The following is a 71367-nucleotide window of genomic DNA, read 5'->3' on the forward strand; positions in this document are numbered from 1 at the left end:
AAATGACCTCCACAGGCTAAGGCATGGCAGTGGTTTAGGACATCCTTTTGTTCCCACTCTGGAATGCATCGTCGGATTACCTGGTTTGAGCACATCTTCCATAGGTAGGGATCATCCCAAAAGTAAAATTTGGCTTCACTCTTCAACTTCATTCTCTGGGCCCGGGAAATTTCTTGGGAACCTGGCATTTCTCCTGTGACTAAGTAATTAGCCAGGTCAGCGAACCATGGCTCTACATTTAACGGATGCTTCCCTTTGTCTGATGTTCCTGGATCTGTTACTGCTAACACTGCTTCCCAGTTAATAGGTCTAACAGATTTTCATAAACAATAAAGATGTTCCTCGGGGAAGGCATTGGATATAGCTTCGTCTGTGTCCCCTTGGAATATTCGACTTATATATTCTGCAACTTTGTTCTCCGTCCCCTTTTTCTCCTTTACTTTCCAATCAAATTCTTGCAATAATAGCACCCACCTAATTAACCTTGGTTTAGACTCTCTCTTGGCCAGGAGATACTTGATGGCTGCGTGATCAGTGTAAACTATCACCTTCGACCCTAACAAATATGGTCGAAACTTCTCGAACGAGTATACCACTGCTAACATCTCATTTTCTGTGGTATCATAGTTCTTCTGAGCCTGGTTGAGGGTCTTCGAGGCATAGAAAATGACATAGCTTATCCCGTAGATCTTCTGGCCTAGGACTGCTCCTACCGCAGAATCACTTGCATCGCACTTCACCTCAAAAGGGTAGTTCCAATCTGGTGCTCTGATTATTGGGGCAGAGACAAGTCTATCCTTCAACGATTGGAAAGCCTTCTTGCAGCCTTCATCAAAATCAAACTCCACATCATTGTGCAAGAGTTGCGTAAGTGGCTGTGCAATCTTTGCAAAGTCCTTGATGAATCTTCTATAAAACCCTGCATGACCCAAGAACCCTCTAACTTCCTTTTGATTCGTGGGGTAGGGTAACTTCGAGATCACATCTACCTTGGCCTTATCCACTTGAATCCTTCTCTCAGAAACCACATGACCTAAGACTATTCCTTCTGCCACTATGAAATGGCATTTCTCAAAATTTAGGACTAGATTCTTCTCCTGGCATCTTCTTAGTACCAGATCTAAATTGGCCAAGCACGCATCAAAGGAATTTCCATACACCGTGAAATCATCCATTAAGATTTCAATACACACTTCCAACAAATCTGAGAATATGCTCATCATACAATGCTGGAATGTGCCCGGTGCATTGCATAAACCAAACGACATTCTTCTATATGCATAAGTGTCAAACGGACATGTCAAGGTTGTCTTCTCCTGGTCTTCAGGATCCACATAAATCTGGAAGTATCCAATGTATCCGTCTAGGAAGCAAAAGTATTGCTTCCCAGCCAATCTCTCCAACATCTGATCAATGAAGGGAAAAGGAAAATGGTCCTTCTTGGTGGCTTCATTAAGCTTCCGGTAATCAATGCACATCCTCCATCCAGTCACCAATCTAGTAGGTACCAACTCATTCTTGTCGTTCTCTATCACTTGTATTCCTGACTTCTTTGGCACCATGTGAACTGGGTTAACCCATTCACTATCTGGAATAGAGTAAATAATACCCAAGGACAACAACTTCAATACTTCCTTCAGAACCTCTTCCCTCAAGTTTGGGTTTAGCTTACGCTGCAGATCTCTACGAGCCTTTGCCCCTTCTTCCAGTCAGATGTGATGCATACAAAGGTCTGGGCTAATTCCCACCAGGTCGGAGAGAGTTCATCATATGGCTTTCTTGTTTCTCTGGATTACTTCCAGTAGATCGTCTCCTGATCCGCTGTCAAGTGGCTGTCGATTATTACTGGGAATGTTTCATCCTCCCCAAGGTAGACATACTTTAGGGTCTCGGGCAGTTTCTTCAGCTCCTTCTTTGGTGTGATGGCTTCCTGGGTAGGGGATTTTTCTCCAGGCCTCTGGTTGCTATTTCACCCAAGTCAGTTCCCTCATCTGGGCTCCTCACTTGAAAAGATCATGTGGACTTGAATGACAATGGTTGGTGGCAGAACGCCATGATCGCTTCATTGATCTGTTCGTCTGTCAGGTTCCGAGTTAATAGGGTTTCACACCACCCTGCTACCTCCTTGTCAACAGACTGACTCAACTCCGAATTGTTGATCTGTTCCTGCATTAATTCGGTCTCAAGGTACTCCTGGACCAGGGGGTTAATTACATCAACAGCATGCAAATTTTCCACACCCAATGGTTTTTTCATGGCCTCATCAATGCTAAAGGTGTATTTCTCCCCATGGTAGTCTAGGCATATAGTACCGTCAAACACATCAATAATAGTCTTAGCGGTGCGTAAGAATGGTCTTCCTAAAAGCACTCTGCTAGACTCAGCAGATTCGTTATCACTCATCTTTATTACATGGAAATCAGCTGGGTACAGGAAATCATGCACTTTTACTATCACATTCTCCAGCACACCCTCGGGTGAAATGCATGTTCTATCGGCTAACTGAATTACTACTTTCGTATCAACCAGACTCACCCCTATCAACTTCTTATATATCGAAAGTGGTAACACATTTATCGAGGCTCCTAGATCACACATTGCATGCTCAATTTTTATGTCACCCAGAGAAATGGGCAAAGTGAACATACCTGGGTCTGTGCATTTTGATGGCATTCTCCTTTTCTGTATCACAACCGACACATTTTCTCCAATCAGTATCTTCCCGTCGGGCTTGGTTTTACCCGCTATGAACTCCTTAATGAATTTACTGAATGTAGGCAGCTTCAAAGCTTGTAGGAAGGGTAGGTTGATTTCCAGTTTGCCAAAGATCTCCATGAAGTCCTCGGTGTCATCCTTCTTCTTCTTAGCTTCCCTTCGGTGAGGAAATGGCTTCATGCGCTTCAACGTTCCCGCTGGACCCCCGACGGAAGATTCTCCAACATCTTTCCTTCCTTCCTCAATCTCCACTCCAGGCTTTGGGTCTAAGAAAAATGGATCAGCCATACGAAGTAGTGGTTTCTCCAGATCACCCCTTTGAAGGCCATCTTCTACCCTGGTGTTCCTTATCTCAGCATCCCCTTGATCGGTGGTCAGTTTCCTGTCTTCCTGGCTTGTCATAGATAGGAGGTGTACTCTCATCATCTATCATTACTGGACCCTCATAGCCCTGGCCTGACCTTAGAGTGATCTGACTGATATTTGCCCGGTCAGGTGGTTTCACTGAAGCTGGTATCCTTCCCTCGTGTCCCCTCATCTCATTTAACGAAGTGGCCAATTGCGACATTTGCTTGGCCAACATATCCATAGCAGACTTTTGTTCTTGTTGTGCATCTTGAATTTTGTGTACCACATCATTGTTTGCCTGCACATTGTTCTGCATGTGTTGTTGAGAGCTGACTAGATCGTGTACCATATCATCCAGATTCCTCAGAGGCTTATATTTCGGTTGATTTGAACTTGACCCCTGATTGTGGCTCGGTCCACTCCCCTGATTCGGGCGATAGTTCCCTTGACCTCCTTGATTGTTGCCGAACTGGCTCCCTAACCCTTGCTTTTCCTGGGGTGTGTGCTGGAAACGTTCCTCTGGTGTGGTGGCACATAAGAACTCCCTTGATTACTCTGGTTCCTGTTGTTCCAATTGGGTTGATCCCCTTGATTGCGATAACCCCAATTGTTTGGCCCTTCCTGATTCTTCCCCGACCAGTTCGAATTATGTTGTGGTCCGTCCTGACTGCAGTTATGCCGATTCTGCTGGACCTCTGCTGGACCTGGGTACTGTAGCTGGAGCTGTTGGTTCCCATCTGCCCACCTGACACAGGGGTTGTCTCTCCATGGTGCCTCCTTAATCTTCCATTGATTCCAACTTGTACTCTGATTATTTTGATTACAATTCCCCACTGCATTCACCTGGGCTTGGATTTCTCCATCGGACGGTGGACCATAATAAAGTTGAAGTTGATTTTCCTCTGGACCTGGCGGTTTCTCTTTCTCCTGCGAGGTAGGGGAATTCTTTTTCTCAATTGCATTCAGAAGTGCCTTCTCCAACCGATCTATCATGTCCCCGACTCCTTCTCCTTCTTGTTCCTTAATTGCATTAGCCGAACCTCTCCTCATGATACGTGGGTGGTTGTATGCCTTCTTTGCATCAATCAGCCTTCCCAAGATCTCACATGCTTCACTTGCCTTGTTCTTGGTAAAATTCCCCCCGCTCGAGGAATTCATTAAGTCCTTAGACTCAGGATTAGCTCCCACATAGAACAAGTAAAAGGTTTCAGCCTCCATCATCCTGTGATTAGGACAAGCGTCGAGCAACCCCTTGAACCGAGACCAGTATTGGCTCAAGGACTCATCGTAGTCCTGCTTACATTCCTGAATCTCCTTCTTTAAGGCATTTGTTTTGTTCGACGGGAAGAAATAGTCCAAGAATTCCAGTTTGAAATCCTTCCATGTGTTGATCGAGTCAGGTGGAAGCATCAGCAGCCAAGTATTGGCCTCCCCTTTAAGGGCAAATGGGATTGCACGCAGGCGGTAGTCCTCCTCAGTGGCATCGTTGGGCCGCTTTTGGATACTGCACAGCTTACTAAACTTGTTTAGGAATTCGTAAGGACATTCATTCCTTCGTCCAGAGAATGTAGGTAAAACACCCAGCACGTTTGTCTTAATATCAATAGATCTCTGTCGCTGATTCGAGACTATGGCATGGGCGGGTTCACCATCCAGATGCGCGGTGAGTGAACCGATCTCCGGATCAGGATCCTCCAAGTGTGCCATATCTACGTCTGCCTCCTCCTCTGTTTCGGAGTGCTCTATTTCTGTAGATGACTTCGGGTCTTCTCCTCCTGACGAATTCCACTCCTTCTCGCTTTCTGATTCGTAAGGAAATGGATCTACTGTCATAAACCCTGATCTGGTGGTGACTGTGGATGTTGATTCCTTAACCTGCCACCTGACTTGAGCGTCCCTCGACCCAGATGGGTTACTCCAGTTTCCAAATCGTGAGCCCTTGCTCATAAACTGTCAGGAAAAGAAACAAATAAAAGAAATTAAAACTATATACACCAAATCTTTAAACACGTAAACAAACTACGCCATCCATCCCCGGCAACGGCGCCATTTGAAGAGTGTCGAAAAGTCAGTGAGGTGTGTTTGAAATTAAATCTCCCGATCCGGAGAATCCACTGGACAACAGGTCTAGGAACTTAGAGAATCCTTGGGTAAACTGTCGTTGGGCACACAATCACTTCCTTCGCCCTTCAAAACCCTCAACCCGCTATAGCTAAAAATATTAGTACAGGGAAGTAGGGATCGAATCCACAGAGACGAATGTGTAAGTAAACATGCTCAAAGACCTGGAAGCTATTTTTGGCTGCTGCCACACAATTTTCGGGGTTGAGTTTTAATTCCTAGACTGGGTAAATATAATACTCTATTCTAATAGCTAGATCTAGGCAGGGACATGCATAATGACTGAAAGTATTTGAAACAACTACTTGACTGGATAAACGACTTCCTAAGCTAGTCTAGACAGACGAAAAGCGAAAACGTGGGGACCATTTCCTGAAAGGGTATAGTACGACGGAAAAAGCTGCAGATTAACTAACTAAGGACTAACTAACAGCGACATCATCTTTTCTAACTTTTATCGCGAAATAACCGGTGAAAAATAGAGCAAACAAAGATCGAAACAGGGCGAACAAAATTAAACCGATTAACTCAAAGAACTACTGAAGCTAGCACTGATCCATGACTACTAGACGAGGCAAGCAAGTAAATAGAATTCAAAATACCATAACCATGCAAATGCTAACAGATCTACACGTCGGATGCTTCATCCACTCCGGATCCAAGCCATCCACAACAATCAAACACCATTTCCATCTCCGATCTTCACAGATTCAACTAGATTCAACCGATCAACTACAAATCTCCACGCAATTCAAACTCCAAACTCAAATCAACCAACAATACAATATCCACCAAAACAAACAAATAAAAGGACAATATCATAACTGAAACCAAAATAGCAATCTCCGTAGCAAAATACGAAATATCCAACTAGACAATAACAAGCATAACCGAGCTTCGAACAGCGAAGACTCGGGGAAATACGGAATGTAAACAAAAAGTAGTAAAGGACTGTATCTTCGCCTCCGTAGAGACGGTGTTACACCACAACTAGATCCGAACGTGAACTCCCCAGAATTATTACCCTCAAGTGTGTGTAGAGAAAAGTGAAAAAGCTAAGCTAAGAGCCGAAGTGGAAAAAGAGATATCTTCATGATGATCGCGTGCTCTTATTTATAGGAGGTAGAGCTTCTAGACTGTTCTTGTGATTCCCATTTTTCCCTCCAATTGGATGCTCCTTAGTTTAGTAACTCTTCCTTCTTCTGCTCACTTTTCCTGCCAGCTTCTTCTTCCAGGCAATCTTCGTCTTCTTCCTGGGGCTGGCGATTTCTCTACACACCTGGCTTATAAAACCTTGTTAGACCCAGGAAATCACAAAATTTATCCCTATAACCAATGCATGAAATTAGCCTTATCATTTACCAATGTCAAACTCGTAGCCAATCCTAGCAGACACAGTATCTATACAAGAGTTTGTCTCAGTATGGAGTTTCTCTAGCACCTGAAGTAATCCATCGTTGTTGTCAGAATTTTTCCATTTTTGAGAAGCTCGTTTGGGAATGGAGGTTGGCACAGATGCACTCAGTTATAACCAATTGGCATCTCGGGAGAGTTCTCGTCATATGTGATACTTCATCAGTATTTGATACTCCATGCAATCTCCTAGCATCAATCATATCCTCGACAGTTTCACCACTGGCCCTATCCTTTCCAAAGATCACCTTCCAATCCTCCCAATAGGTCTATGCTTTAGTCCTTGTTCCTTTGAGACGACTATCTCCTTGTGAACAAGAGTTGTAACAATCATTATGAACTACTGACAAACTCATAGTTTAGGATGGTTTTAGAAGTAATTAACCCATGTGTTTGTTGAATTAAGGTGTTTATTATAGGTTTTCACCCATTTACTCATCAATCAGATGAAGTAATGAGTTTGTTGGAGTTTTGAAGTAAACACAGGTTAAAACGGAGTGATATGACCATGAGTGCTAGACGTCGAGGGTCTTCACTTCGGCGTGAACCATAGGTTGATTGGGGCCCAAGGACGAAAGAGAAGACATGCCAAAGATCCAACAAAGCTAGAGGACCTCCCAAGGATGCGAGGTATAGAGAAGGCCCGGATTTGAGGACAAATCTTTTCGAAGAAGGGGAAGATGATACGACCATAGAAGTCGTGCATCAAAGTTCGTACCTGCCGCTGGCTTTAATCAGTATTTTGCCTGTCGAGATAATGCCCAAAAGCTTTGAAACTGCCACCATTGTGTTTGTATTCGAGATAGCTTCACGTGAGTATCTTACCCGCCCCAATCAGAGTCCGGAGGAGGGAGTTATGGCCTTTTTACAGAAGTCGTGTAGTGCAGGAAAAGTTCCACCCGACCGGGTGGCTTTTGGTCACCAAATTCCACCCGGGCGGGTGGCTACCCGAAGGCATGACGGAATCAGCAAGTTCCACCCGGACGGGTGGATACCCAAAGGCATGGCAGAATCAGCGATTTCCACCCGGGCGGGTGGCCCACGCAGAGGCTTGATTTTGTGGGCCTTTTTCTTGGAATTTGGCCTTCAACTATAAATAGGACTTTATCTCATTTTCTTCTTTGGTTGTTTAATGAATTAAGATATCTCTTTTGTGAGTTTTTCCTCTTTGAGGATTGAATCCAATTCCTTCCTTGAAGGTTGCTTGTTTCAATTTCATAGATTGATTCAAGTAGAGGTATGCATCAATGGAGTGTATCCATTGAGTAGTGGAACCAAGGGGTGATAGAGCTAATGAAAGTTGCTTAGGGTTGTCTTCATCCTTTTGGTTAAGTTCATATGGTTGTAGCTCTTTTATCTCATCATTATACACATGCTTTCCATTTCTAGTCTACCATCCTTTCTAGTATAGATTCAATTTTTGTGGTTGGATCTCTTTTTATCCTCTTATTTTATTGGGAAATTGAAAATTAATCTCACAAAAATATCTAGATCAAGCATCATAAAAGGGTAATTTCTTGGGAAATGGAACTTACAATACTTGGATCCACATCAACGAGGCTGATTCCAGAGAGTTCGCCCGGCCAGGCGTTATTTTAGGAACAAAACGCCCGACCCGGGCGATTCAAAGGAGAAACAAAAAGTTTGCCTGGCTGGGCATTTTTCATCCGACAGAACGCCCGGTCGGGCATTTAGAGCAGATCTCACGGCGATTAAGAAATGCCCGACCAGACATTTTCACACTTACAAATCGTGCGGCCGGGCGATGATGACGGATGCCCATTTTCTCTTAATTTTTACTCCGGATACAAAAGGGATCTCTTTCATTTGAGCCCTAACTCCCACAACTACCAAATTAATCAAGATTTCAAGAGATTGAAGATGATTTGAACTCAAGGAGCTTCCCCATTCAAGAGATTGAAGGAAGAAGACTCCCCAACATCAATTCCACCTATATGGAGTTCTAGTTTCATTTTACATCCATGATTTGCTTTGTTTCTTTCGTATTTCTTTTTGTTTTGACTTTGATCATGAGTAGTTAGATCTTCTTTAGGGATATGGTGATGTTTGTATGGAATCCATGGGTTGAACCTTGATTTATGCTATCTATCTCTTCGTGTTGGTTTTGTTGGTTATTTAGCTCTTATTATCCTATTTCTTAGCTACCAATTTGATACATCCTGCACAAATTGTTGTCATTGAGAGATGCATGATTAGAATGGTTAAGTAATCAGCAACTCCGTGCATTACATGTGATCGAGAGATGCATGAGCTTGAGAGAGGACTTGGGTCCGTTGTTCTTAGGAGTCAATCTCGAATTTTATGGAGGAGACTCCTTGTAACACCTCGACTTTTTCCACATTTTTAGTTGAGCTCGAAATGGCATCATTTTTTTAAGTCGAAGTTTGTTTTCACTTTATCTTTGATTTTGTTTTTTTTAAGTTTGAAAGAGTTTTGGACTTTTACAGTCAATCATGAAGAATCCATTTTATTCTATTTGAGTGAAAATTAATTTTTGAGAAGCCTTTTTCACCAATCATTTTATTCTTCTAGGCTTTTATTTGTTACAGGAGTTGGGGCATATACAAAATTATATTGCGCCGCCCAATACATCAATTAATTTATGCAAGCCCAAATATTTTATTCCTTCACAAAGAATGGTGTCTCTTCATCTCTAGCATGACTCTTCCGCTCTCCCTCCATTTTGTAATCAAAGGTCACATTATTTATCAACCAATAAATCACGCAATTACACCAAAGATTCAACCGACACACATACTTCTATACCCTCCACTCTACATCACGCGAATTACACCTTTTCAAAGAAAAGAGAAAACAAAGAAAGGAGGAAGTGTTTTCTTTCAATCCAATTCAAGAAAAGTGAAGAAGAATAAGGATTTACCATCTTCTACCCAAGATCAACACGTTCACAGTTTCAAACAAGGGGGGCTGTTTCAGCTACGAGGCTTGACGGGCTGAGAAATTGAGCAGAGTTGCGGCGATGGCCGAACAACGACGGCTCTATTAGAAATTGACCACTCACCCCTTAAAAGGCCTTATAAGAGGGAGGGTTATCCACACTTATATAGGTGAGCTAGGATCGTTACCAAGTCGATGTGGGACAAGATATTAAGAATTTTAACACGCCCCTCGCGTGTGAGCCGGAATGACACATCGAACTTCCATCACATGGGTAGGCAAGAGAAGAGATAAAGAGATAAATCCATCATCGGCTTGGACCCGCTCTGATACCATATTAGAAATGGGTCATTCACCCCTTAAAAGGCTTTATAAGGGGGAGTGTTATCCATACTTATATAGGGTTTAGGGTGAGCTAGAATCGTTACCAAGCCGATGTGGGACAAGATATTAAGAATTTTAACAGGCTCTCCACGGACTACGAACGGCGGTGGACAGCAGCAACGAGTGACTGTCCCAGTCAACGGCAGGGCAGCGAACGGCTGCGGTGGCTGTTTGGCATGCTCGAGCAGCTGTGGTCGGCGGTATGTGAGTAGCAGCGGCTGCAGCGCAGGGCGACGGTGCTTGTGTCGTTCTAGTGACAATGTCAGCCTTGATGTGAAGCAACGGATGAGCGCGACGGCTGCATCTACTGGACAACGGATTTAACCGGACTGCTGGGACGAACTGCAGCAACGGCTACCGGAGGAATTTGAACAGTAGAGGCAGCAGCGTGAGATTCAGAGAGAGAGAGCGCTTGTGGAGTGACTGGCGATGACGACGGAGCCAAGGGAGTACTAGTAACCGGTGTTGTTCCGGCGAGAAAGAGAGTAGGAAGGAGAAAGGCGCTGCTACTGAAAAAAAAAAATGAAAGAGGGAGAACGATGGTCACAAATTATTTTAGGCATCAAGTGAGGAGGTGAAATGAAAGAGAAGAGGCAGTCCCATTTTTTTGATCTTGGATTAACATTTGAATGTTGGGCCTATCTTTCCAAACAAATAATTAGAAGAAAATAAAAATAAAAGAGAGACTTGGTTTAAAGTTGATTGGGTCGGCAGAATTGGTTGAGTCTTTCCAAGTGGACTTAGTTAGCCTTTAAATGTTAATGAATTGTTGGAACTGGTGGAGACGGAGACAGAGACGGAGACGGAGACGGAGAGATTGAGCTTAGGCTAAATGTTTATTTTGGGCTAGATGAAATGATGAGAAAAACGAGATTTGGCCAGAGGAATAGAATCTTAGAGGCGCGAATGGCCGGCCGGCGTCGCCTGCGACGCCTCGGGAAGCCGCAAATATTGAAGGGGAGATCAAGTCGACGTTATGAAATCACGGAAAATTTCAGATAGTTACTTAGAAAGATCGATTGGTAAGATTGAACATCTCGTTGGATTATGCATTCAAATATATTTATTTTTTTCTCGAGATTGATGTGTACTTTATTTGTTTTTTCAAAAAGGTAGCCTTCGCACACAAGTTAAAATTGGACGAGACGTTTGAGTTAAGGAAAATTCAGGTGGGTTATATTATTTAAACTCCTTTATTTTCAATGATATGCATATGATGATATAAGGGTGGTTTTAATGTTATGTCATGCCATATTTTCTGTTTTGAATTGTCTATCTGATTGTCTACAAGGATAATATTCTATTAGACTTTGATGGTTAACGAATTCAGTCTAACTAGGGTTTAAACCCCTACTTAGGCTAGTGCACTAATAGGGATCGTGAGCCATCTTTTTGGGTCGGCCGGTCCAGTGATCGAGTTTGTGGCCACATTCTCGTTTCACACGATGGTTTAGATATGATGATGATGATGATGATGATGATGATGATGATGATGATAGATGGTTGCGCAACCAAGTTTTACGATGGAAATGATTTTAGTGTTCTCGGCATTTTTTTAAAGTAAAACCCGAGATTCACTCGACGGTGGCTTGACATAACTTTATTGATGAAAATATTTTTGGCATGAGTTCACTGAGTGCATCAATTACTCAGCCCTGCATGTGTTTTCCCTATGTGAAGGTTGAGCTGTGACGGGCGTGGTGGATGTTGAGCATGAAAGTGAAGAAGATAGCAACTAAAATGTTCTGAATATATTAAGTCTTCATACATAATATTATTCCTCTCTCGAACGCTTCCGCTAAATATTACTCCCTCCGTCCCACAAAAGATATCACACTTTCCTTTTTAGTTTGTCCCACAAAAGATGTTACATTTCCCTTTTTGAAAAAAATTCTCTCTCACATGAATATAAAATTTATATTTTATCTCTCCATTTAACACACAAAACAAAACCTTCTAAAATCTCGTACCGTCCCACAAGTGTGACATCTTTTGTGGGACGGAGGGAGTATTTCATTTGAGTTCATGAGTTGATGATATACTATTCAATTTGAGTTGTGATTGTTGAGATAATACTCTGATTTTATTCCAGCTTTCCCATTTATTTCGAGCTATGGTCGAGTTTCGTTGTTTTCCCTTTCTTTCCCGTTTCTTTAACCCTCCACTAATCACGATCAACCGTGTTTTCTATTCTTAGAAAATGCAGTCGTGACACTCTTACACTAGAAATTAACCCATGTATTAGATACATCCGAGAGGGGGTCTAACCAATTATCCCGACCTTCCTAACCACACATGAGACCCTATAGACATGGGCGGAGCTACGGTGGGGCATGGGGTGCCCTTCGCCCCCCAGCCATTTGAACTTTAAGTACTCCCTCCGTCCGCGAATAGAAGTCCCGTTTTGCCATTTTAGTCTGTCTGCGAATAGGAGACCCGGTAATAGGGTCTCATCTTCCACTAACTCATTTAACTCACATATCATTTAAAACTAATATATACAAGTGGGACCCCTATTACACTAACTTTTTTCCACTCACTTTTTTTAACATTTCTTAAAACCCGTGCCGCCCATAAATGAGACTCCTAATGGTGGACGGAGGGAGTATAATATATATATTCGAAAAATATTTATTGTAAATTTGGTGGCCCAGTTGGCAAGGTGTCCGGATTTAAGAGTTTTCGATTCTCACTCACTCCTTTAGTTTTTATATATTTGCCCATTTTAATATCGTATTTCAACTACTTTTTATTGTAATATAACTAATATTTTACCAATATTTCCTAATATCTATAATTAAACAATTTTTTTTTACTTATGAAAAATCTTAATTTTATTACTAGTAGTTTTTAGTAGGTCATCACAAATTGCTTATATCAATTATTCTTGATGTGATTAAATTTGCTTGATATGCATTTATTCTTGAGTACTACATATATGAAAACATTCTTTTGTTTTTAAGATTTTCTATATGATAAAAAAGGCAAAATATTAGAGGGTCTACCTCCGACTTCCTGCGATGACAAAAACATCAAGAGATACCCGCAATTATTAACAACAGCATAGCTAAACATTTTCTTCTTTTTGGCTCCCCATCGTAAAAATTCTAGCTCCGCCACTGCCTATAGATGAGCATGGTCCCTAGGTGACACCCGTGATTCATACTAACGAATCCATATTCCTACCTTCCACAATTTGTGTGAAAAACCATTTTTTACATGCTTTATTTATTTAATTGTCTCTATTTGTCTGTTTGCTCTTTGTTCTTAGTTTAAGAATGCCCAAAAACATCTTTCATTAGTCTGAATAGTGTCCGACATTGGATCATAGTAATCATTCTAGCATGAGTCAACTACATTATGTAATTACAAAAAAATTATGATCAATTTCAAACAAACTTTAATAATATGATCCCACTGCTCATCATTATAGTCAATTTTGTAGTCATTGTGGACATCAAACCTGACCACACTACGTTCGAGAATAATACAATAATACAGAGATTATTGTTGTTCTTATTCCAAGCTATTATCTTAGACTAAATAAGAGGGTTGGCCCTCAAATCCGTGGTAGGAAAATTATGTATAATGATTCCTCCACTTTGTTCAGATAGAGGTATCTGAAGCCATTGTCAGATTTCCAACCAGTCGCAACTAATTCCTTCATGGCTGCAATAAGCGCAAGCTCTTCCTTATCCGACTAGCTCCGATGTTATCCGTCTACCCTCCATGTGCCAGGCCTCCATACTGGAATGCACCTACACAAAAGTGATGCATAAGTTTCGGGCGATTTGAAGGTTCACCACATGTCCCAGTAAAATAAATGAAAGAATATAATTCTTTTGTATGTCGCAACTTACTCGGATTGCCCCGGCTCAAACTTCCATTTGGCATTGTTTGACGAAAATGAGACGTGGCGTTGTGTGTAGATGGCGTTCATATCGGCAAACATAACAACGGAACCAAAAATTAAATCGGAACACCACCTTAATCAACCCGCAACTATAGGTTGATGTTAGAAACATGTCAATAAGTTCACATGGTATAAACTATAGAAGAAATCAAAAGATTTATTTTGGGGATTTTGTAAGAAATTTATATTGATATCACTATAAAACCACACAAGAAAAAATTAATAGACAGAAGAACTCAAATCCGAGAACCTAAAAGAAACTTAGCGCCGGACATTCAAATGAAAAATGAAAAACTAAGACTAGGTTCAATTGGACAACTTGGTAAATTCGTGAGATCGGGCTTCAACGAGAGAGATAATCAGGTGGAGACGATCACCACTCTTGGCAGGATTGCATATTCTTCCGTGCTTGGAAATCTGCAAAACAATTTATGCGACTCGAGAGATATATGTTGGGTTTTTTTTCACCATGTGGGTATAGATTGAAATACCAGTAAATCCTAAGGTTATCTTAGTCATCTTTAAAAAATTGGCATCCTGAGTCCATGATACCAAACCCCAGATAATAAAAAAAAGTAATACAAGCCAAACACCCATCAAAATTGTTGTCACATGCAATATTTAATCCATTAACCATTGTCTGCACTAATCCATGTGAACCCAACATGGAAACCAAGCGAACCCAAAGAAGATAGTGGTGCAACATAAAATATGAGATCATAATTTTAGAAGTATGTTATGATTTGCTTAGTAAGTTACTACTACTACAACTAATAATAATAAATAACGGTTGTAATAATATTCCCTTCGTTCCCTAATAAATGACATAATTGAGTAATGACTCAGGATTTTAGAAGAGGTACGGTATTGTTAATTTGGAACACACAAAGATGTATGGCATTGATAATTTGGAATGAAAAAAATACAGTTCAAAGGAGAATAGCAATAATCTCTCAATAATCACACTCACATGCACAAGACATCATTAAGGCGTGTTACAACTTACAAATAGCGGCTAGATAATCGAGAATGGTTGAAACAGGTGGTGAATGCCGGTTACAAGGGAGTGTGCGCCACTGAAGCTTAACGAGTCTTTCTCAACGAAGCAGTCTTTTGCCTACCACATGGATGGCACATACACCTGTTCTTTAAGATTCTGCGCAGCACTCTCCGTGGGAAAACCACGTACTGCACCTATCGTCCACTGTGATATTATGCCGGCTGAAATGGCAAACCGGAGCTGCCTCTCCAAAACATCACGATTCTCAAACATCTCAGGCTGTGTGGTGAGCTTCCGCATGATTCCAGCCACAACAGCATCACCCGAACCAGTTCTGTCGCAAGTATACGGTGTTATGAGCACGTCTTCAGTACCAACCACAGCTCCATCAAAACTAGGGGTGTAGTAATGTATCCGGAGCGTCCCATCCGTGACAAACAAGAATTTCAGGCCATCATGCCACAGAGGTGAGAGCTCCTCGCGGGTATAGTGATAGTAGTCTCTCCGTTGCTTGGTTTGCTCGTAGCTCTCAGCAAAATACTGAGGTGTATAGTTTCTTTTCCTCTCGTAATGCTCTTCGTCTAAGAGGAATTCCAATTCTTGCTTTGTGACCTCGATGATGTCTGCTTTCTCCCAGGCTTCCTTGATCAGCTCCCTTGTCTCGTCCCGTGATTTCCACAGCGGTAGTGGGAGATTCAAGTCGAAAAATACAAGACCGCCGAACTTCTTAGTCCACGCAATCGCTTTAATCAGGGTAGAACGCATAGAAGTTGATGTAAGGACTTGAGAAGTGAAGTGAAATATTCTAGCCTGCAAAAACCAAATCAACTAGCATCAATCAGTAAATCAACATATCTCTACACTGCAATTGCAAACAACTACAAGTAGATCGATAACTCTGAATACTCACTTCCATGTAAAATAGTCTTATTTTGTCATTTTAGAATGTCCACAAAAAGAGTCTCTTTACCTTTCTCCTTTCCTACTCTATTATCCCTTCACTTAACTCTCTTTTAACACAACACATTCAACAATTCAACGTCTAGAGCAACCAACATAAGCAAATTGAAAAACAAATTTAAAGTTGAATAAAAAAATGAACCTCTTTAAGCACCGCAAGATTGAGTTCTGAAACAAGTAACGAATCCTCGGGGCAATCCTTGGAATTCTGAGCAGACATTTTGCCGTCCTCAAATTTGATCTTCATATAGCTACACGCAGTTCGAGCACCCTCGTCGAGCTTCACCCCTCTCGTCTGCACCCTCTCCTGATTCATCATCAACACAAGCTCCTCGCCGAATTCGTCCTTCCCTACCTTCCCCATGAACGCCGCCCGCCCGCCCAGCCTCACGTGAGAGATCGCCACATTCGACGGTGGACCGCCGGGTGCCCGGGAGAACTCGGGCGGGTTCCACTGCAGCATTTTCCACTGCGAGTAGATGTCCGGGTGCATCTGCTCCGGCGCCACTCTCACCGTCGGCACGAACTCCTTCTGCGCCGCTCCGAAGCAGCATACCAGCGGTGGATCCAGGTACGGGAAATCGACGCCGTCGTCGTAATCGTGGAGCTCTTCGGCGGCGTTTTTGGTGGCTGGTGAATCCTCTGTTTTTCTCGACCGCCTTGTTTTTTTGGTGGTGGTTCTGCGGCTGCGGCGGGGGGTGGTTGAGCTGGTTGAGGGGGAATCGGTGGGGGAGGATTTGATTGGCGTTGATTTGTGAGAAATTTGGGGGAAATGGTGTTGAATTAGGGCAAATGAGTGAGAATGGTGTAGAAGGAGTTGAACAGTTGCCATTTTCGTTTCAGGGTTTATCCAATTACGGACGGTCATTTTATAACTTTATTTCATTCATTATTGTTTTTCTAATAATCAAAATAAGAGTTAACATTAAATTTTAAGTCTCTGAATTAAAAAGAGTATAATTTTTCAAAAAAATACTCACGTTAGGGTGTCACCACCCCTTAAAATAACACTATAACCATTCCTAGCATAACATCATACCACCATTCCTAGTCAATCATTTGTACACGTGGATAAATAACAAGTTGCCACGTGGCAAAAAAAATTCTGAAAAACTCGGCCAGCAATATGTTGCTCTTTATACAACAATTTTTCTTGTCCAGCAATATCCAACACGCTATACAACAATCTATATATTGCTGTCTAGCGTATTGAATATTGTTGTGTAGCGTTTATAATGTTGCTATATAAGTGGTGTCACTTTAAGAGAGGTTGTCATTTTAACACAAACCCTCCGTTCATTCTTAATAAATGCACTTCTTTTCAGCGTGACGATTAAAAATAGTGTGTTATTTTTTTTCAAAAATAAAAATAACTAAACTATTTTGGAACTTCTCAAAAATAGAAAAATAACTCAATTAATATGCAACAGAGGAAGTAGTATTTTTAGATGATTACGAAGGAAGGAGTGAAAAGACTTGACGAAGGAAGGGGTGAATAGACTTGAAAGACTGAATTGGTGAGGTGAATGATGCCACAACGTTGATGAATGAACCGTTTATAAGTTGTGAAGGTGGAATGAATGACGCCACGACCGATTATGAAAAGATCGTTTGATAAGTCAAATAAAAGTCTCAACGAAATGAGAACTCAAGTGTAATGAACCTCAAAATTATATTAATCTTCATAGATGTATTTTTGTAGTCCAACAATGAGACCTTTATATAGGCAAAGACAAATCCCAAACTTATAGAAAAATAAAACTGATAGGAAATAACTAGAAATAAAATAACTAGAAAGGAAATAGTAATTTAGTAAAAAAAAAAGAAACACAATTAATATCTATTAATTCTACTAACTAGAAAATAAATAAATATTAAAATAAACTTGCAAAGCCTCTGAGTATAGTATGCATCATTTGTCATTTTTTCAAAAGGTTTTGTCTTCAAATCATGAATAGATAATCCTTGTCGCGACCAAAATACTTCTTCATGAACCAACTTAGTAGCTTGTCTTGTTTCGGCCCTTTCACATACAAGTTAAGTTAAGCATACATACTTTTTGTTGCTGACACATAACTCATCTTCTTAGTTTATCATTTATTTCAAAAGGATTTGTTCTCAAATCCTGATGAGATAGTATTTGTCGCGACCGAAATACTTTGTCACGAACCAACTCAGTAGCTTGTCTTGTTTCGGGTTTCAGCCCTTTCACATGCAAGCTAGGTATACATATTTTATATTGCTAGAACATAACCCATCTTTTACATTGCTTGAACATCTTGGGCAACTCACGAGACCATCCTTCTTGGTTTAATCTATCTTTCCACTCTAGAGCTCGAACCCTTGTATTGAGATCAACAAAATTTTGAAGAAGATAGGATAGTGTATTTGTTGGCTCCATAAGTAGGAATCAGAACTGTTGAATACCAACTTCTGTAACTCTTTATTGTTTGACGCCTCATAATTGCAACTTAGGCCCCATACTACCTTAGTTGCTTTTCTTCGTGTTGATGTTGCACATAATCTTTACTTACTTTGTGAGGCGAGAGAGGGGCAAGAAAAAATCTTCTTCTGATCCAACATCAAAGTGTATTTATGGTGAAATTTATTGAATTTCACTTGATGATCAACTTGCCATTGTGCACCCAACATGATATGGGTTGACAGTAAAGGTATAACACATAATACCTTTTGTTTATACGTAACAAGACTAATAGGTACTATCATCTCTTTACAACAATCCCGCGGCTTCTTTTGTGAGACGTCTGTTGAGCATGCTCCACTAGAGGTAGTCCTAGTTTTTCAACAACTACTGGTCATTTTCATTTTTAGTAAAAGTTAACGCATTTCTTCTCACCTGCTTTATCCTCTCTTCATCTTTCTATCTTTTTTATTTCCTACTATATTCTTCCTTTACTCAACTCACTTAACAGAATTTTTCTTAATCTCCTTGCCTCTTTTTGTCGAGAGCCACCCATCCTCGTAAGGGCGCTGTGGTATCTATCGAAATACCTTTCTCACCGCGGCTCGAGCAATCCGATTCTAGGGAATCTTCAATCGAGGCATTGACTTAGATTTCATTCTCCTCTCGGAAAGAAATGTGTCCACTACTATGGAATGAATGGAATATAACACTAACCGCATTGATTTGCGTCCTTTTTTTTATGGCCACACTACAACCTTATCTCCGATGTAACAACGCGTGTACACCGCATTCTTTCTCTACCCAGTATCATACTTCCAAGGTTGCTCCTTCAAGGATCTTCCTTGAAATTCTGTAGATATGGTATAAGGGATGTGATCAATTGCTAACTCACCTCTTAATTGCTAACTACAACTAATTTTAGACTATAGGATTTTAGAAATCTAATGGTGTATAAATTGTCATGTGTGATTTTATTTTTTTATTATTTAAATTTACATGAATAGAAGAACTATTAAATTTAGGGTTTTTGATCAAAATATCAATATGGATTATTAAACTTATCAATGTGATGTTTGGAATACGTCAACATAATTTCGAATTGACATTTTATATGTATTATGTTGACATATTTTATTAGCTATATTTACATTAATATGGCACTACTAAAATAAGAAAACTCAATAATATTTTTTCAAATTTTGACATCGGAACATATGCAAGTGAAATCTCGTTAGAATCCTTATAAAATTATCTTTAATTTAATATATTTTGTGTGAAAAAATAATTTAAATTGAGATAGTTATATGCATTTAAACTTTTGAGATATTTTAAAAAATTTAGTTATAACTACTTTATTGTTAATTGACCTAAAAAACCCTAATTGACATATTTTGTTGGATACATTGATACTAAAAAATGATATATATTGAATCCTTGATTTGAAGATCTAATGTCTATTATGTAATTGTAGTTAGCAATTTAAATAAGAGTTAGCAATATAACACGCCCTCATGGTATCAAATGCAAAACAAATAGCCAAAAACAGATTTTTTTGGTAGACAATAACTTGAATATTTTAAAAATTTGGCCAAACTTTTTTTTTTCTTCTTTTTAATAAAACTTTAAATTATAAAAAAAATATTTTTTTAATAAAACACGAAAAAATCAAAAGAAAAAAGGAATAAAAAAAAAAGAATTACTCTCTCTGTCCTATAATAGGAGTTACATTTGGTGTGGGCTCGGGTTCTAAGAAATACTCCCCCCGTTCCTTAAATATTGTCATACTTTGACCGGGCACGAGTTTTATAAAATGTAATGGAAAGTGAATTGAAAAGGTTAGTGAAGAGTGAGTCCTACTTTTATATTTTATAATAAAATGTGACTTGGAATGAGTTAGTGAAATATGATGTCCATGCATTAACAAAAATAGTAAAAAAGTAAAACGTGACAAATTTTGTGGATGGACAGAAATGGAAAAATGTGACAAAATTTAAGGGACGGAGAGATTATAAAGAATAGCTAGTGGTTTGAAAAATTAGAGGAATTAATGTGAAGTCCACTTTTATATTGATTTTATAATAGAATGTGAGTGAAGTGAGTTAGTGGAACGTGTGATTACTTACCAAAAGTAGTAAAAAAGTGAAATATGTATCTTATGATACCAAATGATGGGATCCTCATTCTAAAATTTGACACTTGACGAGGATCTTGAGTAATTTATGGATACTATCACCACCTTGATGCCCATATTTTCAGTGAAATGAACTTGGTTCAGCTCAGCAAGGAATCCTATTGACTAGGTTGCTGGGAGGATATCGTGGCAACTGTATGTTCTTTATAAACAGGCTAAAAACATATTTTTTGATAACATTCATCTCCATTCGTGTCCATTCTTTTGTACACAAGTAGATAGCTTAAATGGAATGATGAGGGGCAAAATCAAAAGTGTAGAGGGCATGGTTTGACTGTTATTCCTTTAATTAAAAGCATATCACAAAATAAAAAATCACAATTGTAGCTGCTCTATAATTCTATTACTTAAGTTATTTGTAGGAAAACCTTTATTATTCTCAAGATTGGAAGTAATGGTGCTGATTAGCTAGCACTTTGTATGAAGTTCAATATTAGTTAACTTTGGAAGGATTGTTATTTTTATTGGTTACTTTAGTTTCTTTCATGTCATCATATGCCCATTAACCCAATACTACACTACAAAAAAAGAGTGAATAGCGAGCACCATTTTGATAGGAATAAGCCAATTGTGCTAGGAAAAATGGAAGATACGAGCACTTTTCCGAGCACCAAGGGTGCTAGCTATTTTCTCTCTCGGAATATTTTCCTAGTAGCTGTGTGCTGCTCGCAATATTCAATTATTCCTAGCACATTGATGGAGTGCTCGAATTTTATTGTCAGATTATTTTTTAATTAAATATATAATTTGCTAGCACATGGGTGCTCGGAATTTGTTTTATTTTAAATTTATAATTTTTTTTGCAGATTTATAATTTATTATTACATTTATTTATAAAAATAAGTAAATAAAAATTAAAAGTAACAAATGAAAAAAATTTGATATTAAAAAAATAGTAGAAGTATATTTTACACAAGAAGCACTAAACAACTGAACTAACTAAACAATCATTTGCAAATGCTAGTTTCCACACATTTATTTCTAAACTTGCTTAAAAATGAGTCAATAAACTTGATTAAAATGAGTCTCCTTCACTCTCCTGTTCGTCTCGAAATACATCGTCTCTACTACATCTACCTATAAGATGATAAATGATTGAAAATCAATAACTGGAATCTCACTATAAACTTCAAAGATACAAAAGTGGAACCTCAATTACCATCACATTTTCTTTAACTTTAAGGCAAGAACATGAAGTCCAATTAGAAATAAAAAAATGCAAGGCATATTGTCAGTAAAGAGCATTTGTATAGTGGCAAATATTGGCAGTGAATGTACCTTGATCTAATCGAACCGATCTCATTTGGTAGCACTTCATACCACGTTGATATTATTCTGCAAAATAAAAGAGACAACAAAGATACATTATTCATTCAAAATATTATCCTTAGATATGAAATGATCAACATCCAAGTTCCAAGAATCTAAATAATACTGAGATATCAGAACCACATAATTCAAAGATATATGTATATATCTACAGCAGAAAATGGGATAGTATAATTAGTTTATTTACAAAATCTCCAAACTTTGTACTAAGGTTAAGAGTTAACTTTGAGCTGAATAGTTGAGATGGTATTTCACCAGACAATAGATTGCTCCGAAAATGGCTGCATTGTTACTGGTCTTGTAATGATATATGTAGTGTTCTGTCATAAGAAAGCGTGACAGGATTCACATGAACCTTCCAACATGCTGAAAAGACATATGGCGCATTCACAATGTAATAAGTTTGTGCTTTCTCAGGGTAGTTAAGATCGTCAATAGAAGTAATTGTAGTCAGGAGCTGCAAAAGAATAAATGTGAGTACTGTTAGTGATGACATACAATTATACAAAAGGATCCTCTGTATCGTGAATGAAATAATGCTTCTGGTTAAGGAGCTAAGTGAATAACTATAGCTATTAATGTACCTTTAGTCCTGAGAGTTTCAAGCCAGCCATATCTAGTATCTTTATACATTTACTGATATGCTTCCCATACTTTTTTGTCGCAGCAGGCTGCAATAAGAAATTAAGAATGGTGAGTCATAGAAGTGTAAAAGATCGAAGAACTTAGAGAGGAACCACGAACATCGCTTACCAAAATTACACGATCCCTGTATTCGTTAATCTGTATGTGGGATTGAACATAATAATGAACCTAAAAACGAAGAAGAATGATGTCGGAGGTGATGAAGAAATGGTTAAACATTGGAAAACAGAAAATCCGGTTTCATGCCATGCCGTGTGCACAAATTGAGTACATGTAAGTATTAGAAACGATACTGTCGAATGTGCTCAGGCCTACTCCAACAGCAAATACAGGGAGACCCTAATGATGAAATAGCTGCCAGTTAGTGAGTGTATGAGATTACGAAGATAAGGATAGTATGATCAACAACTGATGCACAGTCTTTTATTCTTGTTCTATCAACGGTCACCTCATTTGAGTAACCCGGCAATCCTACAAGCTGAGAATCACGTATCCCCTCTGTAAAGTTCCTCAGGAACAATTGGTTTCTGCAGTAATATGCAGAAACTGGGGTGCGTTATATTGTTAACTATTTAAATTGCTAACTCTGCTAACTCATCTATAAAGTGTATTAAAAATGTCAACATGATGACATCAAAATGTCAATACATAATATCAACACATTATATTGAAGTTCAACAAAATTATGTGTTGACATTTTTAATACACTACATTGATGAGTTAGCAAGTTAGCAACTTAAGAAAGTTAGCAATTGATCACACTCCTGCAGAAACTAGATTGTTACCGGTCTTGTAATAGATTGTCAGTTATTGGTCTTGTAATAGATTGTCAGTTAATCAACACAAAATAAGCAATTCATTGGGTCAGCAACTAGTAAGACACATTTCACAAAATATGTTAGTTAGTTAGAAAGTTTGTGTATCACACCTACTCATTTAGCTAGTAACTCAAGTGTGAAAATAATCTAACTACAAACAATATAATAGATTGAGAAACTAACAAATAGGTTCTCTGGCAAGTACTCCCTCCGTCCCACATAATTTGGGACAATTTGACCGGGCACGGGTTTTAAGAAATGTAATGGAAAGTGAGTTGAAAAAGTTGGTGGGATATGGGTCCTACTTTTAAAGTATTGGTTTTATAATAAAATGTGAATAGGAATGGGTTAGTGGAATATGAGGTCCACTACCAAAAATGGTAAAAGTGAAATGGGTCAAATTATTTGGGACGGACCAAAATGGAATACTGGGTCAAATTATGTGGGACGGAGGGAGTAATAATCAGCAAAAGGTCATGCAGCCATCAACATCTAGCTCAAGCTTTGCATCCTCAAAATGTATGATCACTTGGAAAACCTGAGATTAGGCACCAAGAATAAAGAATAGTTTACACTAAAATTCATTAGTGCAAAAATACTTGAGCAACTTTGGTAAGGTAATGGACAAAGAAAACTTACAAAATCAGATTGTTTTTCAGCGTCTGGTGCTAGATAACCTCTTAAAGTTAAGCTTGCTAAAGTTCTGAAATAAGATGTTATGATCATGTTAGGTTAGCCTTCTTGTAATTTCTGTTTAGGAAGCATATACATGTATAAACTTAGTAATTATACGTACATAAGAAAATATACATGTGGAAGAAAAAGGAAAAGATGTTTAAGCTCAAAGGAAAAGGAAAAATTACATACACATATTCCTCTGCATTATCACACACATATTCTTGCCTCCTCTCTCTCATCCTCATCATCCTGAAGCTCTCTTTATCTTCTAGCCCAAATCCCTCATCCACAAGACCACAAACAATTTCCAAATGAATTATCAATGTTGCAATAATTACCTTTATCTATCCCTAATCCTGAATTAAAACATACAATGATCCAGAAAATAATTTGCTCGGAAGAGTAATGCTGTATGCGCAAGCGCATCATATCACTTTAGAATACGAGGAAACAACTAAAACTATAAATAACAATTATATGAGAATGAGGCAATTATATCATTCGGAACTCACATTGATTTCATCCGAGTTATGACCATCACAGTCCTTCAAGGTAAAGGTCGATCCGCAGAACTGCTGTTTAATTACATACAACAAACTATACTGCAACAAACACACAAGAAAAAGGGAAATGTGTTTATGCTCACAATCATAAAATTGGCGTGAGATTTAGTAACAAACCTTTGATCGAACACCTTTCCGATTAATGCAGTTGCGCTCCAAACAGACGAATGAGCAATTCATAGTAAATAGCAACAATTAAAAAACAATTTTGATGAGCTACTGTGTATTTGTGTCAGTGTGTAATTGTATATGGAAATCAAACACATGAAATAGAGCAATTGAGAGAGAGAATTGAGAAATCAAACCGAGGAGAAGGGAACAGATGTTCCGTCGGAGACAGGAGGCCGGAAAGGCGCATTGCGTGTGCGCAGAGAGAGAAGTCGTCGATGGGAGGCTGAGGATTTTGAGAGAAATGTGAGGAAGAGTGAAGGGATCTGTCGCGTATGAGCCAATAATTTAACTATAAAATCGCTGCACTTAGTGCTCGCAAATGCAAAATATTCTAATCTAACATTCTTTTAAATATTTAAAATAAAATTTAAAATACGATGCATCATGCAAGTACATTGGTGCTCGTTAAAGGTATATTTTAATACTCCATAATTCAATTGAGTTTCGAGCACCTATTGTGCTCGGAAATATTTAAAATATTATATAATCAATATTAAGGTGTTGCTAGCAATAGTGCTAGGAATGGTCGAAAACGTCCGAGGAAAAGTTGTGGTAGGAATTTGGTGCTAAGTAACACATGCAAATTGATATACACATTTTCGGGATTTCGTAGATAAAGAAAATCAGTTGACATCTACCCATTACTTTCTAGATTGCTTTCAGTTAGTATAGAAAACATCAACAAAAAATACTAGTTTGTAGAAACCAAAGAAATCCCTAAAAATAGTCAGTAACACGAATATTTCCTTGTTAACAACAGGAATCTACTAGGTAAGAAGCAACTTCTTATACTTTTTGTTTGAGACATGAAAGCTGTCATGGAAGATGGGATTGTACATAAACTATCTTCTAATTATGGCTCTCAGTCTCTTGAACATCTCAACAATCCTCGGACATAATGTGTGTCCATCTTCTGAGTGCGGCAACGTGAGCGTGCATTACCCTTTCAACCTTGAACACGAGATGCCTTCATCTTCTTCGATCAACTGCGTCAATTTCAATCTGATCTGCAATGACAGCTCAGGCACCACCATTTTTCACCTTCCTCCAGAAGTACATTTCTACGTGCGAAAAATCAACTACACTCAGCAATACATCCAACTCTACGATCCTCAAAACTGCCTCACAAAGAGACTGTTCGACTTGAGCCTCCCTGTGCCTTCTCCTTTCAAGACTAACTATGAAAACTACACTCTCTACGTATGCCCTCCTGATCTTGCTATGGCCTCGATTCCTTGCTTGAGCAACTCCACCAACATGACCGTAGTTGCTAGTGGATCCTTCAAGGATGACAATGTGAGCCCACGCGCTCTCGCCTTCTTCCAGTTCATCAAGATAATGCTTTCTCCTTAACTTGGGATTCTAATGGTTGTGCAAACTGTGATGATCATGATTCAGGTCAGGAGTTACTCTCTCTCAATAAATGAATGGTTCTACAATGCTTTTATTTTATTTTAATTGTCCTCTCAATATTTTGTACCGCAGGTAGATGGGGACCAAAGATAATAGGCAAAATAGTTACAGTGACATTGACTTTGCCTGGCCTGATTATAATGAGCTTAAGTTGTTGTTCCCTGTTTTGCTTTCACATAATGAGGATGATGAGAGGAAGATATGTTGTGGAAGCAGAGGCTGCAGCAGTAGATCTGCCCTCTTCCACCACAGGGCTCGACGAGTCCAAGATTGTGGGATGCACGGAACTAGTTATTGTTAGTGAAGGTGAGCAAGGTTGTAAGAGTAAGATGTGTTCGATATGCTTAGAGGCATACTCTGAGAAGGAGAAGGTGAGTGTGATAAGTAAGTGTGGACACTGTTTTCATGCTAACTGCGTTCACCAATGGCTGGGAAAGAATGCTACTTGCCCTGTTTGCCGGACTTCTCTCCTTTAGTCATATGACTGCAACCACATTGTCTATGCCTTGTTTCTAATTTGCATCTCAAGGATTATACTGTCACATTGTTTTTATATGATACTAAGCGGTCTTTACCATGTGCCTATATAAATGATGAAGATAACATAGGCAAAAAAAAAACCCTGAAATGGGACTATTTCTATCCATTTCTATTTGTTCAATTTACAATATACATTTCATAAAAATTATGCAAATTTCATTTTTTTTGTGGTTTTTGAATCTAAGTTGAAAATTGTATGTAGAACTGGAAACAAGTTAACATTTTTACCCAAAAAAGTCCAAGCTCCTGCTCGTCCTAACTGCACGAACCACACGTTATACCCATGTCGGCTGCAAGGCACCTCAAAACAGCAATTAATAGAAGAGGAAAAACAAACCAAATATGTATTTCAAAGAGGTGATGAATCTTAAGTAATTGGAAGTTATTAAATTGAACCCCTTTAAGTTCAGTTTGAATATTATAATAATACTCCCTCTGACCCAATAAAAATGAAACGTTTTTCTTATTGGATTGTTCCGTAAAAAATGAAACGTTTCCTAAAATAGAAATAACATTATCTCTACTTTTCCGTCTCTCTTACTTTACTCTCTTTTCTTTAACTCACAAAACAACACTACATAAAATCTCGTGTCGAAAAGCAATGGTTTCATATTTATTGGAACGGAGGGAGTATTAACTCTTCTTCCAATTCGAACTTACGAGTAAAAAATAGAAAATGATGCTTTTGATGTCACAATTCACATAAGCACAATTCGTTCACTCTCTTTACAGAAGCACAATTTGTTCACTCTCTTTACAGAAGACAATCACAAATGAGCACAATACACAGAAGCAAGCAACACTAGATGATAAAAATAAAAGAAATGCATGTAGCTAGGAAAGTACTATTCTTAGTAAGAAGTCCAGTTTCCATAAGAAACATCTTAGGAAGTGAAATCAGGTTCAGATGGTTTCTGAGGCAGTAAGGTTGGGGAAGGCACATGATGGGCACGCCTCAAATTCCCTATCATGTTTGTAGCAAATCTGGAAGCATAAATGGTGGCTGCCAAACTGGGCGCATGCACCATTGCATCCTTGACCGCCCTCTCCATCTTTCTCCTACAATGCCTTCGCCATGCGGCCTGTATGAAGCACGCCCCCCAAGTCTTCCACTGCTGCGAGTAGAATCTGAAGGTATGCTGCAGCTGTTTGCTGTGGAGACGCCTGAACTGCGACGCCACGCTCTTCAAGTCATCGGGCATCAGGCAGAACGCCTCCACGTCCTTCACAGCTCGAACTGTCCTTGTTGAGATGGGAAGGCTGGACGAGGAGTTGGGGTCCAGCGCCCACGTCAGGAGCTCCTCCCCACAGAAATCTCCCGCCATTAGGCCCACTGCATTGAAGAACCCTGTCCTCCCTCCGTTTGTGGTCACTGTCAATATATTTCCCCTCATTATGAAAAGCATCTCATCCACTGGATCTCCCTCCCGGATTATGATGCTGTCCGCGGTGTAGAGCACCGGCTTTAAGCGGGAGCACAGAGCGTCTAGAAGCTGCTCGTCCATTTTGTCGAACATGGGCACCTATACATTTATATATTGAGAGTTGAGGAGATGGTTTATTTTAGAACTGATATGTTTAGTTAAAATAGTAGGAACTAGTATATCACATTAATATCAGTTGACATGGGACTGTGTCCGCAAATATGAGTCTCATTTTTCCATTTTAATCCGTCTGCGAATTGTAGTCCCTATTCATTTATACTATAAATGGTAATAGGCCTCACATTTCACTAACTCATTTCACTCACGTTACATTAAAACTAATAAATACAACTGAGACTCATATAACATTAACTTTTTTCCATCTACTTTTCCTAACATTTTTTTATACCCGTGACAAAAATAAATGAGACTCATATTCATGGACTAATATATCAGTAGATTTTGTGATGCGAATTGATATAAACGACCTTATCATTTTAACCAACATAGAAATGAACCACTCTGGAGTTGATTATTATATATGATGAGATTGAGTTGAGATTGCTAACCCTTGTGAGCAAAGTCCAGCAGAGGTGGCGCTTGATGTCCCTTCTCAAGTCATTGGGGAGGTTGCGGATCAACGAGTCTTCCTGGACGCCTCTGTTTTCCTGCCATATGTACTGCTCATAGCGCCTCACGCGATCTCGAAGGTGCTCAGGGAGCATGCGGTGTGACATCCATTGCTCTGCGTCGCGGCGTTTCACTCTCATCTCCTCCACCCTAGTAGTGATTGACTGCAGATACTTCTGCATGTTGCCGATAAGCAAGGAAAACAGAATGAGGCCGATGACTGAAATAGCAATCGCAAACATAATCTCCCCCACAAACGTGCTGGTTTTCAGGTTCTGCCCCAATGAACTGCATGCAAGTACACATTACTTAATTTGCATACTCATACTCATACAACAACATTCAAAACCTACCTCAAATTGCGCAGCCCCCACCAAAAGCAGAAGAAAAATTTCCTCCAGAAGTAGTCATGTTCAGCTACGCCTGCCTGAAGAGCATCCAGTGCTATCCCAAAATCGAATTCGCTAGAATTTAACTCATTTTGCTCCCGTAGCGGGCAGGATGAGTTTAGAAACTCCATGTTATTGACACCATTTATGCCAAAACAGTATAAACGATCCACATTGCAACCACTGCTCTTCCCACATACATCGCTCCAACACGACTCCCTGCGCTCCACTGCAAACAGATACCAAAACGCGCCTAGCACCTGACACATCATGTATGTATGTTCAACAAACAGCAAAAAGAAAAAAAAAAAAAAAAAGAATTAGTCCTACATGGCTAGCAAGCATATAGAGGACGAGGTTGAAAGCAGCTCCTGCCCACGCAGTCTCAGTAAAGATGCCGGAAGTTCTAGTAACTTCTTGATACAAAGGATATATCCGCCATATTCTAGGAATGTACTGGAAGAAGATAACGGCCTTGAGCATCTCCTTGGTGACGCGCGAAACAGGGCCGTTGACGATGTGGGTCACCATCAGAATCACCACCTGCGGCAGAGGAAGAATCGACAGGATGTCTACAATGAAGTAGGAGCAGAGGTAGCGCTTTGCAATCTGTTTCGAGTCCTCCACCAGCTCACCCCTCCCAAACACGCGGGAGGAGGGGGCAATGAACCCAGTCCGGAACCGCAGAAGAATGTGAAATATGTACAAGATATCTACTAACGAACGAAGAATGCAAGCAGTTATCTCAATCTTCCTATCCAGAGACAGACAAAATTGGTCGCGGGTGATGACAGGAATGTAGAAGAAGAGAGGATCGAGGGAGACAGCAATGATGCAGGACAGCACGAATATCTTATTCCATCTCTGCAGAAAATTCCCTTGCGGATCCAGAATTCTCCTCTTCTTCCCACTTGGCAAACTTTGAACAAATCCTCGGCTTATTCCAGCTTTGATTGAGCCAAACCTCTCACGACTTGTGTCGATTCCTCTTCTTATTCCACTTGTGATTGAGCTCAAGCTTGGCTTGCTCAATCCAAATAGCTTTCGTTTCGAGTTTCTGTCGGAGTTTTCATTGAATCTGCAACAACAATCAATTATATACTACATGTAAGTTTGGTGTTGTGAGAGAAACAGAGCAATCTTGTTGTGAACTAACCTGACATATTTCTCTCCCCTGAGATTCATAACAGAAACAAGCTTATTAAAATTCAAGGCCCTGCAGAATTCATGATTGATCAGTGGGATTTATGTAAAGAATAGCCCCTCTCTGAGGTAGAAAATTCGTTCATAGACTTTTCACAGGCAAGACTCAAGACTTGTCAGGGAATAGTCTTCAAATATTATACTCCCTCCGTCCCAAGATAAGTGACCTACTTCTTTTGGGCACGGGATTTAAGGAATGATATTTAAATAAGTTAAAGTGGAGAGAGTAAAGTATGAGAGAGGGAAAAGTAGAGGAGAGAAGAGAGAATAAAGTAGGTGGAGAATAAAGTAAGAGAGATGACTTTTTGCTAAAAATGGAAATAGGCCACTTATAGTGGGACATCCCAAAAAGGAATATAAGTCATTTGTCTTGGGACGGAGGGAGTATTATACTATACAATTAGGATTCTCTAATTCTAGGATGATTCAAAACATTGACGTCTATATGAAAACACCAACATGGAAAATTACTAAACCGTGATGTAAAATGTACTCCCTCCGTCCCATAAAAGTTGAGACAAAACTTTTGGGCACGGAGATTAAGAATTTATATTAAATAAATAGGAGAGATGAAAAAAGTAGGAAATATAAGATAGAGTAAAGTAAATGATTGAAATAAAATAAGAGTGATTAGATGTTTTGTCTTTTGTTAAAAAAAGAAATGACTCAACTTTATTGGGACATACTAAAAAGGAATACGATTCAATTTTTATGGGACGGAGGGAGTACAAGTTTGAGCACATATTCCAATGCCATCAATTTCACGATTAAATGCATATCAAAACCATTATTTTAGTCCTTTTCATGACAATCAGAAGTTCAGAACCACGTGTCATCTTTCCGACCGCTAGAAACAATGGCCAAAATCATAGATACTCCATATTTATTTGCAACTATTTGAAAGTGGATTCAAATTGCAAACTAGAAATAAGTTGGTCATATGGTTTATTAAAATCTCTATAGTTAATATTAGTAAGTGAGCACGTTATACACTTAGATCAAAGTTCGTAATAATACTCCCCTCGTCCCATAATAGAAATTACATTTGGTGTGAGTATGAGTTTTAAGAAATGTAAAGAATTGTTGGTTGAAAAAGTTAGTGGAATATGTGGTTCATTATTTTATACTATTGATTTTATAATAAAATATGAGTGAAGTGAGTTAGTGGAACGTGAGACTTACTTACCATTTATGGTAAAACTAAAATGTCACTCTTATTACATGACATATTAAAATATAATGACTCTTATTATGGGATGGATGGAGTATTAAATTTTGAATACCTAAACTATTCATTTAATTTCGATACCTAAACTGTTCATTTAATTTAAATTCCTTAACTGCTCATATAGTCAAATTTGTAAAATAATAATATAAGAAAACAACATGGTTGGTTGCAAGTGTCCCGATTAACCTAATTAACGACGGATTTAAGAAATGGAACTCGTGGAGTAAAAAATTAACCTAACGTATCATTCAAATGGTCACCTTTCATTTTATTTCGCAGCTTTAGCTTACACATAAATGTATGTTAATATCAAAGATCTTCAAAGAAGAAGTAGTAATTAAATTAATTAAGTTAAACAATAATCAATCATTTTGTTTGCATACTGAATTGAGTTTAAACCAAAATAAAAATTAATAGAGCGTAATTGAATTATATAGAAGACTTCGCGGATCAAAATGTTTAGACAGATGTTAGGTGGCCAAATTCACTGACGTCGTTCTGAATTTTGATAACCCTTTAAGCTTACAATTATACCTGGTCCTTGTGTATTTGTATACACATAGAAACATGACCTTTCGAAGTCAATTATATGCTCTCTCTATCTTTTATATAAAAAATATTACTCGTTCTATTCTTCGTGAAAGTTCTATTATTCGTGAAGTGATTTATATTTCTTTTTGAGACGTCCCAAGCTAAGTAAGTCATTTTCTTTTATGGCATTCTCTCCTCTAATGTGGGATAGTTAAAACAGTTTAGGTACATCTTTAAGGTACATGCATAATATTATGTCTCAAACAGGGAAGCCAAGACTAAATCTTTCACCAACTTGTTCGCCTTACACCACTTGAAAAATGCATCTCGAACTTCCTTTACGGAATGGAGAACATGAATCGGTGAGTATAAACTTTAAGTTTCGACGATGAGAATTTTATCTAAGTTACATTTCCAGTCTACATAATTTTGGCCACCAAATTTGTTTTCTTTAAAGTTTGCAAACATATTATTAATTTATCACGTTATAAATAATTTAGCTGAGAATAAATAAAACAATTTATCATATACTACAATTGATACATAATAAAAAAACAATTTACATATCTTGCAAGTGTTAACAATAAATTAAAATTAGGTATGCCCCGAGGGAGGCTAATACATATCATAGTGCTATGTATGCAACAATTTAGTGCTAGAAGCGAATATGATGGACTGCATTATCAGCCATTAAGTGATATATATTTCTTTTTGAGACATCCCAAGCAAAGTAAGTCATTTTCTTTTATGGTATTCTCTTTTTCAATGTGGAATATTTAAAACAGTTTAGGTACATCTTTAATGTCACGACCGCCCTTTAGGGTTAATAAATACGAGTGGTCGCAACTTAAAGAAATTTAAAACAGACAAGAATAAGACTAGGGTTTTCATTAAAAGTTTGACCGATAATAAGTATTCAAAAAGAAACGACAAGAGTTTGACATTATCCAAAAATAAGTCTTAAATTCTCAAAGATAAACGGGTTCAAAGTTAAACGAGAAATGAGTAAAGGTAAATTCCAGCGGAAGCGTTCAAGAGGAGTGGCGTCGTGTATGAAGACACTACGTCACCCAAAGTTTAACAATAAGCAATTAAGATTCAAATTTTATTTGTGCTCAACACCAGCAAGTGCTCGTCGCCGCTCAACCTGCACATAAGGAAAACACATGTAGGGCTGAGTACTATAAAAATACTCAGTGGACTACGCCGAAAACAAGTTATAAAAAAATATATTTATCATGCCAATGAGTAACCGTCGGGGTTTTAATTTTAAGAAGGCTCGAGGCACTAAAAATCATTTCCATTGTAAAAAGTCGACTGATCAGTCATTTTCCCGTAGATGTTTACCATAACTGCTCATACATGGCTTGGAATGTGGCCACAAACCAAGCCACTAGACCGGCCAACCCGTACGCTGACACACGGTCTACCATAGGTGTACACTAATCCAAGTAGGGTTTGCGGCCCTACAAGGACCCGAATTCGATTTAAACAATAAATGGCAGCAGCCATCTCAGATAGGCACGTTAAAATTTAACAAGGCATGATAAACATAATTTTAATCCCATTGATAATAAAAGCATTCAGGACAACGTCCTTATTTAAAGAAAGCCCACCTCAAAGCGCTAAATTCTCAACTATATTCTTCCCCTTGGTATCACATTTCGCGCCCAAAAAATCACCTTTAGATATTAAATGACACATATATTAACATAAGAAAACAAGCAATAGCAAAGATGCATGCATCCTATGTCTCCAATTATTTTTCTTGGTTAAGATTATAAGTTCTTATAATTATTTCGATTAATCCCGACCTCTCACGCTCCAACAATTTATCAAAGAGAGAGACTCTGTCCAGAGAATTTAATAAAACCTATCCTATTCCAAACAATTCTTTTAAAACAGTTCAAGACAATAATTTAAAAGACAATAATTTAAAATGGCCCAACACCCTAAATTCAAATAAAAGAAACAAGGCCCAAAATATTTAAATAAAGGAGTGAACAAAAATATTAGAATAGTTAAATACTCCCATTCCTAGAATAATACAATTATTCCCTCCACTACTGATTTACTCATACATAACAAATAAATAAAAGAAAATAGTGACCAAAACTTATACTCCTCATTTGTTTACACGTACTACGAATGCTATTCCACTTTTTTTTAAAAAGAACAGAGACCAAAATCAAAGGATTAAAATAAGAGAGGGAGTAGAATACTCCCAAATCCAGAAACCGTCTGTTACCCTCTTCTCTCTCAACTCTCTCTTTCACATTCTTCCTCCTCCAACAACAAATTCTCTCTCTCGATTCACCACACAAATTGCACAGAGGATTTTAGAGCATCTCCTTCAAAATCTCGTCAATTCCCCACAAAACACAACACGAATTGAAAGAAAAACTAGAGTTCCGTCGCCCTGCACCAAAGTCGACGCCGCTGCTATTATGCGTCGCCGGTCAGCTCGGCAGCCCCGATTCCACCCCGAACGACCCCGATTAAACTCGCAGATAAGTTATTAAATTTGATTAAGTTGATTGCTTTAATTCGGTTTCAAGTTTTGACGGATGCAACAAAGTGGTATGCTTGATGTTTGGGGAATTGAGAGAAACGGAGAGGTTTATACCTTCACTGAATGAATCGGATTAGGCAAAAGATTGAAGCTTCTGGTTCTCCCCCTTTCTGGATTTGGTTCCAAATTTCTGTCAGAAGAATGGTTCCGATTGAAAACGTGAGTTTACCTTATGAAGAAAAACAGGGGAGGAACATGGAAGGATATTTACCGTGGGGAAACTTAGATTTGGTGAGGAAAGAAGATGAACTCCTCCCTACTGCTCCCTCCGCCGTTCTGGTGATTCAAAGGTGAGAAAAGAGTGGCTGCGAATTTGTGTGAGAATGAGAGATTAGGGTATGGGGTTTATATAACCGTGTATTGAGAATAATTTGGTGATTGATTTCAATTGATTGTGGTATTAATTTTTGGAAAGATTTCCTTGCAGATTGCTAAGGAAGAGCGTGGTGTGGGAGGAAGGAGATTTGGAAGTTTATTTGCTAAATGGAACAAAAAAAATACTTCCTTCTGCAATGACGGAATGAATTTTGGAAAAGAGATTTTGTAGAATAAAGAGGGAGAAGAAGAGAAGGAAAGTCTTGGTGACCAAGACAAGGAATGGGGTTTTAAGTAAAATTAATTTGGGCTTCAAGCACCGGTATTTTTATTTAAATTGTGTAGCCCATAATTTATTCTTTTATAAGATCGGACTTATTTATTTAATTTATCGGATCCAACACGGAATTGAGTCCAATAAATAATCCTCAAGGAAAGGATTTAATTAAATTCACATTGTGAGTTTACTATCACAATTCTCGAGCTCTCATAACAAATTATCAATCATCCGAAAATCATTAAATTCACCGTACATGTATTATTCAAAAAAAATAGCCACGTCACATATTCATATATTCAACGAAGTTGACTCAGTCAATCCATAATCATAACTCCGAACCAAATTAGGTCTTAAAGAAATCACATAACAATTTCACTTGTCATATAATTAACGGACTTCACGGCATTAAAAGGAATAAATGCAAGCACTTTTGGATTCGAAAATTAGGGTTCAAAAAGTGGGGCGTTACATCCTACCAACCTTAACAAAAATTTCGTCCCGAAATTTGGTACCCTCAAGGAAAGAGTTCCGGGTACACTTCCATCATCTTGTCCTCATTCTCCCACGTGGCTTCTTCGTGCCCATGATTACTCCAAAGTACTTTCACACAAGTAATAGATTTATTTCTCATATTCTGGATCTTTCGGTCCAAAATCATTTGGGGTCTCTCCTCGTAGCTCAAGTCCGGGTTCAGGGCGACTTTTTCGTAATGAATCACGTGCTTTGGGTCGAACACGTATTTGCGCAACTGCGACACATGAAAAACGTTGTGCACGTTTCCAAGGCTTGGTGGTAGCGCCAGTCAGTATGCAACGAGACCTACTCCTTCAAGAATCTCATAAGGTCCAATAAATCGCGGTTTTAATTTGCCCTTGACACCAAAACGCGTTATCCCTTTCGATGGGGATACTTTGAGGAAAACTTTGTCGCCAGCTTGAAATTGTAAGTCGGTTCGTCGGACATCCGCGTATGACTTCTGTCTGTCCTGAGCCTCTTTTATCCTTTCACGAATTTGGCGAACGATTCCAACCATCTCTTCAACAGCATCGGGTCCGAGTACTCTTCGCTCGCCAACCTCGTCCCAATAGAGCGGCAATCTACACTTTCTTCCATATAAAGCTGTTGGTGCACGCAGCGGAAGAGCATGTAAATAAATCACATAATAATCAGATCTATTTAGCAGATTATTTAGACAAAATCTATTCGCGTAATTATCACATGTATCATGCTCATAACTTGAATTAATCATGCTTTAAGAATATTGAAAACCTAAAACATGCTTTTCTACGGAGTAGAATAATACCTAATTAATTCTCCAAAGAATTGAAGATGGCTAGCGACTTCTCCACGTGTAGCTTTAAGTACTAGACCACAAATCTTCTCTCTGGTTCCCGAACTGTACTCTAATATCAGTGTGGGCTGATCTTACTAGAATACTAGGACTTAAATAAAGAAGACAGAAGAAATCCTTTTTGTAATAGGACTCAAATTCGAAATCTCCTACAGCTGGGAGAGATCGAAATTTTCGAAAATTGCAATATGAGATATTGTGTATTTTCTGTCTCCTTTATTCTCCTATTTATATTAAGTTCCTTTTGGGCCCAGACAGGGATCTATGGAAGGCTTTGGATATGGGCTCATCCAATTTACTTTTTACTAATTAAATTGAACCCACAATTTAATATAAGTTATAATTGGAATATTACGAGCAGCCACTACAGAAGTAATATTGAACTCTCCCCATCCAAATCCGAAATTATAAGTAATCCGGGTTTCCGTTTATCTTTCATTTCCCGTGCTTAAGATTAATATGTCCATTAATTAATTAATGTCTGCTATTGACTTAATTAATTAACTTCTTATTAATTCCAAGAGTGGACTTAGCATGAAACACTCATTTATTATTCATAGAGTAATCATACTCCAACTAGCTAGGTTCCGAATAATAAAACTTAGTTTCGCGCTCCTCTTGAGGACATTATCAAACGAGACTCACCTCGTGCACGATTCAATATAATAGCAATCCTAGCACCGCTAGATATCGATCACCACTGCCCAATATATCAGGATAATTGGGCTACGAAAAACCCGCACCATTTGATAAGTCAAAGCAATGCATAATCAATACCGTATGCTCAATGCTAACCTACATTGATTAAGAAATAAATATTTATCAAGACCTCGCCTTTCAGTAGATAGCCCAAGGCAAGTCTTGCTGTTAGATCCGTTCAATGCTATACCACACCAATGTCATCTTATTTCAGTAAGGCTTAGAAATATACGGACTGACATTGCAACCTTTCTCGATGGGTAGTCTAATTCCATCTAGGTTGTGAAATTCATATTTTTCTTTGTTTAGAACTGACCGTATTACCTTAAAGTGGACGACGCCCACAACCGGTCTACTAAAACAAAGACTTAGACTTTGTTAAGTTAACTTATACATTTAAACATGCATTAACATCCATTAAATGTAAAACATAACAACATTATGACAAAAATAATCTGTTTTATTCATTGGAAAATAAAATAAGAGTTTTACAGTATTCAATCACTCGAAACGTGATTTCTAGTATACAAACTCTAACAATCTCCCACTTATACTCAAAACACTTTCGAGTATACAAAATGTGCTAACGTCTAAATCTCCCACTTATACTGAAAGCGGATTGAGGTCTTGAATTAGTCGAACTCCCATTCCTTCAACATGGCTTTCATACGGCTTTACCGCTAACGCCTTCGTGAAAGGATCTGCCAGGTTGTTTTCTGACTCAATCTTGACCACTTGTATGTCTCCTCTCTGCACTATATCTCGAATGATATGATACTTCCTCTCTATGTGCTTGCTCGCCTTATGAGCCCGTGGTTCCCTCGAATTTGCCACAGCACCAGAGTTATCACAATAAACGGTGATGCGCTTGGGCATATTCGTAACCACACCTAAGTCCAGAAGGAAGTTCTTAAGCCATACAGCCTCCTTTGCAGCCTCCGAAGCGGCTACATACTCGGCTTCCATGGTAGAGTCTGCAATGCATTTCTGCTTTACACTCTTCCAAACTATAGCTCCACCTCCTAAGGTAAACACATATCCGGAAGTTGATTTTCTCGAATCCAGATCAGCCTGAAAGTCTGAATCTGTATATCCTAAAGGACAGAGCTCGGCTGCATTGTAAACTAGAACATAGTCCTTAGTCCGATTAAGGTACTTGAGTATGTTCTTTACGGCAGTCCAATGTCCTTGGCCGGGATTTGATTGATATCTTGCTACCATGCCAACAGCAAAGCAGATATCGGGTCTAGTACAAAGCATAGCATACATGAGACTACCAACTGCCGAGGCATATGGTATTCTTCTCATCTCTGCTATCTCAGATGCTGTCTTAGGACACATCTCTTGAGACAACTGGATGCCATGTCTAAAAGGTAGGAAACCTTTCTTGGCATCTTGCATGCTAAAGCGTCTAAGTACCGTTTCGATGTAAGATTCTTGGGATAAGCACAACATTTTCTTACCTCGGTTCCTAAGAACCTTGATACCGAGAATGTGTCCCGCATCACCCATATCTTTCATCTCGAACTGGCTGGACAACCAAGTTCGCACTGATGACAACATTTTTTTTTTATTGTTTCCAATTAGAAGAATGTCATCTACATACAAAACTAAGAACACAACATTTCCTTTTTCAACCTTCTTATACACGCAGCTTTCATTAGGGCATTTTTCGAATCCAAACTTTTGAACAGTTTGATCGAAACACTGGTTCCATGATCTAGATGCTTGCTTGAGACCATAAATGGCCTTCTTAAGCTTCCAAACCATGTGTTCCTTGCCCTTCACTACATAGCCTTCGGGTTGTTCCATGTAGATGGTCTCCTCAAGACTCCCGTTTAGAAACGCAGTCTTAACGTCCATCTGCCATACTTCCCAATCCATGTAAGCTGCTATAGACAAAAGTATACGGATCGATTTGAGCATGGCCACTGGGGAGAAGGTCTCATCGTAATCGATACCTTCCTTTTGGGTATACCCCTTAGCCACTAGTCTTGCCTTGAAGACTTTAACTCGTCCATCGGGTCCACGTTTACGTTTGTATATCCACTTGCTCCCAATGGCAGTACAGCCTTCGGGTAGGACAGACAAATCGTAGACGTCTTTGTCTAACATAGATTGTAGTTCCGAATCCATTGCTTTCACCCATTCGCAATGATCGACATCAGCCTGCGCCTCTGCAAAATTCCAGGGATCCAGTACATTGCTGTCCGAGGAGTGATCCATACACTCACCCAAACCAATGTATCTATCGGGCTCATGAGAGACCCTCCCACTGCGGCGCGGCACTACAATATCTGGAGTATTAGTTGAAGTTTCTGGAATTGTTGTTACACTTGGTAATTGTTCTTGGTTAATGGAAGTTGAAACTTGAGTTAGCTCTTCTAGAGCAATCTCACTGCTGGACTTATGATTCATTACATAGTCTTCCTCTAAGAATGTGGCATGAGTGCTCACAATCACTTTCTGATCTCTGAGACTATAGAATTCATAAGCTTTCGTTCCTCTAGGGTATCCTATAAACACGCAAACCTCAGTCCTAGATTCCAGCTTAGTTGGATCCTTTTCCAATACATGAGCCGGACACCCCCATACTCTGAGATGTTCTAGATTGGGCTTACGCCCATTCCACAACTCATATGGGGTAGTAGGAACAGATTTAGAAGGTAAGACGTCTAAGAGATAGTTTGCAGAAAGCAAAGCATGACCCCAAAACGAAACAGGTAACCGTGCATAACTCATCATCGATCTGACCATATTTAATAAGGTCCTATTCCTTCTTTCAGCCACGCCATTCTGCTGGGGTGTGCCCGGCGCAGTCGTTTGGGATTCAATCCCAGCTACCGATAAATAGTCCAAAAACTCGGCACTTAGGTATTCGCCTCCGCGATCAGATCGCAGGCATTTGATACTCTTACCATGTTGCGTCTCTACTTTAGCCTTAAACTCCTTGAACTTGTCAAAAGTTTCAGACTTGTAGCGCATCAAATAGATGTATCCGATTTTCGAGTAGTCATCTGTAAAGGTGACGAAATATCGAAAACCGCCCCTTGCCTCGGTTGACATTGGTCCACACACATCAGTATGAATGAGCTCAAGTACTTCTTTGGCCCTATTCCCCTTTGATCTAAAAGATCTCTTAGTCATCTTGCCTTCGAGACAGGACTCACACTTCGAAAACGGTTCCTTCTCAAGACCTTTAATAAGATCTTGATCAACCATCGCATGAATCCTTCTTTCGTTGGCATGACCAAGTCTAAGGTGCCATAAGTACGTTTCATTCATTGAAGTTGAAGGTTCTTTTCTTTTCTTAGAAATTTTCGATGTAGCATTGAGTTCTGATTTACGTTGATTAAATTGTGTAGAAGTGATCGTGTACAGATTGTTTTCCATGATACCGCGACAGATATAAGAACCATCTTTCTTAATAACGCAATTGTCATTAAAAGAAATCGAATATCCATCATAAGACAATTTAGAAACTGAAATTAAATTTCTTCTAAAAGAGGGTATCAACAAAACATTCTTCAAAATCAAAAATCTATCACTAGAAAAACGTAAATAAACGTCTCCCACTGCAACGGCCGCCACTTTCGTAGCGTCGCCCAGCTGGACCTCTATCTCACGATCATGTAGCCGTCTTGTCACCTGCATCAAGTCAGGATCAAAACATATATGATCAGTTGCTCCAGTATCAATAACCCAAGTATGAGTAGATGTCAAAGCCAAACATGACTCGACTACTAGAGCATGGTGCATACCTGTAGCCTTGCCCTTTTTAGGACAATCTGGCTTCCAATGACCTTTCTCTCCACACTTGAAGCATTTTCCAGTTTGCTTCTTGTCACCCCGCTGTTTCTTCTTTCCCTTAGCATTGTTGACTGCTACTTGGTTCGGTGCCTTTTTCTTTCCTCTTCTAGCCTTAGAGCCAGAGGAATTAGGCGCGATACTCATCATAGCTACTTTAGCTTGAACCATAAGGTCCTCCGCCGACTGAAGTTCAGTCAGCAACTCTGCTAAAGTATAATTCCGTTTGTTCATCTCAAAGTTGAGCTTGAACTGCTGGAAGCTAGGGGGAAGACTCTGAAGGATTATAGTAACCTGGGACTCGGGATCGATCGTCCCTCCCAATACCTCAATCTGGTTGAGGTGACTCATCATCTCGAGGACGTGTTGCCTCACAGACGAGCCTTCCTTCATAGACTTCGTCATGATACTCCGAAAGGCTTGAGACTTAGCCGTTCGATTCTGAGTACCAAAAAGATTTGCGAGATTTGTCATGATCTCGGCGGCAGTTTCCATGGCAGAATGCTGATGCTTGAGTACTGATGACATAGAAGCCAACATGTAGCACTTAGCCATCTCATTCGCCTTATGCCACCGTCTATGCGCATCTCGCAATGCTTGGCTGGCACTAGCAGCCGGGACAGCTGGGCGTGGAGTAGTGAGTACGAACTTGTACTCTTCTGCTGTGAGAACGATATCCAAGTTTTGTTTCCATTCGATGTAATTTTGGCCTTCGAGTTTGTTTTCTTTGAGAATGGCAGAAAGAGGATTAAAAGACATCTTGACGAATTTTATTGCACTGCAAACAGAAGATTTTACTATTTGTCATAAACTTATGTAAGGAAATTGAGTAGATTAACCATAAAACTTTTCAAAATCTTACAACAGCCAAATTAATAAATTGTATCCTCCTCTGGAGGTTAATACGCATTAAAATTTTGACAATTTACTGGTCACAACACCGACATATCAATAGCTTCCTCCTCTGGAGGTCGACATATCTAATGCTGCCTAAGCACGACCATCAGGTTTAGCATTACAGAATTTTATTTCTACAACACACTCCCATAACAATGTTCATGTGTTGATAACAAAACCAAGCTATCTCATAAATTCTGATTGAACCCTGAAACTCGCAGTTCCTTAGGATTATTGTCCCTACTCTGTAGGTGGCGATAATATTAGGAACCACTTTCTAGTTCATTCTATTTATTATTTGAGAAGTCCGCCCTTATGAACTTACTGTTTTCGTAGGATTATTGTCCCTACTCTGTAGGTGGCGATAATATTAGAAAATCAGCTTCACAAAATGTGGCAGTCCAACCGATGGAGACCATATATAAACTATAAGTTCATAATTATCGCTTAGACATTTGGGTTATGGTTTTAATTAATTATCCTTTAGCCTTAAGGCAGATTAAGACTAATTAAATTCTGTTGGTATTTAATTTACTGGATAATTAAATCTTTTATTATCTTTAATATCTTAGTTTAGGAATTATTGTTCTAGAATTTAATTCTTATTCACGTCATTCTATAAGATATATCTAAAATAAAGTACATTATTTATAATCTTAATTAGACATGAAAAATTAAATTCATATAATTTCCAAGTTCAAGATTAGGAAGAAAATTAAAATATATTATTTAATGTAATCTTATATATATCTTATCTTATTATAGATTCTAGATATATTATATTTAGGAAACTATTAAATTATTCTTATCTATATCATCTAGGATATAAAATATTCATAGATATAGAAAATAATCCAAATATTCCTAAAATCTAGGGAAATCTTCCCAAAATATTTTATTTCATTAAATAATATTATTTTTAATGATTTCTATTAATTTAGGAATTAAATAATCATTAAAATAATCTTTCGTCATTATCTTGCGATTCGAGGTTTGCACGAATCAACACGACGAAGATTTGAAGACTCCTCCCGGAGATGCTCGCCGGAGCGGCGTGTTCGCCGCCCGACCACCGCCGACAGTTCGCACCGATGGCGCGCTGCTTCCTTCTCCCTTCCGCGGCATCGCCGCATCTCCCTCCGTCAACGTCAAGCCAGAAAGCACAGCCGGAGCCGCGACTTTCCGGCGATCTCCCACTGCCCAACAAGCTCGCGCGCTCCAGCAGACGCCGCCTGCCGGCGTTGCTGCTCTCGGTTGCGCCTCGTTAGGGCTGGGTCGACTAGGATTCTAGGGTTAGGGTTAGGGTTTCGTCGGATTCTTGGCGCCTCGGCAGCTCTCGGACGAGCCACCACGCCGTTTGATCGGGGCCGGCTAGGGTTTGGCGGGCTTGGCCGGTGGCGCGCGCGAGCCCTTGCTCGCCGGCGCGTCGCCCCATGCCCGTCGCCCTCGGCTCCCACTCGATTGGCAACCCTCTTCGATCGATCATAGCGCAATTCGTCCCGGCGCAAGCGCCGACGAATCGCACATCTAGTTCGTTCGAATAATTCAAGTTCTATGATTCGAATGTTCTTGAGTTCAACATGCATAAACATAAAAAAAAATAAAAACACAAGAACATGCTTCGTAATCAATCAAGACATGCATACATGAATTTCGCGAAATTTAAATCCAAATAATCAGAGCCAAAACCTGGCTCTGATACCAGTTGTTGGTGCACGCAGCGGAAGAGCATGTAAATAAATCACATAATAATCAGATCTATTTAGCAGATTATTTAGACAAAATCTATTCGCGTAATTATCACATGTATCATGCTCATAACTTGAATTAATCATGCTTTAAGAATATTGAAAACCTAAAACATGCTTTTCTACGGAGTAGAATAATACCTAATTAATTCTCCAAAGAATTGAAGATGGCTAGCGACTTCTCCACGTGTAGCTTTAAGTACTAGACCACAAATCTTCTCTCTGGTTCCCGAACTGTACTCTAATATCAGTGTGGGCTGATCTTACTAGAATACTAGGACTTAAATAAAGAAGACAGAAGAAATCCTTTTTGTAATAGGACTCAAATTCGAAATCTCCTACAGCTGGGAGAGATCGAAATTTTCGAAAATTGCAATATGAGATATTGTGTATTTTCTGTCTCCTTTATTCTCCTATTTATATTAAGTTCCTTTTGGGCCCAGACAGGGATCTATGGAAGGCTTTGGATATGGGCTCATCCAATTTACTTTTTACTAATTAAATTGAACCCACAATTTAATATAAGTTATAATTGGAATATTACGAGCAGCCACTACAGAAGTAATATTGAACTCTCCCCATCCAAATCCGAAATTATAAGTAATCCGGGTTTCCGTTTATCTTTCATTTCCCGTGCTTAAGATTAATATGTCCATTAATTAATTAATGTCTGCTATTGACTTAATTAATTAACTTCTTATTAATTCCAAGAGTGGACTTAGCATGAAACACTCATTTATTATTCATAGAGTAATCATACTCCAACTAGCTAGGTTCCGAATAATAAAACTTAGTTTCGCGCTCCTCTTGAGGACATTATCAAACGAGACTCACCTCGTGCACGATTCAATATAATAGCAATCCTAGCACCGCTAGATATCGATCACCACTGCCCAATATATCAGGATAATTGGGCTACGAAAAACCCGCACCATTTGATAAGTCAAAGCAATGCATAATCAATACCGTATGCTCAATGCTAACCTACATTGATTAAGAAATAAATATTTATCAAGACCTCGCCTTTCAGTAGATAGCCCAAGGCAAGTCTTGCTGTTAGATCCGTTCAATGCTATACCACACCAATGTCATCTTATTTCAGTAAGGCTTAGAAATATACGGACTGACATTGCAACCTTTCTCGATGGGTAGTCTAATTCCATCTAGGTTGTGAAATTCATATTTTTCTTTGTTTAGAACTGACCGTATTACCTTAAAGTGGACGACGCCCACAACCGGTCTACTAAAACAAAGACTTAGACTTTGTTAAGTTAACTTATACATTTAAACATGCATTAACATCCATTAAATGTAAAACATAACAACATTATGACAAAAATAATCTGTTTTATTCATTGGAAAATAAAATAAGAGTTTTACAGTATTCAATCACTCGAAACGTGATTTCTAGTATACAAACTCTAACAAAAGCTTCATACGACACCATGTTGATAGTTGCCTGAAAACTGTTGTTGTAAGCGAACTCAATTAGTGGTAGTGCGGACTCCCAACTTCCTCCTCGATCGAGTACCACAGCTCTCAACATATCCTCGAGAGTTTGGATTGTTCTCTCGGCCTGCCCATCGGTCTGCGGGTGAAACGCCGTGCTAAAATTCAATCGAGTTCCTAGCTCTTGTTGTAGACTGATCCAAAATCTTGAGGTGAATTTTGGATCACGGTCGGATGTGATCGTCACTGGGACTCCATGCAATCGCACTATCTCGTTATGTAAATCTGAGCTAGCTTGTTTGATCCATTAGTTATGGGGATCGGTATGAAGTGCGCACTCTTAGTGAGTCGGTCTATAATTACCCAGATGGCGGTATTCCCTTTCAGAGTCCTTAGCAACCCCGTCACAAAATCCATGGCGATGTGCTCCCATTTCCACTCGAGAATCTCTAGTAGTTGCAACTTTTCATACGGTCGTTGATGTAGAGCCTTCACCTGTTGGCAGGCTAAGCAGCGCTCCACAAATGTCGATATATCCCTCTTCATACCATTCCACCAAAAGGACTTCTTCAAGTCTTGATACATCTTGGTGCTTCCCGGGTGAGCAGTGTAAGGAGTCTCATGTGCTTCACTCATGATTTCGTTTTTGAGTTCTTCATTATTCGGTATGCACAATCTTCCTTCGAAAGTAAGGGCATTGTCACCTTCTTCGCCAAAACTCCCTGATTCGCCGGTTCTTACTTCTACACGAATTTCCTCCAATTTCGCATCCATCCGTTGTGCTTCAATAACTCTCGACCTGAGATTAGGTTCAACCACCAAGGTGGCGATTCTCCCTTCCACTGTCTCAGGTGCCTTCACCACTTCCAACCGCATCTTACTGAACTCACGTATCAGACTTTCTTCTTTGGTAATAAAAGTAGCTAGTTGGGGATGGTTCCTCCGGCTCAAAGCATCTGCCACTACATTTGCTTTGTCGGGATGGTAGTTGATGCCACAGTCATAGTCCTTCACCAATTCGAGCCATCTTCGTTGTCGCATGTTTAAGTCTTTTTGCTCGAAAAAGTACTTTAGACTTTTGTGGTCCGTAAAGATTCCACATCGAACTCCGTAGAGATGATGTCTCCAAATCTTTAAAGCGTGTACTACCGCTGCTAGCTCTAAATCATGGGTTGGATAGTTCAGCTCGTGTGGCCTCAATTGCCGGGATGCATAGGCAATCACTTTGTTATTCTGCATAAGTACACACCCAAGTCCCACCTTTGATGCGTCCGTGTATACCACATAGTTTACTCCAGGCTCTGGCACAGCAAGAATCGGTGCACTAGTTAGCTTCTCCTTCAAAAGTTGTAAACTTGCCTCACACTCCGGAGTCCAGTTAACTTTTACTCCCTTCTTAAGTTGTTGGGTCATTGGTCTCGCTATCTTGGAGAATCCCTCTATGAACCTTCGGTAGTACCCTGCCAAACCCAGGAAACTCCGAATCTCATTCGGCGTTGTAGGAGCCTTCCATTGTTGTACCGCCTCGACCTTGGCGGGGTCCACTCGGATTCCTTCTGCCGACACGATGTGACCAAGGAAATTTACTTCCTTCAACCAAAACTCACACTTGCTGAATTTGGCATACAGTTTCTCACTCCTCAACGTCTCCAAAGTGATCCGCAGGTGATCTTCATGTTCCTTTTCATTCTTCGAGTAGACGAGTACATCGTCTATGATGACCAAGACAAATTTATCCAGGTATTGGTGGAATACTCGGTTCATCAAATCCATGAACACTGCAGGTGCATTCGTCAACCCAAACGGCATTACAACGAACTCATAGTGGTCATATCGTGTGCGCAAAGCGGTTTTCGGTATGTCCTCCCTTCGTACCCTCAATTGGTGATATCCGGACCTCAAGTCCATCTTTGAGAATACACCGGCTCCTCGAAGTTGATCGAACAGGTCATCTATCCTCGGCAGTGGATACTAGTTCTTGAGAGTCATCTTGTTCAATTCCCTCTAGTCGATACACATCCTCATCGATCCATCCTTCTTCTTGACAAAAAGCACAGGGGCACCCCACGGTGAAACACTTGGTCTGATGAAACCCAAGTCCATAAGTTCTTGGAGTTGTATCTTGAGTTCTTCCAACTCTTTAGGCTCCATTCGGTATGGTGCCTTAGACACAGGTGCTGATCCTGGCTCTAGGTTGATTGTGAACTCCAATTGTCGATCCGGCGGTGGTCCAGGCAAAGCTTCTGGGAAAACGTCCAGAAATTCTCGCACAACGGAAACATCTTCCACGTTCCTTTCTCCCTTCTCCTCTCCTTGAAGGTATACAAGATAAGCAGGACGCCCTTTCCTTACCATCGCACTAGCTGGAAGCGCAGAGATTATAGATGTTCGCCGGTTCATTGAGATTCCATAGTATATGATTGGTTCCTTCCCCGGGGCTTGTAAGGCTATTTGTCTTTCTTTACACCGAATAGTTGCAAAATTCGCAGCTAACCAATCCATTCCCAAAATTATGTCGATATCCCCCATTGCCATGACTTGTAGGTTGTGAGCAACTAACTTAAGTTCTCCCATAAAAATTTCCACGTTAGAGCATGTTCGAGAAATCTCTATTACCCCTCCCACTGGTGAAGTCACCATCATCTTATGTTCAGATTTACTAGCAGGCACACTTAATGTGTTCACACACAGTTCAGATATGAAAGAATGCGATGCACCGGTATCAAATAATACAACAATAGGTGTGTCGAGGAGTTTTTCCCATACCTGCCAGGTTTTCGTTCTCGTGACTCCCTTGTTCAATCTTGGGTTGTTTTTGTCTCAAGGAATATGCTCTAGCTTGGGAGGGAAGTCTTGGGCGGTAAGGTGGTTGCAGTTGCAGAGGTTGATCACGATTCACCCTCGGTGCCGCCGGTGGTGCCCTCTGCTGCTGACGGAATCCTTGATTATTATGCCTGGACCCGGTTCCCACGCTCTTGCTTGGACACTCTCTAGAAAAGTGACCATTTCCTCCACAGTTAAAGCACTTAATAGTGTTCTGCACTCTACACTCCCCGAAATGGTACTTGGAGCACACATTGCATTGTGGTGGTTTGGGTCGGAAGTCGCCCCTCTGATTAGATGAATTTTGTCCTCCCCCATATTGTGGTCGGTTTTGTGTAGGGCGGTACCTCTTGTTTTCATAGTGAGTTCTATTCTCATCCCACTTCCTCTTCTCTCGGGAATGTTGTGGCGGTGGTAATGCCAATGTAGTGTTTCCCGTTACTTTCTCCTTGGACATAGCTGCCTCAACATCTAGTGCAAGGGCTAACGCTTCCGCATATGTAAGTCTCCCACGAACAGCCAATGCCATCTTTATCTCATGCCTTAGACCCTCACGGAACTTATCGGCCAACTTCTCGTCCGTATCCACACGTTCAGGCGCATACCTAGTCATGTCGCAGAGTGCGCGGTCATACTCAGTCATAGTCATGCGCCCTTGGGTTAAGTTGTAAAACTCAGCCGCCTTTGCCTTTCGGTAGCTCTTTGGTATGTATTTGTTGTATATCTCTGTCTTGAAGTCTTCCCACGTCATCCTATCCACTTGGTCTCGCGGCATAGTCTTCATCTTGGTATCCCACCAGAAGTCGGCCGACCCAGTCAGTTGGTAGGTGACACAAATCATTCGTTCCTCGTCGTTACACACCAGGATTTTGAAAATGCGCTCCAACGCGCGTATCCAAGTTTCTAATTACTTTGTACGTATAACCGTCTATAACACTACACTTACTCATATAAGATTATTATTTAAAATAATAGGAGTACTACACTAACGCAACTCAATACTGGAATCTTTAATTATTTACGGACAATTAAATGTTAATGTATCATGAATAAAATTTTAGTTTGTAATAATAATATTGATAGCACTTGTGAGTTAGTGTTAATGTTGTTTATAAGGAAAAATTTTAAAAATTATGAACTATTGTGGCGTTGCTATCAAGTGAAGTTATATTATTATTCATTCATGTAACGACCCGCCCATCTAGGGTATAATAAATGCGGCGATCGTTAACTAGGCGGACTTAAATGCATCAAAGATCATAGGCTAGGGTTCCATTTAAAAAAAAGGGATTTAACCAAAGCATTTAATGAACAAATAAGAAGAAGAAGAATAATGCCTTAGCAAAGAAATCCAACCAAAAAGGCTATCGCAATAAATGCTCATCAGAGTTTCCAAAATAATTCCAACTGTTTCATATCCAAAATATTCCCACGAAATAAAAGTATTCATCCCAACCAAAAGATAACAATTTTTCATAAATTATAGCGGAAGCGATCAAGAGAGAAGTGAGGCTATGTATGGAGACACAACGACACTTTAAGTACCAACAGATCATCTTATTATTTTCTACTTAACACCGCCGCCCGCTCGTCACCGCTCAACCTGCACATAGGGAAAACACATGCAGGGCTGAGTACTATAAACATACTCAGTGGACTCATGCCGAAAACAGTTTTATCACAATTATAGTTATCATGCCATTTTCAAGTATCCATCGGGGTTTTAACTTTAGAAAGACCCGAGGCACCAAAATATATTCTTTCTCAAATATCACGGTCGCGCAACCATTTTTCTCATCGACGTTTACCATATCCTCATTCTACATGACAAGGACTGCGGCCGCAATCCAGGTCACTAGACCGGCCGACCCGTACGCCAGCACTCGGTCTAACATTGGTGTACACTAACCCAAGTAGAGTTTGCGGCTCTACGAGGATCCGAATTCGATTAAATCAATAGTGGCATAGCCACGAGGGATAGGCACGACAAAAAAAATCAAGGCATGATAACACATATTTCATTCTCATCAATATCAGTTTAGGACAATGTCCTTATTTTAAAAGAAAGCCCACCTCGTCGGCTTATCTCGAAAGTATTCTCTTCTCCTCGTTTATCACGCTGAGAGCGCGAAGTATCACCTTTAAATTAGGCGTATCACAAATCAGTTTCAATCATTGATCTCAAATCATGCATGTCTCCCATATTTCCCTTTTTCCCATCGATTATTTTCAAAATCATCACTCAAAATCAAAGTATGATTATCATATCGTTTTTATTCAAATAACCACTCCAAAATTCACCGATAACTCGTGTCACGCATGAGTGTTCCACACACACAACACACGCACACGATCACAACACATGTGCACGCCTCCCGAGGCATGCACACACACACACTCTCGGTCACATACACACACACATATCCATGCATCCCAATTTCATCAATTTATTTCCCCTTCACTCAATCTAAATGCATGTGGACTCAAGAACACCGATTAATCGGTAGAAGAAGAGGAGATCAATAATTAAAGTACCTTTTTCCAAAAGAACGAATGGTGGAAACAAGGAATTAGTCTTGATTCTTCAATAATCTCTTGAATTTCACTTGAATTCTTCTCAATTGATGAAGAAATCTTGTAGAAAAGTTGAAGAAAATATGGAGAGAGTGGGGGAGAGATTTTCGAAATTTATGAGGAGTGGGAGGCGCCGGTTTCTTGATCTCTAGGGTTAGGGTCTCTCTCTTATTTATAGAGTGCCAAATAATAATATCCAATAATTGAATAAATCAAGATTTGGAAGATATGGAGAGATTTGTTGGTTGTAGAGGCCGAAAATTTGTAGGATGGTTAGGAGAGAATTTCGAATTCTAGGCTATTAACTTAGCCTATGATTTAAATTCAAATATTTCACGGAGTAGAATAATATATCACGGAGCAAGAAAAATAATTAAATCTCCCCAATATATATATCAAAAGTGGCGTGTATTGTTCCTCTTCCAACAAGGAATAAATTCAAATCCTAATTTAATTAGGATATGACAATATCTTCTTAGTTATGACAAGATATGGTAAGATATTCTAGCATATTTGTATTTATTCATGGAATAGAATAAATAAGAGATCAAATAAATAAATAATTCCCTCTTCTCCAATATATGAGATTTTCGAAAATCTCATGGGAAAATCAAAGTGGTGGTTCGAAAATTCCATGTAGGATTTATAGAGTATTTGGACTTTGGATTTAATTTGGATAATTATCCCAATCAAATAATTAAATCCAAGAAAAATAGGATTTCTTCTCCAATAATCATGATGGCCAAAAATTTCCACACATTTAAAATAATACTCCTATTTAATTCTCACTCATCCCTTAGAAAAATAATTCACCCACAATTATATTTCTCCGCATCAAATATTCACACTCAATCAATCATTTCTTCACTTTCTCTTCTTTTTCTCAACGCATTGACCTTTCAACGGCCACGTCATATTTTCCCATCTTTGACTATTCAATAGCCACGTCAACATTTCAACAAGTTGACTATTCAACTCAATCTCAATTCTCATACGCAATTAGGTCACAAAGACACTATGCAATTAATTACTCATCAAATAGTCCACATATCATAGCATTTAAGGCATTTAATGCAAAAATTTTATAACCCGAAAATTAGGGTTTGAAAAAGTGGGGCGTTACATTCCACCACCCTTAAAAGAAATTTCGTCCCGAAATTTGGTACCTCATGGAAAAAGTTCCGGGTACAGTTCCTTCATCTTGTCTTCAAGCTCCCACGTGGCTTCTTCATATTCGTGGTTCCTCCATAGCACTTTCACACTAGCAATGGATTTATTTCTCAAATTCTGAACCTTCCGGTCCAAGATCATTTGGGGTCTCTCTTCGTAGCTCAAGTCGGAATTCAACGCGACTTCTTCGTAGCGAATCACGTGCTTCGGATCGAACACATATTTTCGCAACTGCGATACGTGAAAGACGTCGTGCACGTTTCCAAGACTTGGAGGTAGCGCCAATCGATAGGCTACGGGTCCTATTCCTTCTAGAATTTCGTAAGGCCCGATAAAACGTGGTTTCAATTTCCCTTTAACACCAAAACGTGTTATCCCTTTCGACGGGGACACTTTAAGAAAAACTTTATCACCGGCTCGAAACTGTAAGTCAGTTCGTCGGACGTCAGCGTATGACTTTTGTCTGTCCTGGGCTTCCTTTATTCTCACACGAATTTGTCGAACAACTTCAACCATTTCTTCGACCGCATCGGGTCCTAGCACCCGTCGCTCTCCAACTTCATCCCAGTCGAGCGGCGATCTACATTTTCTTCCGTATAAGGCTTCATATGGCGCCATGTTGATTGTTGCTTGGAAGCTGTTATTGTAAGCAAATTCAATTAGCGGTAGTACGGTCTCCCAACTTCCACCGCGGTCGAGTATCACGGCTCTCAACATATCCTCGAGAGTTTGGATCGTCCTCTCGGATTACCCATCGGATTGCGGGTGAAACGCCGTGCTAAAATTCAATAGCGTTCCAAACTCGCGCTGTAGACTAATCCAAAATTTCGATGTGAACTTCGGGTCACGATCGGACGTAATTGTCACTGGAACTCCGTGCAATCGCACGATCTCCTTTATGTAAATCCGAGCCAGCTTGCTCGATCCATGAGTTACCGGAATCGGTATGAAATGCGCACTCTTCGTAAGTCGATCTATAATCACCCAGATTGCGGTGTTCCCATTTAGGGTCTTCGGCAAAGCCGTCACAAAATCCATGGCGATGTGCTCCCATTTCCACTCGGGTATCTCCAATGGTTGTAATTTTCCATGTGGTCGTTGATGTAATGCCTTCACCTGCTGGCAGGCTAAGCAACGTTCCACAAATGCCGCGATATCTCTCTTCATGCCATTCCACCAAAAGGACTTTTTCAAGTCTAGGTACATCTTCGTGCTTCCAGGGTGGGCAGTGTATGGAGTTTCATGAGCTTCGCTCATGATCTCGTTCTTAAGTTCTTCGTTGTTTGGCACGCACAACCTTCCTTCAAAGGTGAGGGCGTTGTCGGATTCCTCACTAAATTTTCCGGATTCACCGGTTCTCACTTCAATTCGGATTTCTTCTAGTTCCGCATCCATCCGTTGCGCTGCAATGATTCTCGTTTTCAGATCTGGTTTAACCACCAAAGTGGCAATTCGCTCTTCCACTATTTCGGGTGCTCTTATCACTTCTAATCGCATTTTGCTAAATTCTCTTATCAAGCTCTCCTCTTCCGTTAGAAAGGTAGGTATTTGCGAATGATCTCTGCGGCTCAAAGCATCTGCCACTACATTTGCTTTGCCGGGGTGGTAGTTAATGCCACAATCGTAGTCCTTCACTAGTTCGAGCCATCTTCGTTGTCGCATATTCAAGTGTCTCTGCTCGAAGAAATACTTTAAGCTCTTGTGATCCGTAAAGATTTCACATCTAACTCCGTAGAGATGATGCCTCCAAATCTTTAGGGCATGTACCACTGCTGCTAACTCCAAATCGTGCGTTGGGTAATTCAACTCGTGTGGTCTTAATTGTCGTGACGCGTAGGCGATCACTTTATTATTTTGCATCAATACGCATCCTAGTCCAACCTTCGAAGCATCGGTGTAGACTACGTAATTCACTCCAGATTCGGGCACAGCTAACACTGGCGCGGTTGTCAACTTTTCCTTCAACAGTTGAAAGCTTGTTTCACACTCTGGGGTCCAATTCACTTTGACTCCCTTCTTAAGTTGTTGCGTCATTGGTCTCGCTATCTTAGAGAATCCTTCAATGAATCTTCGGTAGTATCCTGCCAATCCTAGGAAACTCCGAATTTCGTTCGGTGTTGAAGGCGACTTCCATCGTTGTACCGCCTCAACCTTGGCGGGGTCCACTCGGATTCCTTCTGCCGACACAATGTGTCCTAGAAAATTCACTTCCTTTAGCCAGAATTCACACTTGCTGAATTTGGCGTATAACTTCTCGGTCCTCAACGTCTCCAACGTGATTCGTAGGTGCTCCTCATGCTCCTTCTCGTTCCTTGAGTAGACTAGCACGTCATCTATGAAGACTAAAACGAATTTATCCAAGTACGGATGGAATATTCGATTCATCAAATCCATGAACACCGCTGGGGCATTCGTCAATCCAAACGGCATCACCACAAACTCGTAGTGGCCATATCTTGTGCGAAACGCAGTCTTGGGTATATCCTCCCTTCGAACTCGTAGCTGGTGATATCCGGACCTCAAGTCCATCTTTGAAAAGACTCCTGCTCCTCGCAGTTGGTCAAACAAGTCGTCTATCCTTGGCAGTGGATACTTGTTCTTTAGGGTCAACTTGTTTAGCTCCCTATAATCGATGCACATCCTCATTGATCCGTCCTTCTTCTTTACGAAAAGTACTGGTGCCCCCACGGCGAGACACTAGGTCTAATGAAACCTAAGTCCATGAGTTCTTGGAGTTGTATTTTTAATTCCTCCAACTCTTTTGGCGCCATTCGATATGGTGCCTTTGATACGGGTGCGGCTCCCGGTTCAAGGTCAATCGTGAACTCCAATTGTCGATCTGGCGGTGGTCCAGGTAACCACGTCACCCCGCGGGGTGTGTGGAACCTTCTGAGACTGCTGAAGGTCGGCTCCGAAAGGAAGCTTCTCGAATGTTCCAAAGCTTTTACTGAGTTCATCTACCCGCACATTAGAGGCGGCGGCGGCGGCTCTATGCTCAGAGCATTCGAGCGTGTTTACAGAGAGAAGAAGATCGGGTCCACGGATGGTCTGAGGGACTTCCTCAAGGACACCTCGCTGAATCTGATGTTTGCCGGGAGAGACACGACGAGCACGTGCCTCACGTGGCTCTTCTGGCTTGTCGCGCAGAATCCGGGAAAAACGTCGGGAAATTCTTGCACGACAGCAACATCTTCCATCTTCTTTTCGTTCTTCTCCTCTCCATGGAGGTAGACAAGATAGGCAGTTCGCCCTTTTTTCATCATTGCGGTCGCTTGTAGTGCGGATATGATGGCGGTTCGCCGATTCGTCGAGATCCCATGGTATATGGTGGGTTCGCTTCCCGGGGCTTGTAGAGATATCTGCCTCTCCTTACAACGAATCGTCGCAAAGTTCGTTGTCAGCCAGTCCATTCCCAAGATTATATCGATATCCTCCATTTTTATGACTCGCAAGTCATGAGCAACTATCTTAATTTCTCCCATAACAATTTCTATGTTCGAGCACGTTCTAGATATTTTTATCATTCCTCCTACTGGTAAGGACACCATCATTCTATGTTCAGATTTGCTAGTAGGCAAGCTCAAAGTGCGCACACATAATTCAGATATAAACGAGTGCGACGCGCCCGTGTCAAACTGATGGGGTTTGGTGCCCCTTGCACAGCGGAAGACTTGTACAAATAAATAAATCAGATACGGATCTATTTGACCGATTATGCGATTAATCAATTCACATGTTAAACAGATAATTGCATGCTAGAACGCAAATAATTCATGCTCATAGAAAGTAAATCCTAAAACATGAATTCTACGGTTTAGAGTTACCGATTTGATTCTCCAAAGAATCGTCGATTGCTCGCGCCTTCTCCACGTGATGATCTTCAATACTAGACCACGGATCTTCTGACTGGTTCCCGAACTGTATCTCGATATCAGGGTGGGCTGATCTTATCAAAATACTAGGACTCGAATAAAGAAGACAGAAGAAATCCTTTTGGGAAAAAGAGTAGAATTCGAAAATTCCTACAGCTGGGAAGCTGAAATTTTCGAAAATTACAAATAATGAAATTGTGATAATTCTGTCTCCTTTATTCTCCTATTTATATTAAGTTCCTTTTGGGCCCAGACAGGGATCTATGGAAGGTTTTGGATATGGGCTCGCCCAATTAGCTTTTTACTAATTAAATTGAACCCACAATTTAATACAAGCTTATATTGGAATATTACGAGCAGCCACTACAGAAGTAATATTGAACTCTCCCCATCCAAATCCGAAATTATAAGTAATCCGGGTTTCCACTTTTATTATTTATTTCCCGCGCTTAAGATATAAATGTCCATTAATTAATCAATGTCTGCTATGGACTTAATTAATTAATATCTTATTAATTCCAAGAGTGGACATAGCAAGAAACATTTATTTATTATTCATAGAGTAATAAAACTCCAACTGGCCAGTTTTCCGAATAATAAAACCTTGTTCGAGCTCCTCTTGAGGACATTATCAAACGAGACTCACCTCGTGCATGTTTCAACATAATAGCAATCCTAGCACCGCTAGATATTAATCACCACTACCCAATATATCAGGATTATTGGGTTACGAAAAACCCGCACCATTTGATAAGTCAAAGTAGTACATAATCAATACCGTATGCTCAATGCTAACATATGTAGATTAAGAAATAACATTTTATCAAGACCTAGTCTTTCAGTAGATAGCATAAAGATACGTCTTGCTGTTAGATCCGTTCAGTGCTATACCACACCAATGTCATCTTATTTCAGTAAGGCTTAGAAATATGCGGACTGACATTGCAACCTTTCACGATAGGTAGTCTAAGCCTATCTAGGTTGTGAAATTCTTCTTTTTCTTTTGCAAAGCATTGCATAGATCTGACCGTGTTACCTTAAAGTGGACGACGCCCACAACCGGTCTACTAAGCAAAAGACTTAGACTTTGTTTACTTCTTATGCATTTAAATGTTTATAAAACATCTTATAAATGCACAAGCAAACACAATGTAATAATAATAGTGATTCTATTCGTGCGGAACTGCTCGAATAATACTGAATCAGGTTAAAAGTGGATTATAGAGTTTTACGTATACAAGCAAGATTCTATTCGAGCGAAACTTGCTCGAAACATGCTTTTCAGTATACCAAACCTAACAATCTCCCACTTATACTCAAAACATGCTTTCGAGTATACCCACTGCCAAAAACTCTCCCACTTATACACAAAGCAGGTATTGATACTAGATATATCGAACTACCATTCATTTCACTAAGTGAAAGAAAAATCTGCTTGGTAGTTCTCTGATTATATCTTTGTCACCATAATGTCTTTGCTGCGTACTTGATCTTTAATTAATATCATCCCCATATGTGATTGCTTAGCTTAATAAACTCGTGTGTCCTTTGAGTTAGCCTTCACTAGAGTAATTAAATATAATACTCATAGGCATACTCAAACTTACGATTAAAGCTATTAGGAAGATATTCCTAAGGTAAACACATAATCAAAGGATAACTTACTCGATCACTGATTAGTAATAAAACTAAGACAGTGTAACCTCAAGGACATTACATGAATGACTGGTAAACTAGAATATAGTTACTAGTCTTTCTCAAGCACTAGGGTATATTCATTACCTCAATCAAAATCCTTTGCCATGGTTATTATGATATATACTTGCTATGCAAAAGCACAACTAATATCAAACTTAGTACACACTATAGCATACATGAGACAACTATCTCCGAAACTAGTCTCATAATTCTTGATCTCACTAAGCGTCAAATGACACTTGACTAGAGACAAGACAATTCCACCTTGAAAGGTATAAACCTTTTCATGGAATTTCTAATGCTTAAATGTTCCAAGCAATGTGTAGATATAGGATTCCTAAGAGAATCTCAACATTCTTTCTAGCAATCTTAAAAGGACTTAGATGCTAAGAATGTAATTAGTTTCTCTTAAATCATTTATCTTTAACTGGGTAGACAACCAGTTTCCTACGCTAGATGCCAATCTTAGTTGTTTGCAACTTTTGTAGATTCATCATTGTAGAGTACCAATAATTCCATATGTAATGCACTTTCAACTTCCTTGTGCTTACAGCACTGTTAAGGACACAAGTCAAATTCCAAATATTTGACAATTTTGATAAAATGCATATACTATGATTTAGATGCTTGCCTAAGACCACGAAGGTCTATATGAGCTTCCAATCATGCGTTTCTTGCCCTTAATTACATATCTATTAGAATGTTCTAGTAGATGATTTCCTCAAGACTTCTATTTATAGAAGGCTGTCTAGACAATCATAATACATATATTCTAATTTATGTAAGTTCTAATAGACAATAGGATCGAATAAATCCTGGCACAACGATAGCGAGAAGATAATTCTCTTTGGGCATAACCCATTGTCATTGTCTAGCCATTTAAGATCCATATTTACACTTGCAAATATACTAGCTCCCACTGACTGACACAGCCTATAGGTAGTTTTGCAAGTCTTGTAAAACATGTTGTCTATCTTAGATTGTAGTTTGAAATCTATCACCTTTTCAAAGATGAATATCCAAATGAACCAATACTACATTGTAGTTAAAGGGATTATGTTCAAGTTGATCTAAGACTGAGTCTTACGACACTCTTAGACCCATGAACTTGTTGTGTTCCAGTGGAACGCTCCCACTACGATATGGTTCTTACAATCTTAGGTACTGAAGTTGATTTTATTAGTGCAAAAGTTTCTAATGGTATGACTTCTTGGTAATGTGGAAAATCCGATATCTCTCTCTTTATTTTGAGAGTTATCACGCTGTTAGGCTTGTAGTTCATCTCTTGATCTTCATACAAGAATTATATCTTTGAAGATTACAGAACTTATAACCTTACATCATTTGGGACAAACCTTAAAACATGCCTCAGTACTCAACTCCAATTTCTTGGACACTTTTCCAACACGTGTTGGAACAACATTCCACCTTGAGATGTGCTAGACTAGAGACGCTCTAGTCCACAACTCGTGTTTTGTAGAAGGTACTGATGTTGGTAGTTTCTTTAATGTTTATCCCATCAATGATAAGATTTTAATGAGTACAACTCATCACTTAATCAAACTTGTCTTAGAAAGACTTTGATTCCTTCTTACATAACTATCCCATTCATTAGATGAATGCTTGGATTCGTTAATGGAGATTAGACTCCCACTACTGATCATAACCCTTTGCTCGTCTCCTTATGGTGTAAACCATTAAGACTTGCTAGTCTTTCTATGTTGCACTTCTATAAGTATTCTGAATCTCTTGAAAAATCAAATGATTCTAACTCAAAGTGCATTAAACAGACTTTCTCAACTGTCAAGCTATTTAACGAAATGTTAAAATCTTGATAGTCTAGATCAGTTCGAACAATTTCTAAGTATTTTCTTGGCCTTAAGACTAAGAGCAATAAATACTTTATCATTCAATGATTAAGAAGTTGATGTGTTGTTGAATACTCAACCTTGTCGCAATTATATTATTTTAATACTATGATGCCTTAAGCATCAACCATAAAACAATAGTTGAGCATTAATAGCTCCCACTGCAACAAAAACCTAACTGGATCAAGATCTCTTATTTAGAAGTTGCATTGTCATGTAAGTCATTGTCCTTCTATAAAATAGGTCAATCCAACTCACAAAGCATCTTTTCTCGCTTTAAACAAACATTGATGACAATCCAGGCTCTCCCATTTCCATATCTAGTCTTTTGTTCAAATGAACTAGGACTTAAGAAAAATGCAGCCTTTATGAATTCGTCATCTATCATGTTACTTTCCTCTAATAGTAACACAACGACTATTATTCTGAAGATTTTCTACTTTTCAGTTAAACCTTCTTATAGTCATTTCTTGTTACTTTAGGCGATGACTTGTGTCAGAAACTATTTAAGTGATCAAAAGATCCTCAAAACATTCTGTCACTTTAGGATATTCCAATCGAATCATCTTGACAGATTCTATTGATATCCATCTTTCATTGTCATTAACCAAGACTTGTCGAGCTACTTAAAGGAAAATAGCTTGACCTTATTCCTCAAAGAGTTTGTCAAGTACATGCATAATGCATTCTTGAACATTCTTCGTGGAATTATGTCGAGGAAATGGAGGACATGAATCATTTGAGTATAAACTTCAAGCTTTCAGCTATGAGAATCTTATCCACTTTCGTTTTCGGTCTACATAATTTAGGCATTCGAGTTTACTTTCTATAAGGATCGCAGACAAATATTAAAAGACATAATGAAGATTTGGCAAATAAACTTATTATCACATACTCATGCTCAATACATAATCACAAATAACCACAAAACAATTATGTATCTTACAACTGCAAAATTAATAAATTGTATCCTCCTCTGGAGGTTAATACGCATTAAAATTTTGACAATTTTACTGGTCACAACACCAACGCATCAATAGCTTCCTCCTCTGGAGGTTGACACGCCTAATGCTGCCTAAGCGCGACCATCAGATTTAGCATTACAGAATTTTATTTCTACAACACACTCCCATAACAATGTTCATGTGTTGATAACAAAATCAAGCTATCTCATAAATTCTGATTGAACCCTGAAACTCGCAGTTCCTTAGGATTATTGTCCCCACTCTGCAGGTGGCAATAATATTGGGAACCACTTTCTAGTTCATTCTATTTATTATGTGAGAAGTCTGCCCTTATGAACTTACTGTTTTCGTAGGATTATTGTCCCTACTCTGTAGGTGGCGATAATATTAGAAAATCAGCTTCACAAAATTTTACAGTCCAACCGATGGAGACCATATACAACGCACTTGTTGTAATCATCACTTAGATATTTTTATATGGTTTTTGCATAATTATCACATAAGCAGATAAAGCAGATAATCCACTTAAAATAGATAAACACCAAATAAACAGATAAATCCATCTAATGCATGGCATTTAAACACAGGATAATTATCGACAATTATTTAATCTAGTCAAGGGAGAATTAATTAAATAATTAAGTTTTATATTGGATCATAATTATCCAATTACTGATAGGATTTATCAAGATAGAGTTAACTATCTAAATCCATTTAGGATTATTCAAGATTTTATTTCGATAAAATCAAATCCTACAATTCAAGATAACGTTGATCTAAGATTATCATTATTTAAATCGTACTAGGGTATTACTAGATAGAATCAGTTCCATCATTATCCATAAGATAAAAATAAATTCCTATCAACCAAGATTTGTACAAATCTTAATTCTATTTAGAATAGACATCCAGAATATATCAAACATTACTTAGGATTTCTTAGATAAATAAATTTATCTAAATCCAATTAATTAAGGATCTCTTATATATCATCTTTATCCTAATCTATCTAGGATATACATCCAAATGATAAGGATAACTTGGATTAATTCTTATTTTAATCCATCTAAGATTTGTCTTAATAGAATTAAATCTATTCAAATCTATAGGATAAAATAAATTAATATAAATGTTTATCCTAATTCATCTAGGATTTATCTTGAAATAAATCCATACAAATCCATAGAATAAGATAATATTATATTATAATCATTCAAATCTATCCATGATTTATCTAGGAACAAATCCATATAAATCTATAAGATAAGAATAAAATATTATATTATCACTATTCAAATCCATCTAGAATTTATCTATGAATAAATTCAAATAAACTCATAGGATAAGAATAAAATAATATTATTTTTATCTAAATCCAACTAGGATTTGTCTAGGGATAAATCCACATTAATCCATTGGATATAAATAAAAAATTAGATTGTCATTATCCAAATTTAACTAGGATTCATCTAGGAATTAAATCCCTACAAATCCATAAAATAAGGATAAAATCTATAATTAATCCATGATTTAATACAAAATTAAATCTTATATAATATATAAAATCCACAAAAGATATATCCAAATCTTATTTCTAAATTATTCTTGAATTATTTCCAAATTTGAATCCAAGGATTTGGAAATCCTAATCTAAATTTGGAAAGCGAAGTCGTGAGACGAGACAAAACGACATCACGCATATGGAAACTCTAATCTTGCGTCGTCGTACTCCCACTGAACCGCAGCCGCTGCTGGGCTCCCACTCGTCTCGCGAGCTCTCCGAGCCTGACGTCTCCGACGCTGCTGCATCGACGTCGCTCCTCCGGAGCTGCTGTTGCTGCTGCTCGATTCTCTCCGGCGCTGCTGCTGCTGCGTCGACGTCGCTGCTGCGACGTCGCCTTCGCAGCAGCTGCTACTCGGTGAATCCAGAGCTCTCACTGCGCGAAGACCGCCGACGTTTACCACCGGCGCTGCTCGCTGCTGCTGGGACATCGCTGTCACTCCAGCTGCCAGCGCCGCCGCTTCGTTTCATGGCTGCTGCTGCGACGCTGCCTGCGCTGCGGCTGCTGTCTTGGTGGTTTTCCGAGCCCGGGAAACTGCCCACAAGGAGCTCCCATTCGAAACCCAAATTCTGCTGGCCCGCGATCGTCAAAATTTCAGCAATTTCGGTGTCCGCCGATCAACAATGATCAACCACCGCAGCCGCAATTACAAATTGAGAATTAAGCAATTCTCGTGCAGCAGCAAACAATTAGAGGTGGGAGTCATGTAATCATGGCAATTAATCATTACATAGTAATTCAAAACAGGTCAATTACATAATAATTAATTTTTGATTACATCTAATTTGAAAAACTTTCCAGCACATCACGGCTATTCTCGACGGCGTGGCTTGCCAATTTGGCAACGCAATCGTACACGATTCTTCATTATTGTGACAAGAAAAACAAACACACAAACCAACGAAGAAACTCATGCATTCAAGCAATTCACATAACATGAAATTAATCCACATGATCAGAGCCAAAAATTGGCTCTGATACCAATTGATGGGGTTTGGTGCCCCTTGCACAGCGGAAGACTTGTACAAATAAATAAATCAGATACGGATCTATTTGACCGATTATGCGATTAATCAATTCACATGTTAAACAGATAATTGCATGCTAGAACGCAAATAATTCATGCTCATAGAAAGTAAATCCTAAAACATGAATTCTACGGTTTAGAGTTACCGATTTGATTCTCCAAAGAATCGTCGATTGCTCGCGCCTTCTCCACGTGATGATCTTCAATACTAGACCACGGATCTTCTGACTGGTTCCCGAACTGTATCTCGATATCAGGGTGGGCTGATCTTATCAAAATACTAGGACTCGAATAAAGAAGACAGAAGAAATCCTTTTGGGAAAAAGAGTAGAATTCGAAAATTCCTACAGCTGGGAAGCTGAAATTTTCGAAAATTACAAATAATGAAATTGTGATAATTCTGTCTCCTTTATTCTCCTATTTATATTAAGTTCCTTTTGGGCCCAGACAGGGATCTATGGAAGGTTTTGGATATGGGCTCGCCCAATTAGCTTTTTACTAATTAAATTGAACCCACAATTTAATACAAGCTTATATTGGAATATTACGAGCAGCCACTACAGAAGTAATATTGAACTCTCCCCATCCAAATCCGAAATTATAAGTAATCCGGGTTTCCACTTTTATTATTTATTTCCCGCGCTTAAGATATAAATGTCCATTAATTAATCAATGTCTGCTATGGACTTAATTAATTAATATCTTATTAATTCCAAGAGTGGACATAGCAAGAAACATTTATTTATTATTCATAGAGTAATAAAACTCCAACTGGCCAGTTTTCCGAATAATAAAACCTTGTTCGAGCTCCTCTTGAGGACATTATCAAACGAGACTCACCTCGTGCATGTTTCAACATAATAGCAATCCTAGCACCGCTAGATATTAATCACCACTACCCAATATATCAGGATTATTGGGTTACGAAAAACCCGCACCATTTGATAAGTCAAAGTAGTACATAATCAATACCGTATGCTCAATGCTAACATATGTAGATTAAGAAATAACATTTTATCAAGACCTAGTCTTTCAGTAGATAGCATAAAGATACGTCTTGCTGTTAGATCCGTTCAGTGCTATACCACACCAATGTCATCTTATTTCAGTAAGGCTTAGAAATATGCGGACTGACATTGCAACCTTTCACGATAGGTAGTCTAAGCCTATCTAGGTTGTGAAATTCTTCTTTTTCTTTTGCAAAGCATTGCATAGATCTGACCGTGTTACCTTAAAGTGGACGACGCCCACAACCGGTCTACTAAGCAAAAGACTTAGACTTTGTTTACTTCTTATGCATTTAAATGTTTATAAAACATCTTATAAATGCACAAGCAAACACAATGTAATAATAATAGTGATTCTATTCGTGCGGAACTGCTCGAATAATACTGAATCAGGTTAAAAGTGGATTATAGAGTTTTACGTATACAAGCAAGATTCTATTCGAGCGAAACTTGCTCGAAACATGCTTTTCAGTATACCAAACCTAACACAAACAACACAACAACAGGGGTGTTGAGAATTTCGCCCATACCTGTCAAATTTCCTTTTCCACGATCTTCTTGTTCCTTCTTCGGCTTTTTCTGTTCCAGCGCAAACGCTCTAGCTTGGGGAGGAAGTCTGGGGCGGTGAGGTTGTTGTTGCCGCGACGATGAGTCGCGATTTCCTCCCGATTCATTCGGCGGTGTCCTCGCTTGTTGACGGGATCCCTGATCGTTCTGTCTCGACCCAGATCTTACTTTGTTGTTTGGACACTCCCTAGAGAAGTGACCGTTTCCTCCACAAGTGTAGCACTTGATCACATTCTGATATCGGCATTCTCCAAAATGGTACTTAGAGCACACATTGCATTGTGGTGCCCTCGGTCGGTAGTCTCCTCTCTGGCTAGACGTACGCTGCCCTCCATCGTACTGGGACCGATGTTGGCTCGACTGGTGCCGTTTTCCATCATGCGAAGCCCTAGGCTCATCCCACTTCCGTTTCTCTCTGGAGTAGTGCGGCGAAGTAGTGTTCTCCTTAGCTTTCTCCTTAGGCATTGCTGCCTCAATATCTAGCGCAAGTGCTAACGCTTCGGTGTAGGGGAGTCTCCCTCGGCTGGCCAACGACATTCTTATTTCGGGTTTCAGTCCCTCACGGAACTTGTCGGATAGCTTCTCATCAGTGTCGACTTGATCGGGGGCGTACCGGGTCATGCTGTTGAGCGCTCGATCGTACTCGGTTACCGTCATGCGTCCTTGTGTCAGATTGTGGAACTCCGATGCCTTTGCTTTTCGATAGCTCTTCGGCACATACTTGTTGTATATTTCCGTCTTGAAACCTTCCCACGTCATCGCCTCCACTTGGTCTCGTGGCATAGTCTTCGTTCTAGTATCCCACCAAAAGTCGGCTGCCTCAGTCAGCTGATGGGTCACACAACTCATGCGTTCTCTATCGTTGCATCTCAAAATCGCGAAGATGCGCTCTATTGCCCGGATCCAAGATTCAGCCTTGGCCGGTTCTCCCAATCCGTCAAACACAGGTGGCTTTTGCTCTAAGAATAGTTTCACGATTTCTCGATCGACCGGAGGCGGCGGAGGCGGAGGATGCGGGATGGGTTGTGACACGCTGTCCTCTTCCTCCGTTTGAGGAGTTGGTTCTCGGTGGCGTCTTGGTGGCATTCTGATTTATCAACACAAAACATTCCCATGATTCTAACAATAGTCACGTGGTATAGTTGAATAACAAGGTTCATGGGTCAATTGTTTTAGAGTATATGGCCAAGCACAAGATATCAAAAGTTTGTCACGTAGACGGATTGCAAAGAGTAGTGTCAATCAACATTGTTACCAAAAATCGGCTGCGTCAAGGTTATCAAAAGATCAATGTTTCCATATCATCAAGGCAATTGCACTTAAGAAGCAGTCGTACAATTTAAGTGGCGATTACAGGGCGCCAATAGGTATTCAAAAATGGTGGTGCGACAAGAGGCATGATGTGATGGCGTGATAACATAGTGATAGCTAATTTACACCATGTACGAAAAGCAATCCATTGAATCAAAATAAATATCTCCCCATGGCATATTAAAAAAAACGTTGCCTCATAGAGGTCTTAGTATCGATGCAGAAAAAACGAAAGAGTAGCAAAATCATAAGGTAGGAAAATCAACAAATCAATCCAAAACATGGGGAAAGCCAAAACAAATATTCCACGACTATCAATCCTAGTCGATATCGTTCATATCCTCCTCGGGGTCATCGTCCTCATCCATCTCCAAAGCGGGTCCTTCCTCGTCCGGTCCCTCATTCTCGCCATATTCACCAACATCCGGGGGCGGCGGAGTGATCGCACGCATGTCCTCCACGTTCCCGTGGATAATCAAAGGGTTAGCCGCGTTAGCCTTAAGTCTTGGCCTAGTAGGAACACGATCGACATGCGGCTCCTTATCGCGACGATACCTCCATCAGCGGGCCTGTCCCGGCGGATACTTGTGTGGTGGGGGACTAAGCGGCGGTCCATCCCTTGCAGCTGCCATGGCTGGGAGTAGCACTCCTATCAAGCCGATTATATCGCCTCGAGGCTTATACTCGGGCGGACTGAACCATGTATATGGCAATGCAGCTTGGGCAGTCCATTCGCTCCAAGGACTCGGCAGAGTGTGGATCAATCTCGAGATCCCCGCGTGATGGGTAACTCCTCCATATGCGTATGCATCTATCCAGTGATTGTAGAATTCAGTGACGTAGGTTAGGAGAAAGGACTTTCCATCCCACTCAAACTCTTGGTAGGTTTCGACAGGGAAAACCTTGTTTTTCGCGTAACGGTCGCGCATCGGTGCGTAATAATGATTAGACATCTACAAAAGAAATCTCAGCATCAGAACAAGGATCGAAGAAAATATCAATAGTGTTTAAGATTTCAACTGATGCTGAGAGTACGATGCTTATATATATATATATGTGTATGCGTCGAACGACGGAGGTGTGAAGATAATATCATATCAAGAAATAACGGAATTTCCTTTCCGTGCCAAAAGGTGTGTATATATATATATTTTCACGTTTCAACGCTTCGCAATTCGTTCTCATAAGTCGCTCGCCTCGTATTCGGCGTTGGATGCCTCCAAGTTCGATATTATCGCAAAATTTTCATTCACGACACGACTTACAACTATGTATAGCAGCGTGCTCAAGTTCATTCTCATAGATGTCGTTCATCACATATCACGCAAATCACAAATCATATAGAATTTTCATAGAGTTTTATTCGTTCAACTCATAACAGTCTCAACATATAATCACTTGCTTAACAACATTTATCATTTGCTTTGCATAATCACATTTTGCAATCTCGCATGCATGCATAATCATCATTTTATACTCCATCACAAATATCCAAATATATCAACAACTCCCATTCGCTTCAACTTCCAATATTTCATAATTCAAATCAATATTCAAGAGATACTTGTTACCTCATTCATCGTGGTTGAGCAGAGACGAGTTGCGGTGTTGAGCCTTCGACGATTATCAATTAATCAATTTACACAAATTTCAGATTTCTAATTCAACAAGACTCTTGGGTCCAGAGCGGAAAGAATGATCGCTCTGATACCAACTGTAACGACCCGCCCATCTAGGGTATAATAAATGCGGCGATCGTTAACTAGGCGGACTTAAATGCATCAAAGATCATCGGCTAGGGTTCCATTTAAAAAAAAAGGGATTTAACCAAAGCATTTAATGAACAAATAAGAAGAAGAAGAATAATGCCTTAGCAAAGAAATCTAACCAAAAAGGCTATCGCAATAAATGCTCATCAGAGTTTCCAAAATAATTCCAACTGTTTCATATCCAAAATATTCCCACGAAATAAAAGTATTCATCCCAACCAAAAGATAACAATTTTTCATAAATTATAGCGGAAGCGATCAAGAGAGAAGTGAGGCTATGTATGGAGACACAACGACACTTTAAGTACCAACAGATCATCTTATTATTTCCTACTCAACACCGCCGCCCGCTCGTCACTGCTCAACCTGCACATAGGGAAAACACATGCAGGGCTGAGTACTATAAACATACTCAGTGGACTCATGCCGAAAACAGTTTTATCACAATTATAGTTATCATGCCATTTTCAAGTATCCATCGGGGTTTTAACTTTAGAAAGACCCGAGGCACCAAAATATATTCTTTCTCAAATATCACGGTCGCGCAACCATTTTTTTCTCATCGACGTTTACCATATCCTCATTCTACATGACAAGGACTGCGGCCGCAATCCAGGTCACTAGACCGGCCGACCCGTACGCCAGCACTCGGTCTAACATTGGTGTACACTAACCCAAGTAGAGTTTGTGGCTCTACGAGGATCCGAATTCGATTAAATCAATGGTGGCATAGCCACGAGGGATAGGCACGACAAAACAAATCAAGGCATGATAACACATATTTTCATTCTCATCAATATCAGTTTAGGACAATGTCCTTATTTTAAAAGAAAGCCCACCTCGTCGGCTTATCTCGAAAGTATTCTCTTTTCCTCGTTTATCACGCTGAGAGCGCGAAGTATCACCTTTAAATTAGGCGTATCACAAATCAGTTTCAATCATTGATCTCAAATCATGCATGTCTCCCATATTTCCCTTTTTCCCATCGATTATTTTCAAAATCATCACTCAAAATCAAAGTATGATTATCATATCGTTTTTATTCAAATAACCACTCCAAAATTCACCGATAACTCGTGTCACGCATGAGTGTTCCACACACACAACACACGCACACGATCACAACACATGTGCACGCCTCCCGAGGCGTGCACACACACACACACTCTCGGTCACATACACACACACACATCCATGCATCCCAATTTCATCAATTTATTTCCCCTTCACTCAATCTAAATGCATGTGGACTCAAGAACACCGATTAATCGGTAGAAGAAGATGAGATGAATAATTAAAGTACCTTTTTCCAAAAGAACGAACGGTGGAAATAAGGAATTAGTCTTGATTCTTCAATAATCTCTTGAATTTCACTTGAATTCTTCTCAATTGATGAAGAAATCTTGTAGAAAAGTTGAAGAAAATATGGAGAGAGTGGGGGAGAGATTTTCGAAATTTATGAGGAGTGGGAAGCGCCGGTTTCTTGATCTCTAGGGTTAGGGTCTCTCTCTTATTTATAGAGTGCCAAATAATAATATCCAATAATTGAATAAATCAAGATTTGGAAGATATGGAGAGATTTGTTGGTTGTAGAGGCCGAAAATTTGTAGGATGGTTAGGAGAGAATTTCGAATTCTAGGCTATTAACTTAGCCTATGATTTAAATTCAAATATTTCACGGAGTAGAATAATATATCACGGATCAAGAAAAATAATTAAATCTCCCCAATATATATATCAAAAGTGGCGTGTATTGTTCCTCTTCCAACAAGGAATAAATTCAAATCCTAATTTAATTAGGATATGGCAATATCTTCTTAGATATGACAAGATATGGTAAGATATTCTAGCATATTTGTATTTATTCATGGAATAGAATAAATAAGAGATCAAATAAATAAATAATTCCCTCTTCTCCAATATATGAGATTTTCGAAAATCTCATGGGAAAATCAAAGTGGTGGTTCGAAAATTCCATGTAGGATTTATAGAGTATATGGACTTTGGATTTAATTTGGATAATTATCCCAATCAAATAATTAAATCCAAGAAAAATAGGATTTCTTCTCCAATAATCATGATGGCCGAAAATTTCCACACATTTAAAATAATACTCCTATTTAATTCTCACTCATCCCTTAGGAAAATAATTCGCCTACAATTATATTTCTCCGTATCAAATATTCACACTCAATCAATCATTTCTTCACTTTCTCTTCTTTTTCTCAACGCATTGACCTTTCAACGCCACGTCATATTTTTCCATCTTTGACTATTCAATAGCCACGTCAACATTTCAACAAGTTGACTATTCAACTCAATCTCAATTCTCATACGCAATTAGGTCACAAAGACACTATGCAATTAAGTACTCATCAAATAATCCACATATCATAGCATTTAAGGCATTTAATGCAAAAATTTTATAACCCGAAAATTAGGGTTTGAAAAAGTGGGGCGTTACAATTCATGTAGTATATTTGTCCTTTTGTTCTTTCACTTATGAATTTTTTTTATTTGAATATTATAAGCTGTGATTAATTTGTATAGATTATGTTTTATTATGTTATTGAAGTATGATTGTTATATTTGCTTTAGATATTCTAAAGTATACTAATCGATATTTGTTTTTCTCTAACCTTATATTTAATTATTTGAAATATTGTTTTATTTATCAAATCAAATGTTATTATATAGTACTATTTTTTATATTTAAACTTTACTCAATGATACCAGTTCTTATTTTCATTGACGTAATTAGTACGAGAAAATTATATGACTCGTGCATAGCACGGGTGATAATACTAGTTTGAACAAATGATCCACTAGTTTTTATATAGCCTCTGTTATAGACTGTTTCCTCTAATTTACTTTTTCAATTTCTCACACTTCCCTAAAATTACAAGCCCCTTCTTCTTCATCTTTAAATTTTCATTTCAGAGACAAATTCACAATACTTCGGAGGACGTATATGGTAGCAAGGTCCGGTGCCGGCCAAGCCCCTGTTGGAGCGGTCACTTGGCCTAAGCTAGTTCCGTCGCTGGAGAACATGAATCGATGAGTACAAACTTTAAGTTTCGACGATGAGAATCTTATCTAAGTTACATTTCCAGTCTACATAATTTTGGCCAACCAAGTTTTATTTCTTTAAGAAATAAAACAATTTATCACATAGTACCCTACTTGATACATAATTAAAAATAATTAAAAAAAAAATATGTACCTTGCAAGTGTTAACAATAAAATTAGGTATGCCCCAAGGGAGGCTGATAAATATCATAATGCCTATGTATGCAACAATTTAGTGCTAGAAGCGACGATGATGGACTGCATTCTCAGCCATTTGTAAAAGAAGAGAACAGTTTTGAGTACCCATATGAACCTACATGGGATTTTAGCCTCCCAAAACATAGGCATGCGTCTAAACAATTTTAATTTGAAAGGTGAAACTTATTTTAAACTTGTAGGGTGACCATGACATGACATACATCTACGAACACAAACACAATTTAACAAGGAGTAATTATAGTAACACATGCACACATACTGTAAGTGAAAATCAATAGGCAGTGCTGAAACAAGTCTTGACAACATTGGCAGCCAATATCTGCATGAGCTTCCCATTAGCAGGGCCAACGCAACGCGGCGTCTTGAACTGGCTGACCGCTCCTCCCATTCCCACAAAGTGATCCATAACCTTCTGGAACGTTCCCCTCTTCAATATCCTCAGCTCCAGCGCCCCAATCCCATTTATCCTCCTCATGCTCACATACCCCGCGTCCACGAACGACCGATCCAAGCAATTGCAACACTCCTCCACCACCTCGTCGCTCGCCCCTCCGCTCATCTCCCAGAACACCACGTACCTCGCTGGCTCTGCTGACGCCTCCACACAGCTCGTGTAGTCCACCACCTCCACCTTCTCCGCTGCCGCCACCTTAGCTGCCGCCTCCACTGACACCTGCAGCAAAAAAATCGTTAAGTACATTTTTTAATTTGTGTTTCTAAAAATAACAAAAGCGTCTCAACTAAAATTAGACGACGCAATGAAAGTGTCCTAAAAGACTAAAGAATTAAGTAGTAAT

General features: G+C 39.3%; 6 protein-coding genes and 2 long non-coding RNA genes across 33 annotated transcripts in view; 2 read left to right on the forward strand and 6 right to left on the reverse strand.

Annotated features, from left to right (window-relative positions):
* Positions 1-14680: 14680 nt before the first annotated feature.
* On the reverse strand, positions 14681-16640 carry FLN1 (fructokinase-like 1). Its single transcript, XM_048098810.2, has 2 exons — positions 15916-16640; positions 14681-15623 (listed from the first exon to the last, which is right to left on the reverse strand). Exons 1-2 carry the CDS (start codon positions 16603-16605, stop codon positions 14931-14933), a joined length of 1383 nt encoding a protein of 460 aa, XP_047954767.1. The 5' UTR covers positions 16606-16640; the 3' UTR covers positions 14681-14930.
* Positions 16641-21250: 4610 nt separating this feature from the next.
* Positions 21251-25020, reverse strand: LOC125202689 (SEC14 cytosolic factor-like). Of its 24 annotated transcripts, none has more exons than XR_007173159.2 (10): positions 24540-25020; positions 24049-24461; positions 23821-23884; positions 22812-23719; positions 22635-22702; positions 22472-22531; positions 22303-22389; positions 21974-22175; positions 21668-21724; positions 21251-21466 (listed from the first exon to the last, which is right to left on the reverse strand). XR_007173159.2 is itself a non-coding variant. In XM_089066142.1 (9 exons), the coding sequence occupies exons 3-7, from the start codon at positions 24105-24107 to the stop codon at positions 22008-22010; spliced, it is 438 nt and encodes a 145-aa protein (XP_088922268.1). In that variant the 5' UTR covers positions 24108-24145; positions 24372-24434; positions 24728-25009; the 3' UTR covers positions 21251-21466; positions 21668-21724; positions 21974-22007. The 24 variants fall into 24 exon arrangements, 9 of the variants coding, with proteins under 9 accessions (XP_088922268.1, XP_088922265.1, XP_088922269.1 ...); XR_016135993.1 differs by having other exon boundaries at positions 22472-22702; positions 22812-22890; positions 23598-23719; positions 24540-25017; XR_007173156.2 differs by having other exon boundaries at positions 22472-22702; positions 22812-22890; positions 23365-23719; positions 24540-25017.
* A 427-nt stretch (positions 25021-25447) lies between these two features.
* On the forward strand, positions 25448-26546 carry LOC125196727 (RING-H2 finger protein ATL22-like). Its single transcript, XM_048095345.2, has 2 exons — positions 25448-25944; positions 26079-26546. The coding sequence occupies exons 1-2, from the start codon at positions 25449-25451 to the stop codon at positions 26480-26482; spliced, it is 900 nt and encodes a 299-aa protein (XP_047951302.2). The 5' UTR covers position 25448; the 3' UTR covers positions 26483-26546.
* Positions 26547-27209: 663 nt separating this feature from the next.
* Positions 27210-30304, reverse strand: LOC125201993 (cyclic nucleotide-gated ion channel 1-like). The gene is made up of 5 exons (XM_048100303.2): positions 30146-30304; positions 29320-30067; positions 28954-29249; positions 28540-28888; positions 27210-28069 (listed from the first exon to the last, which is right to left on the reverse strand). The coding sequence occupies exons 1-5, from the start codon at positions 30172-30174 to the stop codon at positions 27431-27433; spliced, it is 2061 nt and encodes a 686-aa protein (XP_047956260.1). The 5' UTR covers positions 30175-30304; the 3' UTR covers positions 27210-27430.
* Positions 30305-32820: 2516 nt separating this feature from the next.
* LOC125202350 (uncharacterized) lies at positions 32821-34874 on the reverse strand. Its single transcript, XR_007173083.2, has 4 exons — positions 34735-34874; positions 34578-34653; positions 33568-33633; positions 32821-33098 (listed from the first exon to the last, which is right to left on the reverse strand). It is a non-coding gene; the product is annotated as an uncharacterized LOC125202350 (long non-coding RNA).
* LOC125202351 (uncharacterized) lies at positions 34674-35225 on the forward strand. Its single transcript, XR_007173084.2, has 2 exons — positions 34674-34813; positions 34951-35225. It is a non-coding gene; the product is annotated as an uncharacterized LOC125202351 (long non-coding RNA).
* Positions 35226-64103: 28878 nt separating this feature from the next.
* Positions 64104-65288, reverse strand: LOC148932583 (uncharacterized). Its single transcript, XM_089065164.1, has one exon. The coding sequence runs from the start codon at positions 65286-65288 to the stop codon at positions 64104-64106; it is 1185 nt and encodes a 394-aa protein (XP_088921290.1).
* A 5294-nt stretch (positions 65289-70582) lies between these two features.
* Positions 70583-71367, reverse strand: part of LOC125189969 (jasmonoyl--L-amino acid synthetase JAR6-like) — a 4959-nt gene continuing 4174 nt past the window's right edge. For all 3 annotated transcript variants that reach the window (XM_048087253.2, XM_089065804.1, XM_048087201.2), the window contains one exon: positions 70583-71243. In XM_048087253.2, the coding sequence (XP_047943210.1) occupies positions 70842-71243 (402 nt within the window). In that variant the 3' untranslated portion in view covers positions 70583-70841. The remainder of the gene's footprint in view (positions 71244-71367) is intronic.

Source organism: Salvia hispanica, chromosome 2 (genome assembly GCF_029641045.1).
Source record: "Salvia hispanica isolate PSC_SH4W2 chromosome 2, Shi_PSC_v1, whole genome shotgun sequence".
NCBI classification, from domain to species: domain Eukaryota; kingdom Viridiplantae; phylum Streptophyta; class Magnoliopsida; order Lamiales; family Lamiaceae; genus Salvia; species Salvia hispanica.

Bases quoted from the DNA above. Each gene is read 5' to 3' on its own strand.
- LOC125201993 (XM_048100303.2), bottom strand. From the start codon at position 30,174: ATGAATCTCAGGGGAGAGAAATATGTCAG. The intron at 28,889-28,953 runs GTAGGTTTTGAA...ACTTGCATGCAG, and splicing joins TGGGGGCTGCGCAATTTGAG to TTCATTGGGGCAGAACCTGA. The intron at 28,070-28,539 runs GTTAGCAATCTC...ATAAATGTATAG, and splicing joins GCTGGACTTTGCTCACAAGG to GTGCCCATGTTCGACAAAAT.
- LOC125196727 (XM_048095345.2), top strand. From the start codon at position 25,449: ATGGCTCTCAGTCTCTTGAACATCTCAACAATCCTCGGACATAATGTG. The intron at 25,945-26,078 runs AACTTGGGATTC...TTTGTACCGCAG, and splicing joins CAAGATAATGCTTTCTCCTT to GTAGATGGGGACCAAAGATA.
- FLN1 (XM_048098810.2), bottom strand. From the start codon at position 16,605: ATGGCAACTGTTCAACTCCTTCTACACCATTCTCACTCATTTGCCCTA. The intron at 15,624-15,915 runs GTTCATTTTTTT...TGGTTTTTGCAG, and splicing joins ATCTTGCGGTGCTTAAAGAG to GCTAGAATATTTCACTTCAC.
- LOC125202689 (XM_089066143.1), bottom strand. From the start codon at position 24,107: ATGATGAGGATGAGAGAGAGGAGGCAAGAATATGTGTGTGATAATGCA. The intron at 23,885-24,048 runs GTATGTAATTTT...ATCTTATTTCAG, and splicing joins GATAATGCAGAGGAATATGT to AACTTTAGCAAGCTTAACTT. The intron at 22,390-22,471 runs GTAAGCGATGTT...TTCTTATTGCAG, and splicing joins ACAGGGATCGTGTAATTTTG to CCTGCTGCGACAAAAAAGTA.
- LOC148932583 (XM_089065164.1), bottom strand. From the start codon at position 65,288: ATGCCACCAAGACGCCACCGAGAACCAACTCCTCAAACGGAGGAAGAG.